The sequence below is a fragment of the Tiliqua scincoides genome, chromosome 1 (genome assembly GCF_035046505.1).
Source record: "Tiliqua scincoides isolate rTilSci1 chromosome 1, rTilSci1.hap2, whole genome shotgun sequence".
NCBI lineage: Eukaryota > Metazoa > Chordata > Lepidosauria > Squamata > Scincidae > Tiliqua > Tiliqua scincoides.
The window spans coordinates 81,624,495-81,691,505 of NC_089821.1; the positions used below are offsets into that span (position 1 = coordinate 81,624,495).

Genomic DNA, 67,011 nt, shown 5'->3' on the forward strand with positions numbered 1-67,011 from the left:
TCAGCACTGGTGCTCAGCGCCAGTGCTTGGGCAGGAATAGGATTGGGCCCTCAGTTAATACTGACTTAGATTTTTTTTTCTTAGAGACGCATATTTGCACATCCACAAATGCAAGTATGGTTTGTGACCCAGCTAATCTGAAAAATGTACTTATTGAGAAAATTAAGCAAGTGATAACGATGAAGCCCAATACTACTATTTTCAGACATGGAAAATAAATAAATGTCATTTAAAAAAAAACCAAACAAAAAATAATCAAGTGTAGTTTTATTTAGCATATTTGGCACAAAGCATACAAGAACCTTTTGATCCCTCTTAAATTTAATACAGTTAGCAAGAAAAAGGCATACTAATACATTTAAGTTATACAGCATATGAAATAAAGGGGTGGGGGAAGGCACCAGGTAGATCAAGTGCATGGAAAATATTGACTCCAAGTGCCTAGTGGTATTAAATTAAGGCACGACTACTCTAGGAAGTTTATTAGAAAAATCTAACTTTGTAGCTGCTTATTGTTTTTGGAATGTACAAGTTTTTATCATCAGTTCAGGACCCAGATTCTACAGTTCTTTGAAATGGAATGATCTGACATAGATAAATGCATCTTACAGACTTGGTTTTCTACTTATTAAAACAGAAGATGGAGCTATTATTGGTCATTCAGCTTTCTTAAATAAAAACCCCACACAAATCATCAAGAATTGCATCACGTCAGCTGGAAATGTTTTACTCTGCAAACCTGGTTCTACTGTAGCAAGAAACAAGATCTAATTGGGGGAAATAAACAGCTTAAGAGATTCTTTCTGGTATATGTAAACAAATAAGGTGATATTACCTGATGCATGCCTAACAAACGAGTACTAGTAATCTCATAAAACTTTGCTGAAATTAGGTCTGGCTTGATTCCACATTAACTCAGGAGACATTTTAAATACTACTATGCAGAAGAGGTTCATGAGCACTGGAGTTGTCTAATGACTGGGAATCAGTCTCTTGCATTTTAAGATTCAGAAGTCAGCAAGAGAGACCTTGATTCTGAACACAATGTACCAGAGGACACCAAGCAATTCATTCTATTCATTTCCCTTTCAAAAAAATCTAGATGAAACAAGAGGAGTAAACAGAATTAATGCAAAGACAGTACACATTTATGTTCCTGATGTGCAAAGCAAAACCAGCTCAGGTTAACAGTGTTCCTCAGGAAGCTCTACTGACTGTATTTCATAAAGATAATGTTCTTACACACTCAGCATAAATCATCTTAAAGAACTGTGAATGCAGAACCAAACTGATATTTTTAACTGCCAACTTAAAACGGATGCTGCCAACTAAACTTAAAGCTGGTGTCAAGCATTTTTATTTAGGTTAAGAACAGTGATGGTACTATCTTCTTTCTAATTTTGCAGTTATGTGCGCTGGCAAGTAGAAAAATTCTATAATGAATTCTTATCTGTTTTAAATTCCTAGTACAGAAACGTCGTGTTGAAAGTACTGTACATAACATCTTACTGTAGTGGATATCAAATATATGAAGATACAAAGATTAGCTTATTTTTGAAAAAAACAAAAATTAAGATACAATGCATGTTATGAATAGGGTTGCAACTCGAAAACACAATTCTGCGCCAATGAAACTCTGGGGGGGAGAAAAGTAAGAAAGGCAGGCTCTACATCCATAATAGCATTACAAATGTGAAACAGCAAGTATGACAAAGGGGCATCTGGAAATGATATACATAGTGCAAGGATTGGTGGTTCAAATACCTAGTACAGTGAACAGTTTAGTTGTGTATAATTCACTGGAGCCAACTTGGATCCTCCCTATAGCCTTACCTCAGGAGAGCGCTACAATTTTCAGTTTGCTACTGCATGCAAAATAAGCCACAAGGTGGCCATCAAGGAACAGAGACCAGTTCTTTGTGCCCTACTTTCACAACTACACTGATTCCATGATTTAACAATGGTAGCAACTTAATATCCATGTTCATGCACTTGTGCTTCTGTTCTCTGGCACTTGACCAAGAAGGATGGAGTTCCATACATCACATCTTGCTGAAACATTCTTTTGCATTTGTCCAAACTTGAATTCCCTTCATGAACAAAAGAAAAAGAAAGAGAGAACACTGCTGTAATGAAGAAAGGCTTCAAGTAGGCAGCTGGATAAAATCAGCTGACGATATCCATGCAATTAAATTTCATTCTGATAAGGGGCACAAATCTTGCATATATCACATAAAGCAAGCTGTAGATTTTAAAATGAATAAAATACAGTATTCCTTATCCTCAATGCATGATGGGTATGGGTGCTAGCAGATTATTAAGGAGTATTAGCAGACTATTAAGGAGAAGCTGCCCTCCCCCTGGTGTACTCAAGAGTTGAATTTATGTCCCCTGGTTCCAAGTTTAAAAATACATTTGTCCAACAGCTTTACCTTTTTACACATACTGATTTGCATCACAGCATAACTTATCAGGGCTTCTTTCAAGTCATGGTTCTTCTGCTCTTTGAAGCGTTCAATATCAGCCCAGGCACTTTTCACAAAGTCTCTGAAATGAACACAAATTAGTAGTGCAAACATCATGGAAGGCCAAGCCACCTTTATGAACAATGAAGTCCAAATAAGTAAATCAACGAGAAGGTAACATCACATGAGAAGGGTCCGCATATATGCAAGATGGTAATTTGATACTTTTTCTGGATGGCTGCTACCCTTTCTGTTCTCCAACATCAATCATTTATTTTTTCAAATTTATTGTAACTGCCTCAATTTTATTTACATCCTTTTCAACAAACAAAAACATAGTAAATGGAAACTTTTGGTTCCCAGAACTCAGAAAAGATGTCAGACTTCTGATAAAAACTGGTAGCTATGCAAACAAATCAATTTACAGATACCTACACACACTCACATAGACATATACAGGTTGCAGAGGATGACACAAAACTGAGGCTGCAATCCTAAAAATACCTACCAGGGAGTAAGCTCTCTTGAAAACAATTGAACTTACTTTTGAGTAGGCATGCATAGGATGGTGCATAGGATTACCCAGGCTTCAGAATATTAAGTATAGAGTACACACATTGTCATGAATATAGGATTTTCTTAGCTGCAGTCTTTACATAAGACATAATGAAAAGTGATTCTGCTTTGATACATGTATATCAATTTTGGAGGTTTTATTTTTTTGCCATTTTTCTTAAGTAAAGCAAGACTCATTCATTCATAAGTAGTTTTATATGTAAAAATTCAGAGCAAAGTTTAGTTAACTGAATTTTCCTAGTGTGAAACAGCAGGAGTTGATACTCAGGTCTACTAAAGCAAAGTAACCTACAACCAGACTGCTAAACATATTACTACCCAAATATAATACACAAGAAACCATTAAATGTGCATCTGTTAACTGTGAAAGCGATCAGCTCCTGCCATCTCAGAGCAGCAGTTTAAGAAGGTGGCGTTCTTTTAAGCTACAGGAAGATTTTGTAGACATTCATAAATATTACAAATATATAAAAAGCACTTACAAAATATCATCAGCTCAGTTTTCATGACTTTAATAGTCTACATTTTCTTTAAACAGAATTACCGGCTTTCTAAGTTCTTTGCTTTGAGCTGCTCTTCTCCTTCATGTATCTGTACTTCTAGCACCTTTATTTTTGCTTCTCTTTGTTCAGGAGTTTCCTGACCAAAAAGTTTGCTGGTCATTCCCTTCAAGGAAAATGTTCTTACAGTCTGAAACAAAATATATATAAATTTATTCTAGAAAACTGGTGTGCTGCATTATCTTTCAAGAAAACAAAGTGTTCGAAACATGGATGCAATCCTAAAAACAGTTACAAGGGAGCAAACATTATTGAACATAGTGAGACTTCTGAATAAACCTAGTAAACTTCTACCTAGGATTGCACCAAAAGTTGTTGAAATAGAAACTACGTATTTTTGCTTTTGATGTTCATTTTTTCTTAGTTCTACAGGGCACAATGATTCAAATGATTGTTGAAAACCATGCTATTGAAGATGAAGACTGAGTTACAAGTTCATACACTTCTTTCTCCCATCTCTTGAGCCAATTCCCTCCTCCTCTTCTGATACTACTCTGTCCAGCTTGGAAGTCATGGAAAACTATAGTTGGAACAAGCCAGAAACCGACGAAGGAAGGAGAGTACAGGAGTGGGCACAAGCATAAGCCCAGAGAACGTGTCAAGCCAGATCCTAAACCATGGTTTAGAAGAACATTTGAACTGAGCCAATGAAGTTGTAACTCCAACTCTTGAAACTATCCCAATTGACTTTGAAAGCCATTGTAAATCCTATACTCATAATTGTTCCATGTGTAGAAAAAACTTGGGAAGTTGAGTAGGAAGAACTTGGGAATACGTATAGATGGAACTCAAGAAGGAGGTTGGTCTGCACCACCAACCACCACTTGTTGAGGCTAGAATGGCTTGTACGTATAGGGCCAGCCTTGAGGCAATGTGGCCTTTGTCCTGACATTGGGTTCCACTCTCTAGGGAGGCCCACACAGGGGCGGTGGGTGGATCTCCAAATGCTGCAGCCAGTATCTGGCAGCCTGGGAGTGCAGCACGGTGAATGGAGTGTGGGCTTGCTCGGTCTCCCTGGGCCTGTTTGGCCTGAAATGGGCCTCCCAGAAGTAGTGAGGGGTGATGTTATGTCACCGCAAACTATTTGCTAGGGCCTTAGTGCTGTGTTTCCCAAGCTTTTTAGCACTGGGACCCACTTTTAAAAGAGACAATCTATCGTGATCTACTAGACAAAGATCTAGAAATAAAATTATTTATCAATAATACATCATTAATAATCAGGGTCCTGTGCTCCTGAGGTTGCTAGAAACCTTACATCTTGTATGTGTATGTAGACATTTGCTAGACTCTCGCTAAAAATGGAGTTCAAGAACTGTTTCCTCAAACCTTTTGGGCAGCCCAATCCTGGGCTGCAGTGGCATAGAAAATGGCTGCTGCCGCATTCTACAAACTCCGGGCTGCCGTAGGCAGCTCCTCAGGAGAAGGGGACTTTCGTGCCCTTCCTCTGGGTAAAGGGAGTAGCCCCGTAATGGGGCTACTCGATTCACCACCAACCAAAAGGTCGGCAGTGAATCAAGAACCTTCGTGTCAGGCAGTGAGCCCAACACAGAGGCTCTGGATCTGGTGGAACAAAGCCTCCTGCCTTCCCCCCAGAACTCCTCCTCCCCGCCCTTTCCCCACCCGCCTCCCCCCTCCCCTGGGACATTCCCCCATGCCTCCACTTACCTCTCCGCTGCTCGGCAGTCCACACGACCGCTGAGTGGCGGAGCTCCAATGGCTGCTCGGCAGTAGTCCAGCACCAGCCAGCACTGGGTTACCACCGGCGCTCGCCCAGCGCTACAGCCTGGCAGTAAGCCAGCACGCACTGTTCAGGATTGGGCCCATAGTCATTCTAGGGTACCCAAAAAGCTGAACTGGAGAGCAGGATGTACAGTTAGGGACTTCCAGGCCAGACAAAAGGCTGAAACTGGGTTCACACATGATCTATGGCACACCAATTACTAGAGAAAATTGAAGAATGTGACATTTTAATTTGGGAGTACGAAGATTACCTCAACAGCTAACTATTCTTTTCTACAAACCAGGCAAGGATACTTGCAAGGTTTTTTTTGTTTTTTTTAAGTTTCAAAAAATGTTCATGACCCACCAAAAATTGGCTCATGACCCACAGTTTGGGAAACACTGCTTTAATGTTCTCTCTCTCTCTCCTTCTCTCTCTCATATAGCGACAAGGAAACTTACAATATTTTAACATTTCCCTTAGTTTATGTCATCCTTTTAATATTTACACTCATCCCTTCCATGACAGATGAAAAAAATCTAAGTATTCCAGCCAAATGCCTTCCCTTCCCTATTGACCTACTCAATGAGCAACTCAACACTCATCACCACTTATCATTCACCCACACATATGCTCTTTGCCAGACAGGGCCATACATTATATAATATGCTTGTGAGCAGTGTACTATTATGCAGCCCTCTGCATGTTATAGCAATCCAAATTCACTTCATATCCCATGTCATCACCACCCGAGACATAGAGCACTTCATTTATCCAAATTTACTAGGTGTCTCCTAAGTCTCTGAATGAGTGAGGCTGTACTATAATCCATTAAGTTTCTAAAAGGGAAACTTTTTCTTCCCACCTAGTTCAGAATCTATACTTTAACCAGCAGCGTGCTAAATGCTCCTGTGGTCAATACATACACACCAGTATTTCCAAAAACTACTTTTGCTGGGACAGCATAAATCACTAGGAAATAAATTACCAAGATGTATAACATGCATAAGACTCTTCATGTGCCTCCTTCAACAAGCCATACATTAATGTCATTTAAGTTAAGAACTAAACCCTCTATATTTCTAGATCTTGGAAAAGAAAATGAGGGAGGGGGAGCAGCTTACTCCTGTTGCCAATTCCTCACACTGTTGTTTCTTCAATGTCAGATCCTGAGCCGCCATTTCCAACTCATACTGTAGAAGTTCATGTTTCCTGCAGACCGTCCTACAAACAATAGAGAAAGGCTTTCACCTTTATGCTGTTATGCTTTTAAGATCAGATTTTTCTAATGTCAGTCAAATTGAATAATCCTATTGTCATTACTACAAGTCTGACGCCACTCTCCCAAGATACTACAGATATCAGTTAATGCTACACTAATCCAAGATCCTTAAGAACATAATTTCATCTCCAAATTACTCTCTCTTATTCACTGCATAGGTCAGGACATCTAAAAAACAGGAACACACTCTACAAGATTCGTGTTTGGTGGTATAGAAACAAAGCATGAACCAGAGAATCTATCAGGAGGTGTCATAGCTGGTTGTATTGCTTTTCATGTCTGGTCAAGACATATAAATTGCAGCTCTTAGCATTTGACCAATAAGTCCTTTTAATTATGTAGTCATAAAAACAATTAATGCTCTTTTCCAGCCAGTTTTCTTACATACAAGAATTGTTAGCCATTTTTGAGTCAGGACAATATGAAATTTGAGACTTTGGGTGACATTACAGGACCAAAAAGGTGGAGACCCATCACATGCCATCACAGAGGTTATGACGTATCTAACATGAAGGTAACCATACTTGCTTTATTTACAAGATTTAAAGGCAAGGAGGTGCCAAAGAGTAGAACTGCTATTTATATTTAGAGGTGTTTGTTCCCAGTGAGTAAGACAGCATTACAGACCAAGTCTTACTTAACGGGCTTATTTCTGAGTAAAATAACACCATTTTCAAACACCTCTATTTACATTATGACCAGTGCTGCTAAATATTTAAATGTTGGGTGGCTGCTATTTTAACAGGTAATCTTGGAAATGAGATTTACCTGTATGTTTTTCCAATTCATTTTTTTTTTCCATCTGAAAAGGTAGTGAATTGTTCAAATAAATTCAACAATACTGGAATGAATTGTCAGGATTACAGAAAATGAACTATGCATCACCTGCATAATAGTATTTTAAGCCCAATATCTGCAACTCAGTCTTTACCACTCAGCTGTTTGGGCTGGGCTGAATCTTTGGGTCAAACACTCAGTGAAAGCTGAGTTCCGCGTATGGCACTACAGCCCAATTCACCAGTCCAATTCAACCATGTGAAGAGTCAACAGAATTCTCACAGACTAACAGCCCATGCCTATGTGGCTTGGCTTGCTCTATGTTGAAACACTATATTTTATCAGGTAAATTTCATGTACAAACCAAGTATCACCTTGTTGCCCCATTGCTAGGGGGTCACAAATTGCTCCCTTTCATAGGCTTCTAGTAATCCGCAGGTCTTGGACTATGGATGTGCCAGATTTCAGCTTAAAGGGTAGCCTGGAAATCTCTTAGTATTTGGTATAAATTTTGAAACTTATGTTTAAGAGTGAGGTATAAAAATATCCGGGTCTTTATAGTAATTGGAGCGTCACAGACTACAACTGTACCAAATTCCAAGCTCAAGCTCATCAGGAAGTACCTGTGAGAAAGCAAATAGCTAGGCAAATGGACGAAAGAGGGCAGGTGTCTACATGTCTTCAAATCTTAATTGATCATGTCATTGCCTTCTTCTGTCATGCTCTACCATGACTGCACAGAGTAGCAGCAGCAGATAATTTGAGCAATTTTGGGAGTTTTCCTCTTTCTGGACTAATATACCTTATCGTACCCCAAAGTCTCAGGGTGGCTACACCTCATAACACCTCCATTATACAAGGCACTACGATTTCAATGTTTCATCCAAAAGAGCCACTGAGACTTTCAGATAGCATCTTTCCCAAAGCTGTACTGGACGAGCAGGACTATGAACTCATTTATGCAACACAGCATTACAATGACCATTAACTTCTGCAAACTGTTCAAGCAAGCATTATTTACACACTTTAAAACAAAACTGAAAGGATGTACTAATATGTTTACCGAAGAGCTTCTGCATAGAAGAGATATTCTTTCAGCTGATCAGCATAATGTTCTTCTTCTTCTAGTATGTCATCAATAGAAGCTGCATATCTAGGGAAATAAGATATGAAATAACAAGCCAGGCTCCCAAAACTTGATCAATTTTTAAGACATCATATCCTGCCAAAAGCATGTTTAGGGAAGGTTAAATCTTTACTTAATACAATTCCACATGTGGGCTTCCAAGTTATTACTATAATAAAACTATGAATTTTGTATTAGTCAAAAGTTTTATCCTAAAAAGAAGGCACTTTTACAGTACACAGACACAAAGATTGGTTGTGATTAATTCACTTTGTCAATTTGTCTGTCAACACGTTCTGTCTGTCAAACAGACAGTTAAAAGGTGAATAAAAAATAAAATTGAAAGGTGACTCCTATATTTTATGACAAATGGCTGATAAGGCAGGGAAAACATTTCAGCTGCTTGTCTCTTGGTCAGATATGACAATACCAAAAAACTCGTAAGAAATATTGCAGTTACGTATGGTATCCCAGCTGCTCTCTAGAGCACAAAATGTTAAGGCACAAAAAAGTATAATCAGGGTGCCACTTTAAAATTATGATCTTTGAGATACATAATCAGCTAATTTAAATAAATTCAGGTGGGTCCTTTTAATCAGTGAGTTTGGAAACTGCAGATTTGACTCACCATGGATTCCAAATGTACAGTGGAGGGCTCCACTTATAAATATAAATTTATATAAACATTTCTATACTGCTTTCTTTCAGCACTCAAACTGCATACAACACTATGCCACATAATAAAAACACTAAATAAAAGTCAATTAAAAATAAAACATGAAAAACATTAAATACAATCAATTAAAATGATACTAGAGCAGATTAAAAGATGTAACATCAGCAATAGCATATTATTAAAATGGCATAGAAACAGCAACAAGACCTATAGATTTTCAGTTAAAAGGAGTCCCCAGGGGGTTCTTCCCTTCTCAAATGACAAGGAAAATAAAATGTTTTTAAACTCTGCTGGAGACCATATAGTATTGGGACTGTTCTCAGATTCTCTGGAAGCTGATTCTAAAGACATGATGCCACAACAGCATCTTGCCGCCATCCTCTTCAGATGACGGCGGTGTCCTAAGCAGCGTCCAATCCAATGACTGTAGGGCAGTGGTTCTCACACATTCAGCAGCAGGACCCACTTTTTAGAATATGAATCTGTCACGGACCCACTGGAAGTGATGTCATGACCGGAAGTGACATTATCAAGCAGGAAAATGTTTAACCTTCCTAGGCTGTAATCCTACCCAGACTTACCCAGGAGAAAGTCCCATTAACTATCATTGTTAAAAAAATATATATAGTAGCTTGTTAAAAGCACAGGTCTGTAATATTTCCCCAAATGCAGTCACATGCCAGTAGCATCAAATCTAATATATTAAAAATAAAATATTGAAATGAATGGGGACCCACCTGAAATTGGCTCACAACCCACCTAGTGGGTCCCAACCCACAGTATGAGAAACACTGCTGTGGGGGACATACAGCATTATAGAGAAGGTGGTCCTTGAGCTATTCCAGTCTGATGCCATGTAGGGCTTTAATGTCAACTCCAATAACTTGAATTGGGCCTGATAAGGAATGGATAGCCAGTATAGCAGCTGGAGCAATGGCATAGCCGATTCAGTCTATCCAGCCCTAGTGACCAGTCAGGCTGCCGCATTCTGCACTAACTGCAGCTTCCAAACTGTCTTCAAGGGCAGCCCCCACAGAGTGCACTGCAGTAGTCTAGATTAAATATCACTAAGGCATGGACCACCATACCCATATCAGTTCAATTCGGATATGGTCTCAGAGAATGCACTTGGCGTAGCTGGGCAAGAGTCCCTCTGGTCACAGATGCCACCTGGCCATCTAAGGGTACTGATCATCTAAGGGTACTGTACCCATCTAAGGGTAGAACTTTCATCTTAGGTTTTGGATAAGGTTTCCAATTAGTCTTACATAATTTAAAGTTACCTTGACTCATAGCAACCCACCCTGCTCCAAAGTTTGGCTTTTACAGTTATGTCCGGTGAACAAAAATTATGGACATGTGCATAATCTCTATTTGGATTGATGAAACATACACCAGTATAAACAGGTCAAACATTTAACTAGAGAATATACCGTATTTTTCGCTCCATAAGACGCACTTTTTCCCCCCCAAAAAGTGGGGGGGAAAGTGTGTGCGTCTTATGGAGCGAATACTAAAAAAAACAAAAAACTCCACCCCCGGCCAAGCCCCCTGCCCGCTCTGTTCTGCTCGCCTTCCCAGGAAAGTGTGGGTGGGGTGGCAGTCTTGCTGAGCAAGCCCTCCTGTCTACTCAGAAGTAAGTGTCAGCGTCACTGGGGCTCACTCCCAGGAAAGCATGGGTGGGGTGGCAGTCTTGCTGAGCAAGCCCCTAGAGCAGGGGTGCTCATTATGTCGATTGAGAGCTACCAGTCGATCTCCAGGCGAAATGAGTCAATCGCAGGCTTCTCTCCCGTCCAAGCATCCCTAGGAGTGAGCCCCTGGCAGGCTTGTGAGCCCAGGGAGGGAGCCTAGGGAGTGAGTCCAGGGAGCGAGCACCTGATGGTTCTGTGTGCAAGGGGTTTTGCACTGGTCTTGCTGTGATGTCTATACAGAGATCTTCCCTCCCCCACACCTTTCCCCTTCTTTTGCACTGGTATGTATGGAGATCTGCGCCCCCCACTTCCATCTGTTGGTTCTGTGTGCAAGGGGTTTTGCACTGGTCTTGCTGTGATGTCTATACAGAGATCTTCCCTCCCCCACACCTTTCCCCTGCTTTTGCACTGGTATGTATGGAGATCTGCGCCCCCCCCCCCACTTCCATCTGTTGGTTCTGTGTGCAAGGGGTTTTGCACTGGTCTTGCTGTGATGTCTATACAGAGATCTTCCCTTCCCCACACCTTTCCCCTGTTTTTGCACGGGTCTGTATAGAGATCTGCATCCCCCTCCTTGTATTGGAATCCAGGAAAATCTGGTAAGGAGGTAGATGTGGTGTCAGCAGTGGCCCCTTTAAGGGTAAGGCCTGGGCATCCAGCAGAGTGTGCTGCACAGCTGCAGCCACTGGAAGGCAATAGGGCCCTCAGGGATATAAGGAGTACCAGAGGCAGAAAGGGTTTGTGGGTTTTGAAGGAGTGCAGGTTGGAGGTAGGAGAGGAGACTGACTGGGTTTATTGAATTTGGAATCTGACTGTGGATTGTGACTGGACTTGGATACCCTGATGGATTTGACTGACCTACCTGGAACCTGACCTTGGACTGTAATTTGGCTTATTGGCTCTGGACACTGATTTGGTAACTCTAATTGATGGGACTGATTTACTTGGCATCTGTGGACTGGAACTGGACTCACTTTTGCTTGCTGCACTGGTGAGTTGCACAAGGGGAACTGATCAGCCTTAAGCGGGCACGAGGCCCAGTGGTTTGGAATTTGGCAGAACATCATTGTAGCAGAAAGATAATGTGATCCCTATTTGTGTGCACCTGCTTTTGTGAGCTTCATAAATTCTGACTCTAGCGATAATGAGTTCTTGGGGTTTCCAGAAAACTAGAGTACTCAAATCTTTAAGTCTCTCCATTTGTTAATGACAGTGATAATGGTTCTTAATGCCACTGTTGACTGCTGTTCACTTTACATGGTTCAAATGTTATTCTGTTATAGTTTATTAAATATTTTATTACACTATTTGGTTCAGAATATTTTTTTCCTTGTTTTCCTCCTCTAAAAACTAGGTGCGTCTTATGGTCAGGTGCGTCTTATGGAGCGAAAAATACGGTAGACTTTAGTCATACATTCACCAAAGTGTAGTTAAACTAGTATTTTCTTCACAGGAGCAGAGGATGACAAAAAATGAGATGTTACAACTCTCTTGGAAGTAAAAAAATCAATTTCTACACTTTAATAGACCTAAATAATAAATCAAGGGGAATGTTAAAGTTTTGCTTAGTTGCCATTGCCAATATTAACATCTCAGCATATTCAGTGCTGGAAACCAAACAACCAAATAAGTTAAAGCAGAGCTAAAGATGACTTTGGTTTAAGATGGTTGAAGTTTTATGGTACAGAATTTGCTTCAATATATAGCATAGTGCTGGGCCATGAAGGTGCAATTTAAAAACATTAAAGCCTGATGGAGAATCACTTATATAATAATCTGTAAGATGGTAACAGCGTCACTTGTTCAAAACTACTTAAAAGGACACTGCAGTTTAATTCTTGTGTAGTTCAAGTTTGAGGTTTAATACAAAAGTTAGAAATTTCTCAAATTTATTAACTGATTGCATTTTAGTTCCACTTAACGTAAACTTAGCATTTTTCCTTTATTCATAGCATTTTGATCCTAAAGTACGCTAGTATCCTAACCAGAATTAAACTGGACACAGTTCCAGTAGAAGCATCTTACACTGAAGAGCTGTTCATCAGTATATTTTAGAAGAGATCCATTTTTCACCCAGCATGGGACCAATTTTACCTAAGATGCTTATCTGCTCTCCTTCAGCACCCCTCTTTTGCAGATACAAAACTCATTTTGTATTTCTGTATCCATTTCTGTATTATCTTCCCTATCAATAGTACATATTTGTTGGATTTAAGGGAGTTTCGATATACAATTTTGACTTTACGCGCTGACTTTAGAACATAACCCTCTCGTAAAATGCAGGCCAACCATATTAAAACAAATTGGTAGCATCCTGACTAGCATTTCCACTGTTGGAAGCTCCCTCCATGAATGGAACAATCCATTTCTGCAAGGGGTCCCTCTGCTTACGTAAAGCCCCTTTCATAGGTAGAACACTCCTGTTCCCAGAAGAAGTTCCCAATGGTAAAAGCGCCAGTTGGGATGCTGCCCAAAACTTATAAATTCACTTACTGCCTATGGAATGGTACAAAGCTACTGCTGTCAAACAAATGGAGAACATCAGGCCTGCAGCACATTAGATTTTATTTCACCAGTTCCTGGCATAGTAGCTGGAAGAAAACACTGGCAGTGTGCCAAGTTCTCCTATAGTTTCAAAATAATAATAAAAAAGAAATCCTTTTAAATCACCAGGGACACCCTGGGATACTTAATGCAACAGCCTCTAAAGAAGCCCAAACAAAATGCTGCACAGCCCACAGTGCTATTCTTCAAACACACACCATTTTCTCAAGGCTGCATTTTCCTGCCTCCAGCCACTACTTAATATGTCCATCTGGATTCTATCAAGTCTCAGATAGTCAGTACTTACACATCCATGTGATGACCAGCACTTTGCAGCCCATCCCCCATCTCCTTCTCTATTGCACTCCATTCACTAGAGGCAAACACAAAAATTAAATAAGAAACAATATCACACATGAAGGGTGAGGAAGTTAATAAGCTGCATCCTGTATGCAAATCTCTCTATGCAATATCTATGTAAGGAAACCTCCACATTATGCTTAGTTAAAAGCTGAATTTGTGCATTTCTTTTAAAGGATACTGTTCCATCTCATAACATCTGAAAGATTTTTTTTAACATACCAATCCTATACCCTGGAGGCACCCAGCAGTATAGTGGTGCAGAAATGGCAACCACTGTATTCTATAAGGCAGGAGTCTCCCCGGAGTAAAGGAATGGTTGTTCCCTTACCCTCAGCTCTGCAGTCGGCAATAGGTCTTTGTGGAGTGGTGCCCACTATTTAGTGAGTGCAGAACCAAAGAAGCCCATGTTGGCCTTTCAGGCTTGGGAGGGGGCATAGAATTCGGTGGCAAACTCTGGGGCCGTCCCCTTCACCCTCCCAGGCCCAAGCCTCCCCCCCCAGTTTGCTCTCCTTTCACTCAGCTCCTCCCTCCCCCCAGTCCGGCAAAGCCTCACCACCAGCCAGCAGGAGCACTTACTGGCCAGAGCTCCTGAGACATGTCTTCCTGGTGCCTAAGCCTAGTATCCACTAGCACTAGCCTCTGTGCTAGCACTGCAGGCTTATCGCCGGCAGTGACATGTCTTATGGCACTCGCAGGACAGCGGTAGCCTGGGCAGCATGCTGGCCACCAGCACTGCCCTGGCTTAGAATCAGTCCCTTAATCTACTTCAGCAATTTAGGACGTAACCCTAACCCCTTATTTCAGTGCTTTCAGTGTTGGAAAGCACTGACATAAGGGCAATGCTGCTCTGAGGTAAGGGAACAAACATTCCCTTACTTTGAGGAGGCCTCCGTGAGTGACACCCAACTGCAGGATGCAGCACACGTCCCACTGGCACCGCTATGCCAGTACTGGAAAGCACTGACATAATGGGTTAGGATTGCACCCTTAGAGACCCAGTCCCCAAAAGGAAGCTTTGATTGAATATTTAACTTTGGAAAGCATCAGCATAAAAACTTCCCTCTTGCTTGGTAAACTCCTTCCTTACTTGTTCAGTGGAACTAGCAAAATTTTGGAGGAAGATTTCTTTTTAATATTTGGGGGGTGAAGGTAGATAATTTTTTTTAAAAAGTTCTTTCCAAACATTCATTGTTAGACCTATTCAGGGTGCTGTTTTTAGGAAAGAAAATAATTGATTCTGTGGTTAAATAGGTTGTATGTGCCTGGTAAAGGAAATTCCAGACAAACTGAAATCTCAAAGTTACTAAATAACACGGACAATAATTTCTATTCCCCCCCCATCCTATTCCCTCACTACTGAAAAGATCAGAAGACTTTCACTGCCACCAACTGAGGAAAATAAATTAGAGTATTTCCGTTAAAAGCCTCTACCTTTTAAAATTACTGAGTCTTCAACAGTCTAGGGTAGTCACCTGGCATTTCTTCCCCAATTTTATTATGGGCAAAGATCCCATTCCTACAAGTCCTGCTAGGTTGAAAACAACTCCAAGGAAGAAGGGTTTTCGTCTGCATTCTCCTTACTACCTTGAGTAGCATAGCATAACAGGCACCATCAGGTTACAGAGAACTGTTTGCATTTTTCTTTAGAAAGGATAAATTTTGATTTTGTATGTGATTATACCTCAGACCAGAAAGATAACAAGCAATGGTTTTTACTTTATACAGTCCAAGGAAAGACTGAAATTAAAGATGCTTACACAAAGCCTCCTTCCCTATACTTCCTTGCTTACTAGGCATTAAAAACAGGACCATTATCTGGAGTTAATGACATTGTATTCTGTATGATATGTTCATAGATTGGCTGGACAACACCAATCACAATCACCACCACTACTACTCTTGCCCAAACTGCTTCTCTATATCTATACACCTCCTGTGTGTTGACCCAAAAATTTTTAGAAATAAAAATTTCTATGTCCACATGTTCCATCTCACTTTGGAATGAAAGTGCCTAAGACAAATGGCATCTACATTTGAAGAGATATCCTCTCAGTATTCCTGACCAAAATATTACCTATATCTGTCCTGACAGAGTGGAGTGATGATAACAGAGAGAGAACCAGAAAAATGTAAAGAAAAGAACAATAATTGGGATAATTTTACCATATGTATTTTTTTTTTTTTTAATGAATTACTCCATTTATATTCCAGCCTTCCTCCAAGGAGCAGAGAACAGTGGGAAAATTCTGGAAAATTGCAGAGACAGCTTCTGTATGTTTGGGGTGGATTTCTCCCTTAGCCTGAAACACACAGACAGCACATCACATCCCACATGGTTCCAAAGACTCCCTGACCCAAATGAGTAGTTTTTATGGGGGGGCTCAAGGAGTTGCCTGAGGGGGCAGGGAAGAAAGTTTGTGCTCAGGGTACAACCCAAAGAGGTTCTCTGAAGTAAAAATCTTTTAAAACAAAAAGTCTATTGTGCTTTTTACATGTTCTAATAATAATAATAATAAAACTTTATTTTTATCCCGCCCTTCTCCCAAAAAGGGACGTACTCAAAATAACATTTTATGCATGTTTTATATTACAGAGTTTTCTGCTTTTGAGATCAGAATTAAATCACTGCATAAGATGTGGTGATGGGCACTAGTTTAGGGCGCAATCCTAACCAATATTCCAGCACTGACCTAGCCGCAATGCAGACATAAGGTAAGGTAACATATGCCCTTACCTTGAGGAGGCCCCCCTTGACTGCCTCCCACTGCAGGATGCAGGGCACGCTACATTGGCACAGCTATGTCAGTGCTGGAAAGTTGGTTAGGATTGCGCCCTTAGATAGTTATTAAATAAGACACATCCATGGAGAATTGGTTTATCACTGGCTATTATTAGCAATGATGACAATGTACTTCTGAATGTCACCTGATGGAGAGAAGATTGCTTCATGCCCTGCTTATGGGCTTTGCAGAGGCATACACTCAGCCACTGTGCCAGCTATAGACTACAGACAGGCCTTTGCAGGGCTCTTCTGTTAGTTTTTCTTTAATGAGACTAATTGAGAACCACTTTGGAGCAGTAGCTGAAGAGCAGCAAAGAAATGCTGTAAGTAAATAAATCTTGTGATAGTAATCTGTTAACTTCATCTAGAATTATTACGGGAGTGCCATTCACACAGTTTCCAAGTCTCTAAATTCAGAGACATACATCTGCAATCTATTAGCCAAATGGATTAAATTTGCCAGTTGCACAAAACAGAAAGGAGGAGATTCCCCAGTACCAGAGTCAGATTCTTTATTTTTCCAATGAGATGGAAAAGTTAAGTAAACAGTCCAGGCCTATAAATCACAAAAGACTCAAGTCAGCTCTTTAAACTGAACTAAAAATAAAGCATTTTGTGCAACTTTCGCATTTGGAGGTTGCTTTCTTATTGTATTAAAAAGGCTTACGTTGAAAAAAGAACCCTCCATTCTACCTTCAAGAATGCAAGGCAGGCAGGGAGAAAGGAAAATCAAGTAAATTGAGCTGCATTTTATAGAAGGATGTGCAATGATCCCAAACATTTTTCAGTGTTAGATAAAATTCTCAGTTTGGAAGTAGCAAGGTGCTTGGTTGAACCTCATTAAAGGACTTCCAGATGTTTGAGTAAAATTTACGATCCAAAGCGCAGCACACACATACACATGAGATTTCAGTTTGAAGGACATTTTAATAAGCTTCTGAGAATGGCAGTTAAAGAAAATTCAGCTTCTAAAAGATGTGAAATAGTGTGAATAAAAGTAAGGTCTCATCCTGGTAACTCTAACATGTACTAAGCAAGGTGTTCTGTATTTGTACATTTAAGATACAGCAACAACACTTCACTACAGGCTACATACAATGTTTGGGACTCTTCGGTCTAGAAAGAAGAGCCTGAGAGGGGGATATGTTTGAGACATATAAAATTAAGCATGGGATGGGTAGAGGGAAGCTTTTTTCCCCTCTTGAACAACACCAGAACAAGAGGACATCCACTAAATTTGACTGGAGGGGAAGTCAGAACAAAGAAAAGAAAATGTTTCTTCACCCAGTGAGCAATTAATCTGTAGAACCCCTTGCCACAGGATGTTGCAATGGTGCCTGGTACATGATCTCCATGTTTTAGAGGTGGCCTATCTCTGAATGCAAGATGCAAGGGAAGGGCAACAGAATACAGGTCTCTTATTGTCTTGTGTGCTCACAGAGGCATCTGGTAGGCTACTGTGAGATATAGGATGCTGGACTAGATGGGCCCATGGTCTGATCCAGTAGGGCTCTTCTTATGATCCCAATGAAAAAAGATTCTACCAAAAATTTCTAGGGTTCTAGTTTAGAAAATTATGGACATATGAACTGGACAGAGGTAATTTTGTTTGGAAAGAAAAAACACACCACTCATACCTTACCTGAAAACTCTCCCATAATTTCCATGGACTTTATACACACCATATAGTCGATCTGCCACTCTCTAAAATAAATATTTACAAGTAGCAATTAGTTTTCTGGACATGTGGTTCTCATGTGCAACGTCCTAGGAAAAAAGTATATCAAACAGTGTTCAGGTTTACAAAGATGCCATCCATATACAGTGAACCCTCATTATCCATGGGGTTCCGTTTCACCCCCTCCCCACGAATACCAATATTTGCAGATACTGGAGTCTCCTTTAAAGAAAGTTTTAAAAAGTAAAAATCAGTAAGAAAGTAGTCTTCCCCACCTTTGTGCCACAAAATCAAGCTGTTTGCAGGGCAGTCTTCAGCACTCCAGGAAGCCATTCTGGGCTGAGCCAGGGTCAAGGGAGGGCAATGTGTGACCCAAACATGGCTTCCAGGAGTGCAGAAGACTGCCATGCAAACAGCACAATTTTGCAGCACAAAGGTAGGGAAGGCTATTTTCTTACCGATTTATTTCTTTTTAAAACGTTTTTCAAAGCGAACCCAGGCATCCTTAGATAGTGAAATCTACAGATGCTGGACACATGGATAAGGTAGGTCCACTGTAGAGGTAGATTAGGTTATATCTCAAAATGTGCGTACAGAGGAAGAAAGCAATACTTTCTCTCCCTGCCTGACCAGTCCAATCAAAATAAAATATTGTGGTAATCAAGAGCCAACACTTTCTCCTGCTCCTCCCTCCAATTCACATCTTGAGCCACCAAGAAATACCATTTGACAGCATCACTGCTTATTTGATTTTTTTAAAAATTTGAACAGAGAAATTGAAAATTTGAATTTTCAAAGAACATTTGTGTTTGTTTACAGTTCCAAGTACATATGATTAGCTTCGCTACCCTTACCCACTTGCTTAGTCAGTGATATTCTTTTTAAAAAAATTTAAGAATGCAACATTCAAGGTATGATTTCTCCTGTGCAAAATGTTTTTTGGATAAGTCTGCATCACTTTCAACAGAAACTATTAAAATAATTTTAAAGATTACAGTTAGCCCAGCTACTTTCCAGTTCTCTGATATAAGTCACACAGCAATCTCATATTTCTGTTTTTAGATCCATGCTATCAGGTTCCAGTATCTTTAGTTCTATTAAACCCATGGGTTTTCAGACTTTCAAATACTGTAGTGAGCACCCTTAAGGTACGTACAAGTCTCTACAACTCCCCTGAACATAAACCTCTGCCTTTACCTTGGCAGTGAATGCTTTTGTCTTCTGGCCCCCGAGCAAGTAAATTAAAGGAAAAAGAAAGGAAAAACAGGGGCATGAGATCACAGCATGGTCTGAAGTTTTTCAGGAAAGAAGGAAGAAATTCCTCTTCATAAGAAAGGAAATCAAATGCTGTGAACAACCCTGTAGTCTAACCACCAATACTCCAGTATAGATGAATTAACAGTGACAGACAGAAGAGCTCCATAAGACCACTAACGTAAAGAGACTAGAAGATGAATTAACAGATAAGAAGAGGTTAGAAAGACTGCCACACCTTCCCCAACAATTATCCACAGTTTCTCAGGAAGATGCATCTCTTTCTTTGAGTGCCACTTGTTTAATATGCAAAATTGTGCCAATTTTTCTAACACTTCACATTTGAATTTCACACTTACACATACTACAGTTCTTGCAATGTATTACTATCATAGCAAGGGCACATGTTAAAGAAAACTTCCCCTAAGCATCACACAGTCAAATCAGTTGCAAGTTAAACAAAAGACAGACCAAGCACTCTGTTATTTGGCACATTAAGGGATGCTGCCACAGAATCCAAAGAGAAGCACTTACAGCTCTGACTCTCAGGAGGTGTGATATGACAGACTGCAGCTCATCACTGTAGTGTTTAAGCTCTGTAAATCTTCTGGAAGTGGGAGAACAGATAGTACATCATTAGCAATGAGAGAAGTGAGCTCCCACAAACTGCATGACAGGGGCAGCATAAAACAGCTTAGTTACTTCAAGCCTGACTTGCCTAAATAGAACTACAGTATCTCTGGCTTGCTGAAGAAGTATCCATAGACCAAAAGTAAGGACAGGATAACTATGTATATGACACTTACAAGAACTGGCCCAGTGAAGCAAGGGCTTTGGTTGTATTACAAGCCTCCTTAGGTCTTCATCTATAACACAATAATCTTGCTAAATATTGCGATACTGTAAGGAAATCCAGTACACAGACTCACTGCACAATTCTGTACTTAAAATATGAACTCCACACCCAATTTTAAAAAGAAAGGAAACACAGAAAACAAAGAGTGGTCACAAAGTTAAAGACTGAGTGGAACTTGGTTTGCATATTTGCAACAAAAACTTTCATTTGCGGTTCAAATACTACACTGTTCAAAAATTGAGGGGGTTAAATGCACAATCTAGAGCAATTCAATATATGCTTTGGGGAATGAAAATTGATAAAAGATGTTCAGGACACAATTTCGTTTCATGTGTAGAAGGCAAGCTTGACCAAGACACTTGTTTTCAATAGGGCCAGAATAAGCAAACGCTGCAATTTACCCAGGACAACTGGGTACCCCAAGTTATGGCTGTCTGAGTAATAGAAGACAGTTATGGAATGGGATTCCATTCTAGAGAGACCATCATATTGTGAACGCCTCGCCCCCACCCTCCAAAGGCGAGTTCTAAGAGTCTCTTGATGCCTTATAAATAATTAAAAATGTCACTTCCAGTTTTTCAAAAAACCAGAAAAGAAATTTTTTACCCTAGGAGACAGTCTGAGCCTGACAGAGGCCGTGGGCAGGTGTTCTCAGTCTCTGCCAGGCTCAGAATATCCTTGCCTCTGGAGGGGGCATGCTGGGAGGGGGGAGCCGCAGATCCAATCTGAGGATAAATGAAACTGCAGATATGGGGCTCCCCTGTATTCTTGCCCCCCATACATGCAGCCAAGATGTTAAAAATGCTGCTATTGGTCAAGACACTACCAAAAGCTTACATTCACATTGCTTATTGGCTTATCTTTCACTCACTGTACCTGTGAATACCACCTCTGAGAAATGCACTTGCAAGTAACTTTAGTACTTTATGCATGCAAACTGTACACATATAAGAGGAACTCAGTGATCTACTGCAACAAGAAGAGACTGGAAAAGTCTCTCTCAAACTGGAAAAGTTCATCTTTCTTTGTCCTGGAAAGAATTCAGCTGGCATGAACACAGACACACTTAAAATGAGCAAGCTCAAGACCTTACAGAACTTGAAATTCAGTCCAGCAATGCAAAAACACAAAGGCAGTCATCAATAGTAAAGATTCAGGATAGATTTCAACCTTTCCTGATGGATTTTCCAGAAAAGCCTTTAGCTCTATTCTGTGGAAAGTGCCAAATTCAAAAGAAAAATCTTCCATGCAGTGCTGACTGTGGGATGTCTTTTGTTCTTGAACAGGAATTATTATAATGAAGACAGGTGAAAGGTAGTTAACCTGGAGTAAGGTATTTTTTTAAATAGTTTTCAACCAAGCAGAGATGCATCTTAGCAGGCTAGGTAACAGAGACTGGCTCAATTCATGACATACAGTCCTATCAGCATCTACTAGTCATGAGGGTTACACGCCACTTCCAGGTTCAGCAGCAATATGCTTCCAAATATCAACTGTAGGGGAGCACTGGAAGAAGTATCTCTCTTGCTAGAGAGAGGCAGCTAGTGGGACACTGTGGGTAATATGATGCTGAACTAAATAGGCCTTTGGCCCTGATCCAATAGGCCTTTTCTTACATTCTAACAATATCTCAGAAAAATGGGAGCATTCTCCCCAATTATGGTTTGTTGATTTTGTGCCTTTGCCAGCATTTGAAATACAAAGGAACAGACCATAATTACACTCATTTCTCTCTCATATAACAGGGGAGGAAGAGGTCTGACAAAGAGTAAAAAGCATGGTTTAAATAAATGTGAGATGTGGCCTAGAGCTGTAAGAGTATTAGAGAGGGTTGCCCTCATCAGCACATGGTTCAGCCAACACAAGCAAATGTAATAGGCTCAAATGAAGAGATATTCCATGTTCTGCATTTGCCTTTTTAGGCAAATGGGTAGGTGGGATTGTACAAGAATACTAAATTGTTTACCAAGCACAAAGCACAAATTTGGAGATTGAGAAGAAAATAGTATACCAAGAGAACATTTAATTAGTGCATCATTTGGACGCTTATTTTTCCATCAACAGACTACAACATTTTTATTCATTTATGATGCTTTTGCATAGAAAAGGAAACCCTGTGTTTTTATATTTTAGTTCAGAACTGACTGTAGTACTTTTAATGGTCATCATTAGCAATCAGAGTCCCACGGTTTTAATCAAAAAGTTGTTTTAAAGTCTTTAAAGTCCGGGGACCACAGGTGGTCCGTGATGCCCTGAGAAGAGGGCTCTCGGGGAAAAAAAAGATGAGTACCTGTGATCACTTCCAAGTCTCACCAAGTGATGTTCCCCCACAGACCACTGAAATGTCAGCTGTGGCTGTAGGTAGTCTGTTCTCTGCCCTCTCTGGTGGTCCAGCACTTGCTGAAGTGCCAGCTGTGGGAAGATCCATTCTCCACTCTTTTGGCAGTCTGTGGAGGAGCACTCACTCCATGAGATGCTTCCCCATGTAACAATAGAGAGGGTGGAGAATGGACCCCTCTGCAGCTGGCATTTCCAGTGTCTCGCTGAGAGCTCCCATATGGGCTACCAATGTTAATTGTATTTGTTTGTGTGGTGGGGATGGAGGGCGTTGCATGTGGTCCACAACAATTTCAATGTTTGCCTCAGTGGTTCACAGGTTTCTAAAGGATGGGAACTACTGTTTTAAAGCAAAGACTTGAAGTCTTCTAGTCACTTATAGGATCAGTCTTCTGACCAGTAAAAAAGGTTAGGATGTTCCTAAACCCCCTCTTCAAGATCTACTTTCTCTGCAGTATATAGAAAGAACCGTAACTGGTCATCGGTCTTGTGGTAGAAGAAAAACTTCCCTCTTGTAATCAGTTACATTTCTCAAGAAGTGTTTTAGCTAGCAATGAAGTCAGCTGAATACCAGCCAAAATGAGAAGCTCCCCAATACAGCCATGAAAAGATATCAAATTGTGAGACGTATGGGCAAAAATCCTTGGAAAAATGGAAAACATTCTCTTAACATTAGTTTCCACAATAAAGTTCGCATAATAAAAAAGTTCAGCAGAGAAAATGCCTCTAGCAATTTAAACAGCCCATAAGTCCAATGAGAAGTTCTTGACAATATAGTTGTATTTTTATTTGCTGTTTTTGATTTTCTTGCTTCTATTTTATGATTGTCAGATGCTCCTGACATAATGACACTGAATGGTGGGATAGGAAGAGAGCTGTGTGCAGAGGGGGATATCAAACTGAAAAATATTAAGTACATAAATAAGCAGACAACTGTTCTGAGATCATTTAAAAGTTTATCATGTCACCACTTTATTCAATCCTTGATTCTGTGCAGACAATGTACGTTCACCTTCAACAATGATGTACAGAAAGTTGCTAAAGGTGCCCACATCCAATGCAAGATCAAAATCCAACATTAGCCACTGGACTACACTATTATATTTAAAATCAAGTTTTGGCTTCTGCAGAGATAAAATCATTTTTCTACCAAGAATTGAAAACTTTCTCCAAAGAATGGGGCTTCCACTCCTTTAACTCACATCAGTTTAACATGCATATCAGTAATAATTAAGCAGAAATTAAGCATTTTTAAAAAATAAGTGTAACTAAATAAAAACAAATCATCAAACACTTACCTGTCTGGGTTTTTCACTCTGAATGTTGCATTAAGAGCTTTTAACCTAGAATCTGCCTGGTATAGAAAGAAGAATAAAACATACACGCATTTTATTAACTGAATTTAGTTTAAAACTATAACCAGCATCAAGTAATTCTGACAACAAATTTAATGTGGGACACTTTTAAAGAATCTGTAGTCATTCTACACAAATACTATATGCCCTGAGCTCTTTATAAAAAAAATATGTAACATTCAATAAAAATCAGCTCAGCAAGAGGCACCTTTCATACAAAATACCTGCAATGAAAGCAATTTTGTGCAGGAGAATTGTTTCTCGTGAACAGACCAAATGTATAATGCTCTTTGCTATATGAAACACAGTTTACATATGCACATATTTGTCACACATCCTGGTGTGACCTGGCTTGTCTGTTCAGATTTTGAAGACAGGGTGATTTTCAACAGTGGTGGCAGGGTTATTTAGTTGTGGCTTTTAAGTAGTGGTATTTGGTTTTATTTTATGCTGCCTCTAATCAGTCACTGTTTTGTTTGACTATTGTCTTATCTCATTTCATCTTACTGTAAACTGCCTTGTGCTGTCTGAACAGACAAACAAGACAGAATAGAAATGTTTTTCTATTAAAAGTTATGATCTAAGCCAGGGGTCTCCAAACCCCAGGCCGGGGGCCAGATGCAGCCCATGGCAAGCCTCTATCCGGCCCACGACCAGTCTCTGATCCCAAGAGCCTCTGACCCAGTAGACCAAACACAATCAGAGTTATGCTTGTGGGGTGGAGGAATGGGGGTCCATTTAAGTCTGTGCTTTATTTCTTGGATTGTATTGGTGGTTGGAGAAATACTGGGCATTTTAGCCCATTCATTTATTCATTCAATCTAAGTTCCATCTCTAATGTATCTATTTAAATTTTATATTTAATTTTTTTCTGGCCCTCGACACTGTGCCAGATATTTGATGCGGCCCTTTGGCTGAAAAGTTTAGAGACCCCTTATCTAAGCATATTAATTCACTCCAAAAAGTGTTTTTTGTGTTCCAGAGTTTTAAATATGAAAAGCAGCATCAAGTCCATCTCATAACATGCGAAATCATGTATTCTGATGCTTAAAAATTAAATTAAAATTAAGAAACCCACAAGAATGAAGGTAAATATGGGAATAAGATTGTGGATGGGTGGTAGGGAACATAAATAAATTATGAGTTGACCAGAGAGAGCCGAAGCAAAACCACCAAGCAGGGCCAGCCCAGCTATGAAGCTGATTAAGCAGCTGCTCCGAGTGGTGGGTTGGCAAAGAGTGCCCCACATACTACATCTGCTGCTGTCTCCCTTCACCCACCACCCACCAAATTTCTTGAATCCTCTTCTCGTTAATGAGAAAGATCAGAGCAGCAACAGCCAACTTCTTGCTTGCGGCAATGGTGCTGAAAAAATCACAGGTAGAGCTGTTGCAGCAGGGCAGTCCTTTTCTGAATGCTGCTTCCACAAGCACTCAAAACAGGTTCTTTCCACCTTCTTGTTGAATGGACAATAAGGCAAGATGGGGAAGAAAGACAGATGATGTCCCCCCTTCTTCTAAACTTTAGGGACATTCATCTGTGAAAGAAGGCAGCAATAGATGAACGGATCTAAAACAAGGAGTGAGGAGCAGGGATGCAGTTGAAAAACCTACGAGAAGCAGCCACAGCAACACTATTCTAAGCTGGTCAAGTTTTCGTACAAGATTAAAGTGAATTTTGAATTTTCAAGGCTGGACCAGCTACCATGTCACAAAACTGTTCATATTATTATACCATCACTCTGAGTTATCAAAAAGCAATTTTGATCCAACTTCTACTGTAAATAAATTACAGTTGTGACAGGGTGTCATACCATATTTACAAAGTATAATTACCTTCAGCTGAAACCCCGTTTCATTCACCATCTCTTTCCATCCACCTTCCTAGAAATGAACATTTTATTTTCAATTTGTTATGAATGGGAACACAACTTCTATGACAGAACTTGTTAAAACTCAAGTTTACAGAGTTCATACCCATCAAGGTAAATATGACTTGGCCTAGCAAATGTATCTGTGTCTATACGAGTCTTGCAAATTAACCCACAAAACCAGGGGTTCTCAAACACTCTGGGAGAGTTTGAGAGCCACTAAGTGCTTGCAGAGGTGGGGGGAGGCAGCGGGGGCAGGGGGGAGGCAGTGGCACGATGCCCAGGATCACGCCAATCAGGGGGGCTGCAAGAGCTTGGGTGCACTTACCCAAGCCTCCTGCAGCCTCCCAGGGGTGCGGGAAGCCCTGCACAACCTTCTGCAGGGGTCCAAGCAGTGAAAGTGAAAAGCAGAATGATCACGCTCCCACTTTAGTGGAGGCAGGGCGTGATCGCTCCACTTTCACTGCTGCGGGGAGCCCTGCAGAAGGTCGCGTAGGGCTCCCTACACCCCCGGTAGGCTGCAGGAGGCTTGGGTAAGTGCACCCAAGCCCCTGAGCCCCCCTGAGGTGCACAATCCTGGGGATCGTGCTGCTGCCTCCTCCCTGCCTCCAGGCTGCCCCTGCCCCTTAAGATGGCAGAGGCCAGGGCCCACAGGCTGGGGAGTTACGACGCCCCAGTTTGAAAAGCCCAGCACAAAACTTATTTGCCGAAACAGCCCAGCACTAGGTTATTTCTAGTGGCTACTGCTGGTGGTGGTCTGCATCTTTTTAATTAATGAGCCCTTTTGGGACAGGGAGCCTTTAAGTTATTTGATTTTTTCTGTAAACCACGTTGTGAACTTTTTTGTTGAAAAGCAGCATATAAACATTATTAATGATAATAAAAAGACCTTCCCCCCCCCCCATCATTTCACATATACTAGCAAATTTTTGTGGTACGGCAATATCCTCACAGTGGAAAAAAAATCGAACACATACTGTATCTCTTAAAGTTTACAAGAACCTCCTGGTCACTTCACTCATTACTGATGAATTGACAAGTAGTTATTTACAAGCCTAGTAGAAGAGCCGGTAAAAAAGTTGGAGGGGCATGCAGTCAAATTCAAGGAAGACAGGATGGCTCCCTTATTAAATCCAACTGTCTGTGACACTTCATCTTCTCCATTCCACCTCCTTTCAACTGCTTGAGAATAACAGCCATCAGTGGCTGCTCTTTCGCCAACTATGAGTCCAAGCCCCTTTTACTGTCTACCTAGAGGGAGGGAGCCCACACCAGGAAACTGGATGCTGCCTCCTCAAATAAACTAACTTTCAACATTCTATAACACAGGCACATGCCCGATCTTGTCTGATCTCGGAAGCTAAGCAGGGTCAGGCATGGTTAGTACTTGGATGGGAGACCGCATGGGAATACCGGGTGCTGTAGGCTTATACCATAGTCTTTCGAGACTGAAGGTTGCCGACCATTATTAAAATTGAGGGTCAGAAAAGTTTCCCCCAAACTTTATGGTGGTTTGATATGAATTTGGGGTGCCGACTCCAAAAATGGCATCCGTTTTGCCCTATCACATCTAGTTTTGGAGACACGGCATAGCCTCATCAGTGAATGGTTCAAGCAGCTTCCTCATGAGGAAGCCTACACCATGGCTTCCTCATGAGGAAGCTGCTTGAACCATTCACTGATGAGGCTATGCCTTGTCTCCAAAACTAGATGTGATAGGGCAAAACGGATGCCATTTTTGGAATTGGCGCCCCAAATATACCCAGGAATTGGTGTAACGTTTAAGGAAGCAAAATGTGTGTTGGCCTGTGTATTCGGACCCTTTTATTACATCACCCTGCCATGCTTTTGCTCCTATTATATTATTCAAAAACGGCATTCTAGCTGACTGCACCTGTAAGGATGGATCACATGGCATCAACTTACTAAGGGAGATGTCTGTTTGATGGACAGAATGGATGAAGCCACATGGAGCAGCATAGCAGAAGGGAACAGAGACCAAACAGCAGGCGAACATTTAATAGATTTCACTAGCTGCATCCAAGAATCAGCATATGAGTCAGCACTGCTAATGCTGTTGATATGCAATATACTAAAACCTAGTTTTTGGCTCAAAATACAGAATAAAATTCTAGCAACAAAGGGGAAAAAAATCAATCCCTTAAAAAGTGCCTGGTTAATAAACCACTACACAGAATGGAAAGCAAAATTGGTAGAAGTGCTATTAAGCAGCATGCCACACCCTATTTGAGTTCCATAAGTGAAGCCCTATACAGAGAACAAGCAGCAACACACAAATACAGTAGTTGGAACACAATTATCTACTCAGATGTATATGTTACAAATTAGGATAATGAATGAGAAATGATTTTTTTTTTAAATCCCAGCAGATAGCATATTGAGATACCTGGGTTAAAAAGGCATTTAACATTTTCTCTTGGCAAAGGACAGGATGTGAAGCCACACGCAAAAGAAAGTTTTCCAAGCCAATCCTTCGTCTTTCCACAAAATCTGGATCCATGTTATCTGCCGATAACTTATGCCAAACAAACTCTGCCTGTAGAATACAACAGATAACATAAAGATCATGCCATACTAATGCAGCAGTCTTACACATGTGGGAATAAGTCCCATTAAACTCAACGAGGCTTACTTCCCATTAGACATGCGTAGAACTACAGCAGCAGTTCCCAAACCCCCCAGGAACTGCAGGGGAGGGGCAAAGGCAGCAACACGATCACCATGACTGAGCCACTCTCTGGAATGAAATAGGTTTTTTGTATTTACCAAAGGCAGCACCAACCTCCTGGAGGGTGCGAGTAGCCCACAGACACCTCTGCAGGGCTCCCCAAGCCTCAGAATATCTAAAAATAGCAATCACAACCCACTTACCAGTTTGCTCCCATTCCGAGGCTTAGAAAACCCCGCAAAGGAGTCTGCAGGCTTCCCACACCACCCAGTAGGCTGGGGCTGCCACTGGTAAGTAAAAAAAAAAAATTTTGTCCCTGGCAGTGGCACAACCCAGGTGATCATGTCACTGCCTTCACTACAGCCCCACTCCTTAAGAAGGTGGAGACAGTGCTTCCCTGCCTGGGGCATCACGACATCCCAGTTTGGGAACCTCTGCATTACAGTGCAAGCAAATGTAAATAAATTCTACACTGAAATAATCTACATTTTCAATTTCTGTGTTATGCAAATCCAACATGTGCTAGAACATCTTCTGGATATGCTTCAGAGATTCTCCTACTTCAAGCAAGGGACTGGACTAGATGATCTGGAAGCAGGAGATAGACTACGTTTCTATTAGTTCACACACACTTGCAATCTCCTCTTCACAACCTTGAAAGCTAAATGTATGCTTTAAAACTGTGCTCCTCAAACTGTGGCCCTGGACACACTAAGGGGGTCTCGTCAATTTTAGGTGGGTCCCCATGCATTTCAATATTTTATTCTTAATATATTAGATTTGATGCTATCATAGTACGTGACTGCATTTGGGGAAATGTTACACACCTGTACTTTGAAGAGGCTAATATTTATAGGTTTTTAACAATGATAGTCAGTGGGGCTTACTCCTGGATAAGTGAGGATAGGATCGCAGTCCAGGTTTGTTAAAAAATTTTCCTGCTTGATAATGTCTCTTCCAGCCATGACATCACTTCCAGTGGGTCCTGACAGATTCTCATTCTAAAAAGTGGGTCCCGGTGCTAAAGGTTTGAGAACCACCACTTTAAAATACAGGTATCGTTGTCCATTCGCGTTCTCCCCCCACAGGTATATGCAGATCTGGTATCTGCGGTTCCCCACACCCATTACCTTCCTGCTTCCTATTGTTCACTGAGTCATACCCTCTAGCATGCAGGCATCCTGCCTGCCTGTTCTTGCGAAAAGTTTTCTGCTTACAGTATTTGGGTAAAGCAAGACACATGATCCTTCGCATGACTGTAAATAACATAAACAAAAGTAATGGGTATGGGGGGTGCGTAGAGAACTACAGAGATAGGATTCCCCTGTATCCATGGTTTCCTGTATGTGTGGAAGGGGAGAAACACATCCACTGTGGATATGGGAGGATGCCTGTAATGGAAAGCTGGGATTCCCTCCTGAACACCAAATGATGGCATAACAGACTAACTGCACAACTTTGGCTAAAACACAAGTGTAGATACAGTGTGTGAGGAAGGGGGGGAGATGGAAAAACAGAATAAGTTGGAATGGCAAAGTCTTCTTACCCTTTTTTCTGGCAAAGGTGGTACAATAATATGGGGATAGTTAACCAGCAAATAATTCCTCAACAACTCGAATTCACTATATCTCCTCCAAAGACAGTCTGGGGGGGAGCACTGTCCTTCAGCTTGAGACTCCACAGCCCTACAAGATCAGAACACAGCATTAGTACTTCAAGTACTTAGTTCAAGACTTTAAATTGCTAACTTATTATCATTAAGGATAATTATATACCACTTTCCAATACAAAACTCACAAAGTGATTTACATAGCAAAATAAATGGTTCCCTGTCCCCAAAGGCCTCATAGTCTAAAAAGAGATGCAGAAAAGACCAGCAAAAGCAACTGGAAAAGACACCATGCTGGAGTAAATAAAAGCAGCTGTTCTCCCACTGCTAAATATAAGGTGCCTTTTTGCTCAGGAGGGATTATTTAGCACTTATTATTTAGTACTCTCTAGCCTTGCTACATCCATTTGATTATCTGACTGGTTTAGACTGTAACTAATAGATACACAGTTGTGCAATAAACAGCTACACTGGTTATTAATTGAGTGCACACTCAAGATTCAGGCTTTTAACATATAAAGCCCAATGTTGTACTGGTCCTGAGCTAATTGAGAATTCAACCCTGTATGATCCTCCCCAAGCTTTGAGATCAGCCATCTACCCTTTTTAAGAGTACCATCTCTCTTGGATACTAGATTGATAGCCATAAGGCTAAACTGTGAGTGGTGGCTCTCCAGGGAGCCATGGAAACCAGACAGGGGAGCTGTGCAATCCTCACGAAAAAAACCACCTCTCTATGCAATGTATAGGATTGTAGCCCTAATTGGGAGCCATGACCAATGGCCCAGTAGATCAAGGAAGCCATTTGAAAAAGATTGGGAACCCTTGGCCATAAGGAGAGACGGCTCATATGTAGCAGTCCCAGAATTTTATAATTCTCTCTCTTAGGGGACCCATTTGTCATCTTCTCCTGCACCCTTCTAGAAATAGATGAAGACATTTTTGTTCTATCAAGTTTGGGATGCAAAGCCCTTTAGAGCAGGGGTGTCAAACTCATTTCGTCCTGGGGGCCACATTGGATTTATGGCACCTGCTGACGGCCAAACTCGAAGTGTGGCACCCGGAAGTGACCTGAACACAGGCCTTTTTTTAAAAAAAAGCTGAGGCTTCCCCCACGCTCTGCTACCTCACCCCACACCAGACCCCGTTCTACCACCAAGCATCCCCTGCCTCACCCCACACCAGACCCCATTCTACAACCAAGCATCCCCTGCCTCACTCCACACCAGATCCCATTCTACCACCAAGCATCCCCTGCCCGTCCGCCAGCCAGCCAAGCCTCCCAGTCGCCCCCACAGCCCCCACCTACCTGCCACTAGTCAGGGCCAGGGAAGCCATGTACAGCGGCTCCTGCTCCCAGACCCCCTCTGGCCACAACCAAAGCCCAGGAGAGCTCTGGCCGTGGCTAGAGGGAGGACTGAAGGTTGGAGATGCTGCGCCCAGGTGTTCCAGCTCTCAGTTGCCCTTCTGGCCGCAGGTGAGCCCTGCTCACGCCTGGAGGGAGGACGGAGGACCGGGGACACCATGCACAGCTGCTCCAGCCCTCAGTCACCCCTTCCAGCCGCGGGTGAGGCCCGCTCGCAGCCGGAGGGAGAACCGAGGTCTGGGGATGCTGTGCGTGGCTGTTCCACTCCTCGGAACTCTCCCCAGCTGCGGGCAAGTCCTGCTCGCGCCCAGAGGAAGGACCGAGGGCTGGAGTCACCGCGCACAGGTGCTCCAGCCCTCAGTCACCCCTTCCAGTTGTGGGCAAGGCTGGCTCGCAGCCAGAGGGAGGACCAAGGGCCAGCGATGCCATGCGTGGCTGCTCCAGCCCTGAGAACTCTCTCTGGCTGCAGAGCTGTGCTCGCGGTTGGAGCGAGCGGGAGTAGGGCAGACCCAGAACTCCACCAAAGCTCTGGGGGCTGCCCAAAATGGCTCTGTGGGCTGGATCCAGCCTACGGGTCTTATCTTTGACCCCCCCCGCTTTAGAGATATAGCCACAGCATATATTTGTTTTATTTTATCATTGTCTTTTTTCCCCCCTTTTCTTTTTTTAAGAAAAAAGGCACAGGATACCGAAGCCAAGGGGATGGCAGCAAGGTGCAAGGCCTTTTCTGTTGACGACTCTGGAACCAGTTACTGAAATATTTGAGTACAGTCCCTCTTTATGTTGTGTCAGGAGTTGGGGGTCTAAAAACGCATTAATTTCACTTGGCTTTTAGGAAGGAAGGAGGAACCTCCTAGGGACCCTTTTCATTTTCTGCCACTGCTTTTATATCTTTGCTTTTCTGTTTATTGCTTTTTTATATTTTTATCCATATTGTTTAATCCTGTATTGTTTTAATTGTTTTTAATATCTTCATGTTTTACTTGTATTATTTTTATTGTACACTGCTTTGAGCACAGAAAGGTGAAATATCAATATTTTAAATACATAAACATTAAAATCAAAATCTATAATTCTTCCTAACAGTGGCACAAACAGAGAAGCAAAATAGGAGCCATTTTCAGTTCTGCAAAATGTTTCTCCATCTGCTACATTATGAAGCAATAAAATATCACTGATAGGAGAATAGCTCTCCCCAGGAATGTAGTTCCAGAAAGGAAACAAAACCCACAAAGGTACTCGTTACTCTGAATACCTTCACCATCATCTAAGTTTTGAAGTCACACTATAAACTTCAACTCTAAATTCAAGCACTGCAGCCCCTACCTCAATTAAGATGATAATCACTTCTTGACATTTAGTTAAACCTTTCAATTTGTTTTAGTTTTAGAAACACAATATGATACTGTTAAGTGTTCTGACAAGAAAACCACATGCTTGTCCTCTTAATATAGCTCTAACAATGTTCTTATTCATGAACTGAACCAAGAGGCCTAGGGAAAAAAACCCAAAGAAAAGAGTTAAAACCCTCAACTTTCACCTTTTAACTAATGTTATCATAAGGTGATTAAGAGATTGCATTACTCTAAAAGCCACATTTATTTACCTTAATGAGAAATGCCAAAATGAAACACAGGGTGAAAAAGATCAGCTAATTCTCATTGCTATTAAACTAATTATCTGAAATGAGCCATTAAACTGCAAGAACCTTAAAATCAGAAAAGGAAGGAAGTACATCAAGTTCATTTCCTAGTAAAAATACAACACTGACTACATGAATTATGTGGTTATGTTGCTTTAGCATTCTCAGATATGGTGTAAGGCGGACTTTCACTCCATTTCAACACTGCTTTCTTTTGTTACACTAACAAAAGCCAGTGTAGTATAATGGTTACAGTGCAGCACTAGGACTTGAGAAACTTAGGTTCAAATTCCGACTCAGCCATGAACCACTCAGTGATCTTGGCACAGTTACCTACTTCAGTCTAGCTTAGCTTCACAGGTTATTGGGGAAGCTAAAAGGGGCAACATATACATGCCACCTGGAGCTCTACAGAGGAAGAACAGGACATAAACGCAAATAAGAAAAACATAAAACATTAACACTATAATCTTACATGCACTCATTTTGAAGTAAACATCATTAAATCCAGTTGAACATATTTCTGAGTAAACACACAGAGGTGCTACTTATAAACCTAAAAGCACTGCAGATCAAGCAAGACTTTTTCTCCATTATGTTCCTTCCAATAGCATTTATTCAAGATCACGTTACATGTCTTACAACAGCATGCTTTACCTAGTTATGCAGAAGTAAGCCCCAATGAATTCAGTCAGACTTACTCCCATGTAAGTGTGTATGCTGTGCTCCCACTGGTAGCACAGCGTACCTTGTCAATTGTCAAAAAACTGATGGCGTGTCTTGAGCATTTGAGTCTTGTCAGTTTGCCATGAGATGAAAAAGATTGAAAATCACCAAGTTTGAAGGAAGATTTTGTAAAACTTTCAGTGCACACTTATAGGTGATGAAATTCTATTTCACATTATTCCACTCAACACATGTTCAAATGGAACAAGCAGCTTTCTGAATGGCTTTGGTCCAAATACAAATCATATATGTCTTTGGGATCCAGTATCATATATCATATCATATATAAGGGATATATAAGTATCAGTATCATATATAAGGGATCCAGTATCAAAATGGCTATTTAAAATCCTTCTGGACTAGTTAAGTCCTAAGAAACAGAAAAACAATAGGAGGGGTTTATTGCTCAAATTACATATTATAAAAACTACAGATTATCCACCAACTTCAAAAATTTGAAATCAGTTTGGGAAAAGAAATGGACAGATGGCAACACAGCAGATCCCCCCCCCCCGAACACCCCACCCACTTGAGAGCACAGCTATGGTTTTTGTGTGGTGTCTTTCCCCTTCCGTGCTCACTAGAGGTGTGAAGTTGGCACATTAAATGGACAAAATAATAGGGGTAATTATATGCTTGCATGAAAACATGTTAAATAAGAGAATATTTGAAAGGCGGTCCAATAAGAGAACATCCAATTTTTTAAAAAATTTTAGGAGAAGAATTAATGTTGGTAAAATAGATTGACTGTAACTACACGTTAGAGTTGTTGAGCATAGGCAAGAGAGAACTCTCTCTCTCTCTCTAGCTTATCATAAAACTCTTCTGTAACTTATGTACCTCTCATACTACAGTACCTATCCCCAAAGACACAAATAAAGCAGGACACTAACTACATTTTCTATTGTACTGTTTATGCTTGCCCTCTTGCTCTATGCAACAGCATGCACACCACAGGTGATGTATAAATAATGAACAGCAGCAGTACCGGAAAACAAGTTGCACATTTATACCCCATAGAACAATTACAACTTGTTTCATTTCCTTGTTATACAATGGTTAAAAGATTATTCTTGTACCCTTTGGCATAAGGAACGTCTACTGGGAGGTTGGTTGCAAGACCAACAGACCTAAGCTCACCATTTTTACTGCCAATCTTATTTCTTGCAATCATTATTATTAAGCAAGCCTTCAAACTTCCTCCTGCTCCAAGTCAGAGCTGAACATCATTTTCTCATTTTACAGATTAATCTAAAAAGATTCCATAAGGTTACTGCTAGCTGCACTGTGAGAGGGATATGTCTTTTGCACACAAATTGCTTTTGTTATGCCTGCAAAGCAAGACAGTCAAATGTTACAGTGTAAACCTATGCTTTTCCACAAACAGATTGAACTACGTACAAGCCTTGAGATCCCAAACATGCTTATGAAGGAAAATGAGAGATTGTGTTCACAGCCACTTTCTACCTACCTAACAGGCTATGAAGAATGGGGGGGGGGAAGATTTGAGCAGTGAATCCGGAACATACCAAGATCCAGGTCTACAGAGCTTGCGTCCTGAGTACACTTCTGTACTGCAGCGAGTCATGGACTCTTCACTCACAACAGGAGAGGAAACTGAACGCTTTCCACATGCGCTGCCTCCAACGCATTCTCGGCATCACCTGGCAGGACAAAGTTCCAAACAACACAGTCCTGGAACGAGCTGGAATCCCTAGCTTGTACACACTACTGAAACAGAGACGCCTGTGTTGGCTCGGTCATGTCGTGAGAATGGATGATGGCCAGATCCCAAAGGATCTCCTCTATGGAGAACTCGTGCAAGGAAAGCGCCCTACAGGTAGACCACAGCTGCGATACAAGGACATCTGCAAGAGGGATCTGAAGGCCTTAGGAGTGGACCTCAACAAGTGGGAAACCCTGGCCTCTGAGCGACCCGCTTGGAGGCAGGCTGTGCAGCATGGCCTTTCCCGGTTTGAAGAGATACTTGGCCAACAGTCTGAGGCTAAGAGGCAAAGAAGGAAGGCCCACAGCCAGGGAGACAGACCAGGGACAGACTGCACTTGCTCCCGGTGTGGAAGGGATTGTCACTCCCGAATCGGCCTTTTCAGCCACACTAGATGCTGTTCCAGAACCACCTTTCAGAGCGCAATACCATAGTCTTTCGAGACTGAAGGTTGCCAATTACTAATGACAAGAATGGAATCTTTAAAAAGCAAATGACCAGAAGGGTCAGTTTCCTTTAAACTCACACATACACACTTTCCCTTCAAATTAATTACTTATGCTATTATACAAGCATCAAATTCATTTACAAATGCATACTTTATTCATGTGACGCATACTTAGTTGCTTCTGGTCTACGGGGTCGTATGTGAAAACTTAGAGGTGTTAAGCCATTTCTGCCCAATGTTGCATATATGCAACAGGGACCAAATGTGTACACCTGTGGGCCAGGCAGAACTGGGTTAAGATAAAGAAAATTCACAAGTTTAGCAACAAACTCAGATGGCTAGTCACACTATAGACCAGGGGTCTCCAAACCCCGGCTCGGGGGCCAGATGCAGCCCACAGCAAGTCTTTTTCCAGCCCGTAGCCCACCTCTTGTCCCCTGAAAGTCTCTGGCCCACTCAACTGAACATGACCAGAACTGTGCTCTGATTGTGTCTGGAGGATGTTCTGAGGGCCAGAGAGGTTGAATGAATGAGCCCGTTCATTCATTTATTCACTCATCTAAGTTCCATCTCTAATATATTTATTTAAATAAACCAGATATTTGATGCGGCCCTCTGGTCAAAAAGTTTGGAGATCCCTGCTATAGACAACCAGTCACTTTGGTTTTGATATTAGAGTGCTAACTTGTTTCCATTATCAGCACTTAGTACATTTCCAGAGGTACTAAACATCTGCAGTATACTGCTTTGAGAACACCTCTGGTTCCCAAACAGAAAGAACTGAACTTGTTCAGAGAATACAGAACAATAATGAGGATCAAGTTCATCAGGGTGTTTCTACCTGGAACCTCTTCCATCATACTCAGATTTGCCTTCTTTCCTATCCTCCCTCCATTTCTAGTCTTCTTAATGCACATCTTGAAGAGCAGATCTAGAGAACTTTAGCTCCTTAATATGTTTAATTTTATCAAACAGCTTGGAAACTAAATGGTTCATCATTAAATTGCAGAGATGAGGCATCATCACCCTCTTTAGTATTAAAAAAAGAACCTTATTTTACACTTAGCAATTTATTTTAAGCTTTTGTGCTCCATGTTAACAACCAAACATTAAGAATCGCTGTAAAACGTATCAGTTAAAGCCAGAAATTTAAAGCTATACTTTTACTCCCTATACACACATGATTGTGTTTCATCACATAATTATATATAGTGGGAATAATGCATCTGCCTTTAGGGAGGAAGTAAAGGGCTGCTGTGGTAGTACAAAGAATAATCTTACATTAAATATTAAAAAAAGAAGGAGCTTATAATTGATTTCTGGAAAAAGAAGGAAGTGCATATACCATTGCACATAAATGGTAAGGAGGTAGAGAGGGTTGCAAGTTTTAAATTCTTGGGTACTTATATTGCAGATCTTTAGTGGACTGTTAATACCAATATGTTAGTAAAAAAGGCATACAAGCAGCTATACTTTCTGAGGATACTTGGGAAGTTAAACCTGCCACAGCATTTGCTTGTGTTTTATTATCATAGCACTACTGAAGGTGTCTTGACATATCGGCATTCTGGTATGGTATGGGAGTAGCTCTGCAATGAATAAAAGAGCATTGCAGAGAATTACGTATAAAGATTTCACAGACCAACACGAAGATGCATTTACCAGCCCTGGATGACATCTTCATATCCCGCTGTTTGCAGAAGTCACATAGTATTCTTAAAGATTATTCTCATCCAGCTTATACTTTTTTTGAATTGATGCCTTCTGGCAAATGATATAGACCTATTAGGACATGCACCACACGATTTATGAACAGCTTTTATCCTAGAGCTATAACCATACTGAACAATGCTTAAAAATTACTAGGAATGTGATTAACACAGTATCTTCAAAAGTTTACTGGGTTTGATCATCTATTTATTACATCGAGTGAAATAGGATTATTATTTTATTTTTATATATTTATATTAATAGATGTATATGTAGTAATATTGAATATTGTATATGTACTGCATTGAATGTGGGATGGATCTAAATGTGTTGTATGATTGTTGTATAAATGTTTTATGTCTGTGTCTTGGAGTGCATTGAAATTTTGATGTACATTGTACAATGACAATAAAGTATCTATACCTATATGGAGCAGGAGTGTTTTCACTGCAGACTTAAAAATCTGAAAATGAAGTGGCTTAAGGACTATAACCAAGAAGGGAGTTCCAAGAAGGGGAGGCATTATCACCAAAAGAGCCCTGTTTCTGTGTCAAACAAGAGCCAGAGATCAGGCGACTTTAGGTTGATCGCAAACTGAGGATAGACTTACCGCAGATACTCACCTATAAGTCGATCTCACAGATAAGACGAGGGCAGGTTTTGAGCCCAAAATCATGGAATTTGCTATGACCCTCGGATAAGTCAGGGGTTTAACTTAGGGAGGTGTCTGACTATAATTTTGTCTGATTTTACTCGAGGCCAGATCCTGAAAAATGCCCAGTAATTGTTATCTAAGAACTGTACCATCTAATTTATTAAAAATAAAGTAAAAGATCATAAAATACATTTGTGTACACGGAAGTGGTGTTCTGCCAGGTTCCAAGGCCAAGCTCTGCCTGGAGAATTATGCCCACTTTAAGCAAATTAGCTCCCCTTCTTTCCCCCAACAAATGACCCTGGTTCTGCCCTGCAGTCCTGCTGGACCCCACCTCCAGGGTAGCTCGCCTGATCAACCTGCAGAGGTCCTCTCTCCTGCCAGCAGCCTCCCGCCACTACAGCAGACCCTTGGTCCTCAGCAGGTCTTGGGCACAGCAGCCACACACCAAACTCCAGTGTCTCCAGCAGTCCTTTAGTCACAAAGTTAGTCAGAGTATCCAGGACAGAGTCCAAAGTCAATAAGCCATCACAGTGCGAGGTCAGATTCCAAAGTCAATCAACCTGCACTCCTTCTACAACCCACAACCCTTCCTGCCTCAGGTGCTCCTTATATCCCTGAGGGCCCTATTGCCTTCAAGTGGCTGCAGCTGTGCAGCACACTCTGCTGGATGCCCAGGCCTTACCCTTAAAGGGGCCACTGCTGACACCACATCTACTTCCTCACCAGATCTTCCTCCATTCCAATACAAGTGGGGGGGGGGAAGCAGATCTCTATACAGTCCAGTGCAAAAACAGGGAGTAGATGTGGGGGCGGGAAGATCTCTATATAGACATCACAGCAAGACCAGGGCAAAAGCCCTTGCACACTCAGAAAAAAACAGATGGAAGTTGGGGGGGGGCAGATCTCCATACATACCAGTGCAAAAACAGGGGAAAGGTGTGGGGGAGGGAAGATCTCTAGACATCACAGCAAGACCAGTGCAAAACCCCTTGCACACAGAACCAACAGATGGAAGTTGGGGGGGGGCAGATCTCCATACATACCAGTGGAAAAACAGGGGGAAGGTGTGAGGGAGGGAAGATCTCTATATAGACATCACAGCAACGGCAGTGCAAAAGCCCTTGGAGCCTAATCCTATGTATGTCTACTCAGAAGTAAGTCCCATTATAGTCAATGGGGCTTACTCCCAGGAAAGTGTGGGTACCTACCTCTTTAAAATGCAGGTAGACTTTATCTTATCTTTATAATGCAAATAACCAGAACAAAGACACAAGGGAGGAACACTGAGTGGAAGGAGAAGGGATTGCCATACCCTAACTTCTAAGCAAAGCACAAATTGGAGAGATTTCTAATGCAGCCACTGCTGCTACCAGGTGTAGCTCCTCACTTTCTCCTTAGGCAAGCCTGTCCACGTGGTGCTCCCAGTCCCAAGCTCTTGCAAAGTCTTGCAAAACAAGGGGCTGCAGCCTGTTTCTTTTGCAGAACAGGGGAGAGCTCCAGGTTCCATGACTTGCTCCTGTCATGCCCGCAAGTACAGGCTGCAGTCTCTAGCAGCCAAAGAAGCACAGCAGCAAATGGAGGGGCGATGCAAGCCAGAGGGAAGCTCCTCTGGGCTTCTGATAGCTGCCGTGATACCCTTAAACCACCCAAGCTCATTAGTGACCCGGAGATAAGACAAAGGGGTAATCCAGGCTGGATTTCAAGGCATGAAGTTTTCGCATTATAGGCGAGTATCTATGGTATATGGGCAGAAGCAATTCCTAAGGACTGTCCTCACAACTGATTTACAGTACAGTCCTAGGCATTTCTATTCAGAAGTAGGTCACATTGTGTAGAATGGGGCTTACTCCCAAGAAAGTATGTATAGGATTGCAAACTTAATTATCCACTTTCATTGGGCAAGGGCACAACAGCTTGAATTTCTTCTAACTGCAATGAATTTTACATCTAGGGACTAATTCCTAAGCAGTAGGCTTACAACGAGCTAACAGATGTTGGTTTTGCAAAAGTATAATCTACGAGTATACTGAGGTTATTCCTAACAAACCTGAGTACTGAGTTATTCCTAACAAAGAACATGTCAGTAGTTCCCAACAGTAAGAATCACCTATTGTTCTCTGCTTCCATGTCAAAACCATATTCCGTAAACATAATCTAACCAGTCTTGCAAAAAGGACTTAAGCAATACCATCAATATTAATAAAACCAAGATACAGATAACAATTTAAAATATCAGTTGGCATAAATTGCAAGTTACAGAATGATCCAACCAAACACAATTCCTGCCACTTCCTGCCTTTTCTATTTGTTGTTGTTGTTCAGTCGTTAAATCAAGTCCAACTCTTTGTGACCCCATGGACCAAAGCACGCCAGGCCCCCCTGTCTACCACTAACTTCGGGAGTGTGTCCAAATTCATGTTCACTGCCTCCGTAATACTATTTAACCATCTTTTCTATACTCTAGCACAGGAGTGCCCAAATCCCAGCCCTGGAGCCACATGTGGCCCTCGAGGCCTCTCAATGTGGCTCTCAGGAAGCACCCAGTCTCCAATGAGCCTCTGGCCCTCCACTGGCCCGACGCAACTGCTCGCAGCATGAGGGCGACTGTTTGAACTCTCACATGAGCTGTGGGATGAGGGCTCCCTCCACTTCTTGCTGTTTCATGTCTGTGATGCAGTAGCAGCAGCAAAGGAAAGGCCAGCCTTGCTTTGTGCAAGGCCTTTAATAGGCCTTGAGCTATTGCAAGACCTTCATTCATTCATACAAGTTAGTCTTTAATATATTCATTTATGTAAACTTATGTAAATTTATTCAAATTTTAAATGTAAATTAATTCTTTTTTCCCCACACCGACACAGTGTCAGACAGCTGATGTGGCCCTCCTGCCAAAAACTTTGGACACCCCTGCTCTAGCACAGGGGTGTCCAACATAAGGCCCAGGGGCTGGATGCGGCCCCCAGAAGCTTTTCATCTGGCCCTTAGGCTCTCAGCTGCTGAGCAGTGCTGAGGTGTTACTGCTGAAACAGCAGCCCACGTGAAAATTGGGCACTCCCATGTCTTGAAATGTGATCAAGATTTGCGTATTTTCTCTTCTGTCATTTGCAGCTAATAATTTTCTTTGTGAGAACAAAGTGCTGATTTCCAGCCATCCTCTGCTTAATGATGTCACTTTCTACTTTAATTATGTCACTTCTGGCCCTCAGCAGGTGCCCTGAATGCTAACTTAGGCCCTCTGTATGAAACGAGTTTGACACATCTGCTCTAGCACAAATGAGAAAAATTCCTACTCCTTCCTGAAGCTCTCTGCACATATCCTGAATACATGAGATGCGGGGAGAGGTGGTAGCAAAGACCAACAAAGAATGACTAATAAGCCAAGGCAATATTTGTGGAGCTGTGGTAGGAATCACATACATCCCTGAATCATTTCAGAAACAATTGAATGGACATAAAATATTACACTGCAAATGCCTCTTAATTTATCTGGAAATTAACCCTGTACAAGTTTTGGTTTTTTAAACTCACCTTGTTTCCACGAGGTAAGCTGTGTAAGTTTCCTGCATGTTCATTGTATTTCGTCCAGTTCGTTTCTCTGCTTCCGACACACTGATTTCTATTTTCTTCAATAAACAATCTTCCATCATCTTTTAACAAAGAGGAGTTATAATTGTTAAGTATATCAGCTCCATTGCACAAAAAGGTACTATCAAATCTTCTTTTTTTTAAGTAGCAGAGCCTAGTTTTTGAAGAGACAGAAGTGAGTGTTTAGTTTCATGTTGTGAAGTAGCCCTACAGATGCAAACATGCTCAATAAATATATTACATGACATTCCCATCCTTTCACTATGCAAGTACTATCCTATTCATGTGTTTAAACCACCCCAGAAAAAAACCTGCTTTGCTATCCTATTATCCAAGGAGACAATAAAAGAAAAAAACAAACCATTTTCTATTTATACTACTCATCAAGTTTATTTCAACCTTCTGTTCACCACTTCCATATCTGTGATGAGATCCAGGGCCCAATCCTATCCAATTTTCCAGTGCTGGTGCAACTATGCTAATGGGGCATGCACTGCGTCTTGCAGTGGGGTAGTAGTCACAGAGGCCTCCTTAAGGTATGAGAACATTTGTTCCTTTACCTTGAGGCTGCATTGTGGTTGCACTGGTGCTGGATTGGGCCCTCAGTGTATTAGCACTAGAAGCATGTATTTAATGGGTACACAGAAAGGAGATTTTTTGGCCACAGCATATATACAAGATATGTGTGTCCTGCAAAACAGATCCATGAAGGCCCTTGAAATGACTGGACAGAAGCTACACTCAATCTAAAATATGTGATATGGCGTAACTATCTTTTTATCATCCAATATAGTACCCTTTCTGCTCCAAATCCCACCCCTTGCTCTCAAGCAGCCACAAGGTCACAAGTTTAGTTACACTTCAAAACCACAATCTAGCTGACAAAAATGTGTGGAATCTTCCCTTTTCTCATCTATTTCAACCCCCACACACACTTTCCTGGGAGGAAGCACCACTGAACACAATGAGACCTATTTCTCAGGAGGCATGCATTAGACTGCATCCAAGGCAGCTAACAAAACAATAACATAGTTGCCAAGGACTAAAATATTAAATAAAACAATTAATACAGCAGCAACAAAACAGTCAAAAGCATTTGCAGTTTGCTCAACCTCCAATAGACTGATATTTCTTGTCACCACACTCCCCAGCACCATGTCCATGAACTGGAGATCAGCAAGAAACACTCCAATACACACTTACAATGCACACCCAATAAACACAATGGGACTTACTTCTGAGTAAGCATGCATAGGATTGTGGAGTCAGATAAATCAACCAAGCTCCAAAGGGTTTCTTCAGCAATGGTCTCACAGGTGGTTCCTTCAGGGCATAGCGCATTCCCTACCACTCAAATCATTCCACTTTGGTCAAATATTATCAGCTGTGCTAGTTAACTATGCAGGAAAAAGGTCATACTTCTCCAAGTACTCAAATTTGCCCAGAAATATTTCCTACTTTTGGGTGAATTCCAAAGACTGGAGTTCATCAAATCAGCAGAGGTAAGGAAGAACCCAGGAAAATGTTTAGCAACAGTTCTGAAGTCAAAGCAAGAGCAGACAACTTTATATGCAAAATGCTAAGCAAACAAATCATTTGCTTTGCCACCAACCATTTCCTCAGAGCCCTCCAGGGCCCAGAATGAAGCAAGACCCTCACTAATCAGAAAAGTTTGCTATATGGCTCTGTACAGTTTCAGTGATGAAGTAGGAAGTACTCCACTATGGAGTATGCCTTGAGCTGTAGTTTGTGCATGGTTAGGCCTGGACCAAGTTTATTGACTTGTGTTCTAGCTGCTGACCAGGTGGTTCAACACCACAAGCTCCCTCAACCAGTATACATGGAAACAGACCAGGAACTAATTAGTCAAAGAGGATAACCTGTTGTAGTCAAGTCAACTATGAGAGTCATTTGCCTATTCTAGAGATTAAACAAGGTTTCAACGAGAGTTTCAGGGCCCAATCCTATCCAATGTTCCAGTGCCAGTGTAGCTGTGCCAATGGGGCATGCACTGCATCCTGTGGTAGGGAGGCAGTCACAGAGGTCTCCTTAAGGTATGGGAACATTTGTTCCCTTAACTTGGGGCTGCATTGCAGCTGCACTGGTGCTGGAAAATTGGATAGGATTGGGCCCTCAGACATCTGAGCAAGAATTTCCCCAAGGCTTATCAGGATTCTGTTGCTTCTGGGTTAGACCCGTCTACACTAGCTGATCCACCACCCTTGCAGGAGGTTTCAAAGACCATGCTCACCAAATAGTTATCTGTTAAATAATTTTCACATTCCCAGTATTTAGATCAACCATAAGCTACTCAGATAACCAAAAAGTGAGAAGCTTACTAAGAGATATACACCCCTCTGCTCCTCTGAATTTGAACTTAAGGTATAACAGGACAATAAATTTATCCCAAAACTCAAGAGGCAAATTTTGGACTAAACTACTATTATTTTAGAAATATACTGTATACAAAAGCACATATTTCACAGAACAAGAATAATAAAACAACAGATGCAAAGAGTGTTTCAAGGAGCACTGTTAAAGCATTTCTAAGAAGCACTGTTAAGTCTCATTACAGTCCTTACCACAACAGTACAAATTTGCACTATCTGAATCAGGGAAGGGGATGAGATAGTTCTCCTTCTTCCTCTGTCACCAAGGCTGTCCCTAGAAGGGTGCAGGCCTTGGGATAACTCAACCTTTGAGGGGCCCCCATGATAGAAACTCTTTCCTTTATTGAAATTTTAAATATAAATTAAAATAATGAATTCAGCTAATAAAATGCCAAAACAACAACTAAAAACTGAAATATAAAATATCAAATAAAGCACTCTAATTAAACTTGCTCCACCCCCCCAAAGGGGGATCCTTCTTTCGCTCTTATGTTTAAAATATATACCAAATCTGTATTGCCTTTATGAAGAGGAATATAGCAAGCACTTAAAAAGAGTCAGGAAGAAAAAAGTGGGAACTAAACATCAACTAGTAAGCGAAGTAGAAAAAAGCGGGGGGAAGGCATGTAATATGGAAAGTTTCCTGGAAAGCCCATATGATATAAACAAAATACTATTTTAAACCAACAATTTTCATATTAAGAGTTATAGGCAAATGAAAACAACAAAAACTAATGAGACTAGCTAGGCATAGCATTCCCTAGAAGCACTCATGGTGTTGCAGTTTCCTCACCTGCAGCACCTCCATAGCCTAGGTGTCAGAAACAACAGCAGCCCAGAACAGCCTGGTGGGGTTAGGGGTAAACTATCTGATTTAGAGGGGTCAAGACCACCTGAACCTCCCTACCTGGCTAGAATCTACAGCAGCCATTCTCAACCAGTATGCCACAGGAAATTGGGAGAGGATCATTTATTAGTAGGGCCACTGGGGAATGTGAGCTCCCCACCAGCAGCGCAGTGCGCCTTTTCAAATGTCAAAAAATTGATGGTATGCCTTGAGCATTTTCAAGCTTTGTCAGTGTGCTGTGAGATGAAAAAGGTTGAAAGTCACTGATCTACAGTAGTGTTCTGTTGCTGCCAAACAAAGAAAATGAGCAAGATACAGTTAACAAAGGACAATTATGTGATCTTTTTTTTAATAGGAAGGCCTCCCAGTTTACTCAACTCTTCCATGTAAAACCCACCTGGGGATTCCCTCAAGGGGAATGGATTACAGGGTTTACCACACATCCCTCTGTTGATGACCTGCTGCCTAAGATAGCAGTATCTGAATTACAAAGGCCTTAAAGCAGGCCCAGTGCTCTTACCTTGCATCACAGTTCCAAAGCTACTGTCTTTACTAAAGCTATGGAACGGGCATTATTAGTCTAAATCAGGGAGGAATCCCGAAATGTGGCTTATGGATCTTTGTGGAGTGCTTGGGGCACTCCCCTTTCATAATCTGTGCATTAGCAGGTCTTTCCCTTACATTTCATCATTCTGTCTTCCCTATCACTGATATGGTTGTCTGTAGGCCTCATTATCTCCCTTAATGTACTATTTCATTCAACTCTTTCTCCTATTGTTGCTAGAGATCTATCGTTCTCTATTGATCCTATTGTTGCTAGAGATCTCACTCCCCATAAAACTGGCATCATAATAGATAGCTAAGAGGCTGAACTGGGAACTTACTGCTTCATATTCCAAATTTTGTCTCTGTCATAAACTCACTCACTAGAACAGTATTTCTCAAACTGTGGGTCAGGACCCACTAGACGGGCCTCGAGCCAATTTCAGGTGGGTCCCCATTCATTTCAATATTTTATTTTTAACATATTAGACTTGATGCTACCAAGGTATGTGACTGCATTAGGGGAAAAGTTACAGATCTATACTTTTAACAAGCTACTCTGTATATGCTTTTAACAATGATAGTCAATGGGACTTACTCCTGGGTAAGTGTGGGTAGGATTACAGCCTAGGTTTGTTAAAAATTTTCCTGCTTGATGATGTCACTTCTGGTCATGACATCACTTCTGATGGGTCCTGACAGATTCTCATTCTATAAAGTGGGTCCCGGTGCTAAATGTGTGAGAACAACTGCAGTAGAAGATAAACCTCTGTCTTCTGGTGCAGGAGGCAATACTGACTTACCTTAACAAGATAACATTTGTGAAATACTTGAAAGCAGTGGTTCTTAAACTTTTTAGGACCCTCTTTTTAAAATGACAATCTGTCGGGACTCACCAGAAGTGATGTCATTAACCTGGAAATGATGTCATGACTGGAAGTGACATTATCAAGCAGGAAAATTTTTAACAATTCTAGGTTGCAATCCTATCTACACTTATGCAGGATGAAGCGCCATTGACTATCATTGTTAAAAGCATATACAGTACATATTAGCCTGTTAAAAGTACAGATCTGTAACATTTCTCCAAATGCAGTCACATACCATAACATCAAGTCTAACATATTAAAAATAAAATATTGAAATGAATTGGGACCCACCTGAAATTGGCTCGCAACCCACCTAGTGCAGTATTTCTCAACCAGTGGAGCGGGCACCACCAGTGGTACCTGAGGTGGTATCTGGTGGTACCTGTGGGACCCCAGGACACCTGCTGTCTGGCAGTGAGACCAGAAATGCGACACAACAAGCAGTGGACGGAGGCTCCAAAGCATGCTTTTCCGCACTCAAAAAAGCCCTCCTGTCCACCCTGAGCCACTTACCAGTGTTTGCTGGGTCACATCTGGCCTTCCAAACCAGAAGTAACTGGCAATGATGTCATTGCCAGTTACTTCCAGTGGTACTTCAAAAAGGTGGACCATGTGAAGTGGTATGGTGGAAGACAAATGTTGAGAAACACTGACCTAGTTTGAAGCACAACCCACAGCTTGAGGAGCACTGCTTTAAAGCACTATATAATTATGAAACGTGCAACACAAGGTACATTACTCAGTGTTGCACATAATGTTACACAGAAAGGGAGGCTCTAAAACAGGAATTTACAACCTTTCTGTCTCATGGTACGCCGACAAGGCACTAAAATTGTCAAGGCACGCTGTCAAGTCTTTTGACAACTGATGAGGCACACTGTACTGCCAGCAGGGGGCTCACATCCCCCAACGGCCCTACTAGTAAATGACCCTCCCCCAAAATCCCATGGCACACCCACAGACCATTTGTGGCACACCTGTGTGCCACAGCACAGTGGTTGGAAACGCTGCTCTGGTCTAAAACAGGGTTCTTGCCATCCTAGCAAGGCGGCCTGATGGAAAAGAGCTCCCTTCACTCTCATGGGGTTGTAGAAAACAGAACTTCACGACAAGCAGGAAAGGGAAAATCACAAGGGAATTGGAGCAGGAGCGGCTTCCCCCAGCCAGGTGCACCTGCCCAAATTCCCAGTTGCAGGGACTGCAAGCTCACTGAGAAATACAGCAGCCCTGCCTTCCTTGACGGAGCCACCCTGCAGGTCCCTTCCCCAGAGAGTGCACCCTGCTGCCCCTTCTTCTGGTTCATCATCATCATCGCCCCTTTCCACCCGACTCCATCACTAGCTCCAGCCTCCCTCCTCCTCCTTCGAGGCTCCCACCACCCAGCCCCAGCTCCCTCCTCTCCCGTGACCGCCCTCCTGCCACAGCCCTTCCGCCCCCACCCCTCCAGCAGCCGGCCTCTGGCAGCAGGCAAGCGCGGGGAGAAGGGGGGCAGGCCTGCCACCGGGCCGCGGCCTAGCCGCCCATCCAGCTCGAGCTGCTCTCACCGCGTAAGCTGCCGCTCCGGCCGCAGGAGCTCCGTCGTCTTCCTCCTCCTCCTCCTCCTCGGGCGCAGGGCCGCCGGGAGACTCGGGCTCGTCTCCTTCCTGGCTGCTGCTGCTGCTCCCGCCGCCCGGGCTCTCCACACCGGGATGCTCCATGGAGGACAGAAGCGGCTCGGCGGCTGCTGCACGCAGGCGCTCGGCGCCGCCAAGCGGGGCTGAGCTCGTCCTCTGCGCGAGTGACGGAGAGAGGCGCGCTTCCTCCCCGCCGGCCCCTCCCGCGTCCTCTCGGGACGTGTGCAGGCTGATCCCTGCCAACTTGGGCTGCAGTCCTACCACACTTCCCTGGGAGGAAGCCCCCTGGGCCAGAGTGGGGCTTACTTCTGGGGAGACAGGCAGAGGATTGGGCCCGAAGTGTGCAGAAGACTGCTGTGGTGCAGCCCTATTCCATGCATGCTGACTTAGACTTATTTCTCTGACTTCTCTGGGATTTCCTCCCTGATAAATGTGCACATAAGAGCCTAATTTGATAGAAAGTGAATCCCAGAAACCATTTCTGAATGCCAAAAAAGTATGCTAAGCACAAAGCAGAGAAGTAAGAAGTAAGCAAAGTGTGCTGAGCGCTGTTGTGCTTTTCTGTTCCTTTTAATCTGTTCCTGTTTCATTCATCTTCCTCCCTCCCGTTTTTCTTTGTCATTAATATTTATTTATTTGCAGCTTTTATACCCCACCTTTCTCCCCAAGGGGACTCAAGTTGGCTTATAAGGGGGCAGGTTCAAAAAATAAAATCACAGATAAAACAATTGTACTCTGCCTACTATCCAGGTCAAATTTATGAGAATCCACACATGATCAAACAATCTCTGTCATTTTTAAATTTGGGAGATATAACTAAGGCAACAGAGAGTCAGCATGTTAGAATACTGGATTTGAGTTGGCAAGAGCAGGCTTTCCATCTGAACTGGCAATCTCTGCTCTGACCCCCCAATGAGCTCACTAGGTAATTTGGGCATTTGCTAGTTCACATTTGCTTGAACATTTGCTAGTTCAGTCTAATGGCCCAGGGCCCAATCCCATCCAACTTTCTAGCACCAGTGCAGCTGCAGTGCAACCCGGAAGTAAGGGAACAAATATTCCCTTATCTTGAAGAGACCCTTGTGACTGCCTCCCCACAACAGGGTGCAGCATATGCCCCTTTGGCATGGCTACACCAGCACTGGAAAATTGGATAGAACTGGGCCCCCAATCCTTTCCAGGGCTGACCCAGAGTGTACAACACCTCAGGCAGAGCATTTGCTGAGTTCGATGAGCCAGATCGAACCAGATAAGCCAGAAAGGTAAATACAGTAAAGAAAAATTTTACTTGCGTCTTTTAGACTGACTGGTCTCCTTAGACCTAAGGCAGCTTTTTGACTCGTGACTGATGTAAGTCTGAAGAGCCTTCTGGGAGTAGGTTCAGGCTAGGAGGATAAGATCTGGTGTACGTAGCTGCCACAGAAATCCAAGACCTCCCAGTCTGGCTTGATCCCCACCATGATACACTCCTGATCCACACACACCCCCACACACTGCCTCCTTAACTGCTCTGGCAGAAGTTCCAAGGGAGGACACCGGGATGCAGGTCTCTTGTTATCTGGTGTGCTCCCTGGGGCATTTGGTGGGCCGCCATGAGATACAGGAAGCTGGACTAGATGGGCCTTTGGCCTGATCCAGCAGGGCTATTCTTATGTACTGCTGCCTGCCACTGCTGTCTTGGGGCTTACTGGTTCCCACACTGTTGCTAATGGACTGCAGAATAATGGAGTAGCTGTGGCACCACCAGCCCCAGCTTTACACTGGCAGATCAGCCAGCAGGAAGCCTGGATAGGAGTGGGCCGTAATTTACCTGATAGAGGGTAAAATGGGACAAACCTTTCTATGTACAGTACACTTGAAGGGAGGGATATAAATGTAATGAGAGATCCAATTTGCAGGATTTCCATTCATGCTCATTTTTGAAGCATAATCAACTTTGCTTCTAGGATATCTGCATTGCATTTAGGTTGCATTGCATTTATCCTGCATTCTAGGATATCTGCATTGCATTTAGGTCAAGAAAAGCAACATTCAAGCAAAGGTCAAGTACAAGCCTCTCTAAGTATATGCAAAGACAGAGCAGAACTCACCAGTTTGCCTGGCTGTGTTGTTAACTGTTGTTCTCTGTTTCAAGAAAAAGAAACCAAAAGAGAAGGGGACAAACAGAACAATGTGGACCTTTAACAGGCTTTCATGTGCCTGTGGAAGCCAAAAGAGCTCCTAGGAGATGTGCAGATCTGTTTATGTTATCCTAAGAAAAGATGCCATCGTCCCCATTTCCCAACATTTCATTTTTAGAACTCAGCCATAATAATAACACTTGATGCATACATGAAATTCGGGACCCAGTCCTATCCAACTTTCCAGCCCTGATGCAGCTGCAATGAAGCCCTGAAGTAAGGGAACAAACAGTGCAATCGTAACTTGCGCTGGAGCAGGCAGGCCAGTGTGCCTATGCTGCATCCAGCGCAAGTTTGGGACCAGAAGCAGCTCAACCGGAGGCAAGGGTCCAGGCTAGGAGGATAAGATCTGGTGTGTGTAGCTGCCACAGAAATCCACGCCCTCCCAGCCTCCCAGTCAGCGCAAATGTGCCTTTTGGCACATTTTGGCACCCCTGGGTCAGCACAAGTGACTTGTGCCAGCCTAACTCGGGGGTTAGGATTGCACCCAAACATTCTCTTATGTTGAGAAGGCCTCTGTGACTGTTCCCCCCACCACCACCACAGGATGCAAGCATGTGCCCTTTCGGCTTGGCTGCATCAGCACTGGGAAGTTGATAGGATTGGGCCCTCACACAAGAATTTCAATACTTGTTTGGTGTGGATTCAGAAAATTTCAATATGCACATCCTTTTCGAATGCAAGTGTAATTGATACACAAGACATATCTTAGTGTATATCTAGAGTAAACATCACAAAGATCGTACCATAATGGGAAACAGATTTGGGGCGACAGTGTGCAATCATGCATAAAATGGGCTGTAGGTTTATAAAACAAATCTTAAATCAGTCATTCTGAAATGGCACACCAGCAGTTAGCATACTCAAAAGGGGCTTTCGTTCCAAGAAAATCTTCATTGTAAAAGCCTGGGAAACTCTATCTTGCTAAAAACGAACAGGCAGAGGTAACAATTAAAATAACCCTGGAAGAAATTTGTGCAAACACTGGAGACAACAGAATAGAAACCAGATATGCTGAAAGTACTCCAAGGGTCTTTACAATCATCTTAGAGTTTATTTTAACTAGAGTTGTGAAAGGAAGATAGGTTAAAAAGGGCAAATGTATGTTGGTTGTATTAGTTATGAATATTCTGCTTTTTGAGAACTAAAAGCTAAATTTTTCATATAACGGAGAAACACATTTAGAGATTACTGTTAATAATTAGGTTCAAGGACAAGGATGGCATTAGGAGTTGGCTAAGTTGGGCACTGACCATAGGTGCCTGTCAGAAGATGCTCACCTACTCTGGTCAATCCCTGAACTCTCAGTACTTATAGCATCAGTACTCCATTCACTCTGCCAAAGCTTCTCTGACCACCAGCATTGGGACACCATTGGATATGGTGATTGGTTCTTTGAACATCACACTGAAGATACACAGATATCTCTCTGAGGATATGGGCTGGGCCAGGGTTTCCGTGGTCGCTGTTGGCATTGCTGGGAAGGGCTGAAAATGTTGTACTACCATCAGCGTGACATCGGCAAATCCAAATAGGATTTGGCCATAAGAAGCAAATAATTTCCAGAAATTCTTCACCTTTGTCACCCTGAAGAATACCATGCTGATTTTCCAGTTCTTTGTGAAGCATTGCATTTTCATAAATTATAACCACTGGGGAGAGAGGGAGAGAGAGGCTTGCAGCAGAACAATGAATCCCTTTGAAACTCTGTACTGAACATGCAGTGTGAAAGAGGAGGAGCATCGTAGTGTAGCTGTTGCAGATGGGCAGTGCTGGATTTTCACGCATGCCCCATATGGCAAAGAAAATTATGAGACGTGACACACAGCTCCACACTTTCCTTTTTCTTCACTATAACAAATTTGCTCCATTAGAGTACATTTGTGGAGTTTTACTTCAGCGGTCATCACACTTTTGCTTCCTCCACTCTAGTGAACTTTATGTTGTTTAGATTTTCTAATTACAGTATTTCTTTAAAATTGATCTTGTCTCCCTCTAGTGGCTTGTCCCATCACCATTTTGTATCTTGCTTGTAAGAAGGGTGCATCAAGACATACATATGGTAATTTTAGCAGTAAGCCCATGTAGAAGCACTTTTCACTGAAGTTAGGTCAGATGTACAAGTTTCTCTCCTTCAAGCACAGAGGAAATCTGATCAACTGGGAACTGGTGATGTCATTAACATATTTCCTCTCCCCTGAAGCAGGTTTTCAACATTTAAACCATACATTCTGCTTTAAAAAAAAAGGAGGGAACAAATATACATTTAATTGAATAAGTATGTATTCTTCTCTTTAAAAAACAGAAAGATAAACTGCCTGAAACATGGAGGAGGGTAATACATATTATGAATCACCATTTGATTTGTTGGCCAGCATGTCTTGTCAAAATGAAAAGCCAGGTTTGAAATTAAAAATTCAGGAGCTCCTGATTTCCATAAATGAACATCACCAGCATGATCTTAGAAGGGATCTAACTTTTGATACACAGGAACTTGAATCATTATACTGTGCACTAAGATTTTTTTCCCTATTTGTAGCTTCCTGGGTGACCTTGGGCCAGTCTCTCTAGCCTGACCTACCTCGCAGGGTTTCTGTGAGGACAGAAGGAGGGGAGGAACTCTGTACACCATCCTGAGCTCCTTGGAGGAAGGGTGGTACAAAAAAAATGTAATAAATAAATAAATAAATAAATAATGAGGGCAAACACACTCCTTTGTGATGCATAGAAAATATAGGATTAAACATTCTTGTGATCAGTATTTAAAAATAAATAATTGTTGACCCCTTCATCCACAAAATAATTTAGAAGAGAAGCCAATGCCTTATGGGATCAAGAGGATTGAAAAGGAAACAGGAAAACTTGCATATCACTCTTATATCCTCAATAATGCTTCTATATATCAGTAGAAAAAAATCATCAAGCAACCACAAAGACAACCATCAGAGCAAACCGAAAGCCAGTCACTCAGGCAGAGAAAGAGAAATGCACAAGAAAATAAGAGAGACCCTGGAAAGTTTTCTGTGAAAAGAGGGGATCCCACTTCTATTTCTGCCAAAGCCAGAGGAAGATTTGCTACTTTGTTTAATGGAAGGAGAACTTGGCCCATAAATACCAATATGGGAAAACAGACAGGCTTTTGAAAAAAGCCAGATATCCACATGGATTGCATGAATAGCGTCCGGCATCAACATGCAATAGCTCAAGGGAGGAGGCAATACAAGCTTTATGGGAAACTAAAATGGTTTGGCATGACGTCTGAACTGACAAGCAGCCATTTATAACTGTTGCTTCGCTTTGGGAGACAGCAGCACCTATAGCTGGGTGTGCCAAGTGGACAAAGACCTGAAAGCAGACAAGCAGCTCTGACCATTGTTGGCCTATTTTTTGGAAGCGAAAAACTTGGTTTGCTTTCCAACCTATGGTAAACACGGGTGCCTGACTGCTAACTGGAGAAAGAGCCACTTTTTAAAGTGGTGCTCCTCTTATATTTAGCGGGGGGCAGGAAAGTTACCGTAACTCCCTGTTCACCCCACTCAGTGTCTCTTCTAGCAATTGTTTGCTGGTGTTCTGCGCCTTTTTTTGATTGGGAGCCCTTTTGGGACTGGGAGGCATTATTTGATTTTCTCTGTAAACCACATTGTGAACTTTTTTGTGTGTGTGAGCTGAAAAGCAACATAGAAATAGTCTTAATAATAATCATGATAATTATCAAGTCATTTATGAAGAGCAGCTCCTTCACAATGATCTCCGTCGGAACCCTTACATTGAAAAACAGAATATTTTAAGAGTGATGCTTTGGCAAAAAAGCAAACAGAAGTTAAGTAATGCACTTTATTTCTTGCTCCTGACCTTATTTGAGACATGCTCCTATGCAATTTATTATGTTAGTTCCAGAAGCTGGCATGACTGACAATAGACTGCCAGAGATCTTCAACCGATGGGTCAGGACCCAGCCTTGGGTGGGTTGCAGAGGTGTTGCTGCCACCATTTTGATTCAAGGCTCAGGACTGCACAGTTTGAGCAACAGCCAAAGCTAGGGGCTCTAGCTTAGGTCAATCGTGCCTGAGATGTTGGATTTGGACAGGTTACTCTTACCCTCCTAGTCTTAAATTGACCCCCTCAGTCTCCCACCCATCCACTTGCTCTTTGCTCTGAGCTTTATCCCTCCCTTGCCTCCTCTTTCCCTCCACCTTTCAAAATCGAATGAACTGGGTCAGTGTCCCCTTTGCCCTAGCACACTTAGGTCTTGCCTGAAAGTGGTTGAGGGATCATAGCTCAGTGGTAGAGCACCAGCTTTGCATGCAGACATTAGCAGTCTCAATCCCAGGCATCTCCAGGTATGGCTGGGAAAGACCCTTGCCTGAAATCCAGGAGAGGCACTGCCAGTCCATGCAAACAATGCTGAACTGAATGGACCAGTGGATTGACTCAGAATGAGGCAGCTGCACCTCTGAACACGTTCCCATTCAGCTGAATGCCTAGTAAATATTTCATCTACACCCCACCCCACCCCAAATTCAACTTAGAATCGCTTTGCAAGAAACTCATTTTCTGTAACTTGAATTTGTCTCAACACCAAGTCCTAGGGCACATTCTTATACCAAAAGTATGAACAAGTCAACATAATATAAACCCCATACCATTTGTCTCTTCTCTTGCCTCCCAAGTGTCTAGCTGGAATGCTCATTGTGATTTATCGCTGAAACAGCTATATAAACTCTGCTAGATAAACTAAAACTGAAGCCATGGAGTCTTTTTTTCTGTTTGTTTTCGCTTCTTCGGCCTTCTCCAGTGCAGCCTAGAATTCAGCTAGGTCAGGTTTGTCACATACAGACCATTCCACTACATCCCTGACAGTGTAACTGTCTGTGTTCACCTGAGATTTTGTCCTTTTCCCCCAAATTCCTTTGAGCTTTAAAAAGCAATGACAAAACTCGTTTTGGAAGATCTACAAATTTTGTTCTTTAACACGTCATCCACATCTCTACAACAACAATGGTCAGCTACCTAAAACAACATCCACACCAAAACCCTGAGTTTCAAAACGAATGGCCTGATCCTATCCCAGGCCAGTACCAGTCTCACCCTGCAGTGCCTGGGAGACGGCCATTGCAAATGTGCCATAAGGCACATTGCTGCAGCCAGAAGGACAGAGGCACCTGCAGGGAGGCCAAAGCAGGTGGGTGCTGGGCCTCCGCACTGGGAGGACAACCAGGAGCCATCAGTAGTAAGTTTCCCTGCCAAATGGCAGGGAGATGCTCCTGGGCAGAGTGGGGGCAAAACTGGATGAGGGAGGGCGAAGAGGGGTGGTGGTTCAGGCCTGGGGTGGCAGAGACTTCTGCCACATCCCATCCCCCCTCCTGCGCCTGAAAGCCCTACACAGAGCTATCAGATCTCCTGTTGCCATTGAGCTGGTCCAGATCTGAGTAGGCCTGTTGAGGCTGCCAGGGCTCAACATGAGGTAAGGGAACATCTGTTCGCTTACCTCATGGAGACCTCTGGCACCCTCCCTAACCTCATGAGATACAGCGGTGGCCATTTTGGTGCAGCTGTACCACGGCATGGGCACCCCATTAGTATTGGACTGCCTATTACATTCATATATACAGAGCAAGCACTTTAAACAAAACAAAAAAAGAAAAGCATTTAAAAATCTTTGTAGCATTTAGGCTACAATCCTATACACACTTTCCTGAGTAAGTGTACTGTGGGATTACTTCTGAGTAAACATGCTTACAATTGTGCTGTTACTTCCTATTTTTATATCCTTCCGTTTATGTAACTGTATGATAATTGCCAGGTAATTCCCAGGTAATTGCCCATCTAGTCACCAACCAGATGGAGTTGCTTAACTTCAGCATGGTTGTGATCTCATGTGCCTTCAGCCCATGCCCTGGAACCCTCACTTAGCCCTTTCACTATTGGCCACATTTTGTACCTAGAGAACAGATTCTGAAAAACAGTGATTTCCTCAATGTTGCAGAGTGATTCCATCACCCAGACCCAAATTGAACTCCCTGCCCATTGGACCACAGTAGCCTCTTCCAGTGTCCCCTGAGCAGTGCAGTGACATTGAAAATGTGATGACAACTGGCTTATAGTAATTAACACATAAATGCTTTCCTGAATTTCACATGTTGGGAGGTTTCAAAGCTTAACACAAAATGACAACAATTTTTAAAGAAAAGTGATAGGAGGAGGGGAACAGCAAAGGCTGTACACCTTTAAGGACTTTATTATTCTAAAGAAACTCTTTCTAGATCTCATCTAACAGACCTGTGAAAATCAGAGGCAGAAATTAAATGCTCTTCAAACAGCTCTGGACAGTCCAGGAGTTTTGAAGCAGCTTAGCATTGTCATCATGCTATCAAGTCTTGTTTCCAGTGCCAGTATTTTCTTCCCCCCTACACCCCCCCCCCTGTATTTGTGTGTGTTCAGAGCGTCAGACGTAGCCTGCTCATAAACTTCAGTTCCTGGGCGGACCCCACACACACACAGCTGGATTTGAAACAGCTGGATCTGCCTCCCCTGCAATTTCAGTAGGGAGCCCCACAAGCGCTGGACTGGCTGGCGGAGGATGAACTGATCAGAACTGTGAAGCTGGGATTCGGTAGTTGGCAGGACCCAGAAAATGAGTTACTGGAGGAGCTTCTCTCTGAGGCTGTTACTGCTGCTGTCGTTCTGTGAGTAGAGAAAAAGACTTTTGCTTAGGCTGGGTGAAGCAAGAGTCTGTTTATTTTCTTGCTCCCTGTTCCATTTCCCCACTTGCCGAAGGATAGGAAATGCCTGAGAATTTGGTATAAAACGGTAACAGTGACGTTTGCTCAAAAATTGGATCTGTGCTGCTTTCTAACAAACGGTAGATGTTGAGCCCCCAGAGCTGGTCTTCTTAGAGCTGCCAACAGACAGTGCAGTGTTTATCATAACTCATACATGTAGAGATCAGTGCTATTAAGAATGCTTATTATTGCTTTCGTTTTCTCTTTATATTTCAGTATATTAAAATGAGCTGAGATGCATGGTTGAATGGTGTGATTTCAGCAGCATTTGGATGCCAAGTTGGTTGCAATGTTGCTCTAGTCCTTCTTTCATGCGCACAGATGAGCACGCAAGTACAGAACATTAAACGGTGAAGGGAAAAAGCCCCTGCAATGACCTCTAGCTATTCACAAGACTGTCCTTGTGAGCAAAGAATACTTGGTTACGTGCACACTCTGCTTATGTTTCTCTAAGGGTCTGTTCAGACTTGAAAATACAACATCCATGCCAGGGTTTGAAAAAGTGATTCCACCGTTGCTGTAAATTTACTTGTTTATACTGACTTCACAATGGTGAAGTGCACACATGTGGATGTTATATACATCAAAATAAGTATATATACTTCTCTCCAATTTATGTAGCACACAGCATGTAGCATCTGCATTCATGTCTTTATATGGAATTTGTTTATGTTACAGATATACACAGTTTCCACAAAAGCTAGATGCTGTGTAACACACTGAAATTATTAGAGCACTTTCAGATTATTTCTCTGGCGTCAGAAGTGCCAGTTGGGTGCCTCCATCATCTGCAAGCTAGGTAGGGACAATGCTGCCAATCCGTGGGCTGCTTCTCCTGGCTATCAGACATACCAAGGGTCAACGTCATTGGTGGCTGCCCCAAATCCTGCACAGCCCTTTGCTCTTCTTTGTGGCTCTGCTTCTGATACAGCTGAATGGTACAACTGGAAGGGTGGCAAGCCACTATGTAAATGAAAAAGTCTTCCACGGAGTCATCCCTCAAGTACACTGCTCATCCATCTAGTCCAGTACAAACTAGTTGGTTGGCAGCAGCTCTGCAAGGCTTAGAACAGATGCTTTCCCAGCCCCTTTACTGAAGAAATGTGAAAGTGCATAAGCCAGGGACTCAACCTCCTGCATGCAAACCTTATGCATTATCAGTGAACCCTTCCTCATTGAAAAGCACGGGAGAAGGTGAGAACTGAAAGCAGCTTAGAAGTACATGTGTTTCCTTTATCTAAGGGACTGCCTGCATGAAGGCTTCCTTTATTATCAATCTGGTGCAATACCAGAAGTTTGGCAGGCAGCAGTAAGAAAAGAAGAAGAGGTGCACAGTTTCATGGGTTTATGACACTGTCTCCCAGTTGCATTCCATTGCATCTCCTCTGTGGACTCATCAGTTCCCCCAAGCCCGTCTCTGTACAGACACTTTCCCATTCCTTCCCCTTCCAACTGTGCCAGCTTATCTGCACTCCCACTGGTAGCCAGCAGTGGGCCTCAGACACCACTGCCTTTTGTGGTAGCAGTTCTGGAATGGTCACTAGTGGTGCGCTGCACACACTGCCACATAGCCATATAGCAATAGCAGAACCTCTGTTCCATTGTTGTAAAGCCCAGTTAGGATTGAGCTATAGGTAAAGGTGTGGGATGGAATGCCCATGTGGTCCCCACTCCTCCCATCAAACAACCCCATTCATATAAGCAAACTTAGGTTTTGTTTTAAAGAGCATGCACAGAAATAAACTGGAGCATTCCCTCTAGGTTTTCTCTCACATTGTTGATGTACCATGTCTTTGTGCTAATGAAAGTCTCACCCCCTCATAGGGGAGCAGGAACTATCTTTAGCATGAGTAGCTAAAGATAGGAAAATGTCTTGAATCTTGTGTTCAGGGATTGTCATGCACTCTGCTTGTCTTTTAAACTGTGTTGATGTCTTGACAAACTCCACTGGGGACAACCTTTTTACCTTAAATCCATACCTTGTGTTTTTACATTCTCTGCAGCCCCATGTCAGTCCTTCAATATTGAATTGATTATCCGGTCCGCAAACAAATTCTTTCTTATTTTTATCCATTATCCATCTGGCCTAAGGAGAGAGTGGCTTAGTGACACTTCACCAGACCGCTCCGTTGTTGCTGCTGTTTGTTATGTTTTTTGTGTAAGTGGGAACTCCCCAATTTTGAGATCTCCAATACAGGGCAGAGAGAAAGTTTTCCAAGGGGGCTTCTCTGTGTCCCTGTTTTTCTCATACTGGTGGTAGCAGTGGAAGTCTACCAAATCCCCATATAACTCCACATCTCTTCATGGAAGAAGAAAGGGAGGAGAGCAAGGGGCAGGAGGACTGCTGCTAACTACCAGCTATTGCATCTGTTATGCCATCTGCCTTCACCTCTCACAAACGCCCTTCTTCTGCCACAGTTCCATTGAACTTAATGGGGCTCACTTCTGAAAAGACATACATTGGTTTGCACTGTTAGTGCTGCTATCTAGGAGTTCCATTGGGTGATCAACAGAATTTCCCCCCCCCTTTTTTTAGCAGTTCCACAAACAATGGAAAATGGGATATATATATGATATGGAAGATGGAGACAGAAAGACATAACACACACTGAATATTGTATACTTTGTCATTTAAATAATATACCGCTTGTAAAATATTATTAATAATTCCATAGCACTCTGCAAACAGTTTTGCAATCCTTATTTTCTTCACATCCACAATAACTGTTCAAGTCGGATCCTGTATTTCCATGCTGAAGATGGAAAACTAACAGCCGAATCCTAAGGCCTGTGCTCTAAAGCACTTTGCAGCAGTGCAGGGAGCCGGCAAGCGAGTAGGAAGGCCAGAGCCTTCCTAAGCACACCAGTGGAGTGAGAGAGGCCCACTGGACTAGGTAAGCTTGGCATGGGGGGTGATTTAGCTGGCGCAGGTCTGAGTTGACCTCTTGCAGCTGCTGCGGCTTACCCCTTACCCCAAGGAGACCTACAGCAGCCAAAGAAAACTCCCACCGGATACAGCGTAGCCTGTGCCATGTGTATGAGATTTAGGTTGGATTGGACGGTAACTCTGAGAAGCCATTTTCTAAGGCCATCCTGTGACTCTGTGACTAAGGACTAGAACCCAGGTTTTTCAAAGTCACAGTCCAAGGTACTAGCCACAGTTCCACATGTGCTAAGAAAATGCGGAGTAATTTTCCCCATGCCTGAAATGTCCTGACATTGGGTAAACTGCTACATAATGCAATAGGAAGAAAGGATATGTGTCCAATAAGCAGGTAATCAATGTGGTCTTGAAATCATGGGTGCATGGAACAAACAGTCACAAGAGTTCGACCAAAGAACCCTTCAGTGCTTTCATTTCTGTTATGTCTTTAATTTGTGAGTAGGCATCTTTCCAAGGTTGCTGGAAAATACTGTAGGATATTCTCACCAGATGTACAGGAAGATAACTTGTGGGTTGCTTTCCCTCCAGCCACACATTTTAATTATTCTTTTATCCTTCTTTAGGGATAAGGTTCTTAAAGTGAGACCTAGTTTCTTTCTAAAGAAACGCAAAGGGAAAGATTAAGGCACTTCTAAGAGGAGGGGTTTGAAAGATGCACTGTGCCCTAAAAAAAGGGCAATCCATACAGGAACTATCTAACCTCCATACAATTGCTGCTAATACAAATGTAGGATCAGAGCGGGTGTCCCAGGAACTGTGGAGCAGGAACTGCTGCCAAAGCCTTCTCCACCCACACTTCATGCTGGCTGGCACCTCTTGCACGAGGTCTTTCCCCCTCCCATTACCTGTCTATTGCCTGTTACTGAGGAGGTAGCCATCAGGAAGCCACCTAAGCCATCCCAAGTCTACCTGAGCTTAGACGTGGTGCTTCCTTTCTGTTTGGTGCCCATCACCATCCTCAGGTCCAATCTGGAGCCAAAGGTAGTCTATGGCTATTACTTTGTTGGGAGGCCACTGTTGCACTTCCCTTAATGGAGAGTTTATCTTGACACCCTGCACATGACCAGAAGCCTTCCCACTTCAGTGGGAAGCCACGTCTCTCTTTTCTTTTCCTCATGTGATTCAGTTGCTGGTTGTTGGGCAACTGTAAGTGGCTTCTGTTCACCATCTATCTCATTTTTAGATGAAAAGGAGAGGGGAATATAAAAGCTTCCTGCAAACCAAAGGAAAAATTACTGCTCCATAAGAAGTATTCATAGTTTATTGCTGCTAAGGAATACAGCACATTAAAGCCAACAGTACTCTTGGGCACTGTATTCATATTGACTTTCAGCCATATTGACTTTCATATTGACTTTCAGCCTGTCAGAACTATTTTGCTATATTTTATATAGTATGTCTTGCTTGTATCCTTGTGTTGGCAAAATATACAAGGTATGTCTAGCTGAATCAAAGACTCAATCATTTTCCATAACAACATGTTACAATGCGAACTGCTAAAAGTGTGTTTGAAATAATCTTATTTTAAATCAACATATCAACACTGGATGTAATTTTCTGCCAACTTTTCATCTCTCAAGTTTGGCAAAGTCAGAAACCCTGTTGAGAACATGAGAGTTTCTTGACCCTCAAATTTCCAGGGAAGATATGGTGATAGGGCTCAGGCAGGCCATTTCAGGAGAACAAGAGTCTGTCACAGCCCTTCTTTCTGGTCCTTTCTCAGTCCTCTGACTCTTGGTGTTCTTGGCAATGATCCTCTGAGTCTGAAGTTGCTGGTCCTGAATGCCACGTCAGTGAATAATAAACAGCGCAATCCTGATTTGCGTTGTACACAGGGCAAGTTTGGGGCTGTTTGAGGCTTGGCCCAAGGCAAGGGGAAACAATGGGTCTCCTCAGAGCTTAAAGAGGTGGCGCAAATCCGAATAGCCTGGGACTGCTCTGGGCCACCTGGGAATGGGACTAGGAACCAGCATAACTGCCAGATCCTGGCCTTGCCTCCCGCTCCCAACCCAACCGCCCCAGGGAATGCTCACCGCCCATCCTTCCCCACCCTGAAATGCCCCTCCACCCAGTAAATGGGGAGGAACACACAATGGCTCACTGTGACGAGTTTTCAAAGCACTTCATGGATAAAGTCAAACCAGATCCAGCATGGCTTAAACATCACATTAGGAGAATTTTAATGATGTTCCTTTGGTGCTTGCCTATTCTACCATTTGGGATTCTTTTCAGCTTGTAGAACCTGAGGATGTGGACAGGATTCTCTGGAGTATGAGACTGTCTGCTTGACCCTTGCCCAGCATGGCTATTAGATCTGCCTGGAAGGGGCTCTCTGAATGGACAGGGAGTGTAGTGAATTCATCTCTGAGGGAGGGGGTAGTGCCACTGGCATTGAATTAGGCAGTGATTCTCCCCCCCTTCTGTAGAAACTCTCCTTGGAACCATAATTGTCATTATGGACAATTTCCAGCTAGCCTCAAATATCCCATTTTTGGGCAAGGTGATACAGCGAGTGGTGGCATCCCAGCTCCAAAGGGTCTTAGAGGAAGCTGATTATCTGGATCCATTTCAGTCTGGCTTCCCGTCAGGATTTGGGATGGAGACAGCCTTAGTTAATGACCTGCGCTGGGGACTGGATAGGGGGAGTGCATCTCAACCTCATTCGGCAGCCCTTTAAACATAATAAAAACTCATTAGCTGACTGTTCAGTTTGGCACGATTAAGATAATACAAAATTTGTTTTCTCAAGAGTCACAACCCTTGATGAAAGATTCTACAGACTTAAAAGACATCATATGTATAAATAAACATGGAGATTGTCATTCACAGACTTGGCTACTGGCAGCTGCTGATGAGATAGGATAACAATACGTTAAAACATAGACTTCCTTTTCATAATGATTTGTAGGCTCATAGCTTATTACATTTTAAAGATATCTGACTTCCACTGGTTCTTGGTTTAGAAGACTAATCTTACTAAAGTTTCACATTACTGTATATAAATTACACAAAATGTAATTAACAGCCCAATCCTATCCCCGGTGGCGCCGCCAGTGCAGTGGAACCAAAACAGCTACCACTGCATCCAGTGACACCACTGGGGCCACTGGAGGTCACCGCAGGGGTAGGAGATTTTCATCCCCTTTCCCCAGGGAAAGCCCCAAGCCCCACAGTGGGGCTTCTCATGTCTGTGCTGGCTATTTTGCCAGTGCAGACTTGAGAGCCTCCATGTTGGGCTTTGCAGTCTGACATGGAGGATAGATACGGCGGAGCAGGACTCCACTGGTTCCACTCCCGTCCTGCCCTGGCTCCTCCCCACTAGCATAGCTTGAAGGGGGGGCACAAAGTTTTTCAGGGACCCTCCCTGCAGCATGCAAGCCCCTCCCCCTCCCCTTGGTCAAATCCGTGTTGAGTCAAATCCATGTATAAAAAATCTGTGTATAAATAGGCTGGACCTGTATGTAATAATATTTATTTGTGTATGTAGGTTAATTTGTATTAGTTGCAAAAATCACAAAATAAAATAATTTGTATTTACCTTTTATATTAATTGTGATGCAAAAAGCTGCTCAGCCAGCATATTTCTGCCAGCCACATGTTTTATGTCAAAGAGCCACATGTGGCTCGCAAACTGTGGTTTGGCACCTTTGACTTATAGGAATTGCATAAATAGCCCAGTCCACACCACATATCCCCTACCGCTGCACAGCATGCAGCAGCGTCAACTTGAGTTCTGCAGTCATTACATGAGGTTAAGATTGGGCCATAAGAGACTTTCCGTGCCAAATGTCATTGTAAAACTTGCCTCATCTAAATGGGAAATGATTATTCCCTAAGATTTTATTCACCAATGTTTCCATATGGAGTTCTTCAGATATGAAGAAATGTATTGTTGGCATCCTTCAGTCTCGGAAGACTATGGTGTCACGCTCTGAATGGTGGTTCTGGAACAGTGTCCTCTCCAGTGCGTGAAGCCTGGGTAAAGTAGGTATGGAGGATAGGCTGTTACCCATGCAGCAAATCCCCCCTCTCCACGTCGCTGAAATGGTCCAATGGAAAGGCAGAGGCCAATACGGTTGGTTCCAGCGGCATCGCAGGAGTTGCCAGAACGTGACTGTGTTCAGCCATGAACTGCCTCAGGGACTCCGGCTCCGGATTTTGCCTCAAGGTTGACTCCTGAAGCCTTTTCCATAACTGGATGTAGCCACAAGGCAGTGGAGGTTTGGGGTCAGAGTTTTCCTTCTTTCAGATGAGCTGCCTTCCCAGGCTGACGAGTCCCATCTACCCGGTGGCTGTTTAGTCACTTCTTATGACAAGTGCAGCCAAACTAGGGGCCTATTCTTATCCCCAGCCCCCAGGGGATTATGAAGAAATAGGGAAGTGCAAAGTATACAGGTCCAGCCTATTTATACATGGATTTTTTATACACGGATTTGACTCAACACGAATGGCCCCTGCAAATGAGAAGAAATGTGCTGATCCCTGGTGAAGGGGAAAAATGCATCCCTTTAAAATCAGTTTTAAAAACTGAACAGTCCTTTAACAATAGCCTCCTTAATGAGAGAGAGAGAGAGAGAGAGAGAGAGAGAGAGAGAGAGGGCAGCTGGCTGACAATCCATCAATCCTTCTCTCTGCAGACGACCCCTCCCTTCCCCCTGATATAGGTGATAAAAGGTGATAATTTTGCATTGGTGAATGGAGGGGCTTAGTGAAGTGTCTTTGTAAGCTCTTGGAGGACTACTGATTGATGGATTGTCTTCTTAATGACTCCTATCTTACATCACAAAGGTCAGCAAGGCTATTTTTACCTTTTTGGTGACCTCTTTGGGGATTCCAAAATACAATGAACTGTGGCTCCCTAGGGACCAGCAGACACCAGCTAGGGGATCCACAGAATCCTTGCAAAAAACCTACCAGCCTGTACAATGTATAGGATTGTAGCCCTAATAGGGAGCTGCGATCAATGGCCCAGTAGATCAAGGGTGCCTCCAGTCAAAAAGGTTTGAGAACCACTGATCTTACTGTTTAACATTTAATTTAAAAATAATTTCTTCATGACACTGTCCTAACTCTTAAGACCTTTACCCTAGTTGCCCTTCTTGCTTCCTATTTGAGTCCTTCTTGACAAATGGAAAACTCTCCAAACTCTGGCCCTACTAAAGCCCTTTAAAATGAAGGTGGGAAGCATGAGAGGAGGACTAACAACACAATTCTATGCATGTCTACAAGTAAACCCCATTAAGTTCAGTGGAGTTTACTAACAAGAAAAAGTGAATAGGATTGCAGCCTGTTGATTGTGCAAATAGGACTTTACACTTTAAAAGGGCAAAAGGATATTTGGTGGGGTTTTTTGGTATTTAGCTTTTCAAAAGTAACTGCAACATAAAAATGTATCAAACAGATTAAGGGCACAGATGGGGCCTCTTTATTTATGGGCTCAGCATCCATGGATTTGACTCAGTCACATCTGGGAGGCTTTCTAAGGCCTAAGGAGGCTGCGTGCGTCTCTGGGCCTCAGAACACCTCCAGAAGTGACCGGAAGGTGCTTCCGGTTGCATCTGGAGGTCTTCTGATGGACCCCACCCATGAATTCCATTATCCATGAAATTCAGTATCTGAAAAGTGTCTGGGAATGGACCCCCTGCAGATACTGAAGTCCAACTGTATTAGGGATAGTGTAAATGGTAATGGGATTTGCATTAAGAGGGATATGTTTTTAAGTTAGAAACTTGCAGGTCAATATTGACAGGTCAGTTCAAATAAAAGTTAGCACACCCTCTTACTTCTTGGACCTTGTTGTCTCTGAAAGAATAACTCTTCCAAGGGAGGCAGGAGTGAAGTCCAGCAGGTCACTACAGAGAGGACCTAGCTCTGGGTTGGAGAAGTGCTGTCCAGCAAGTATTTTTCCCCCTCGAATTCCCAATTCCACTGTCTGCACAGAGGAACACTTTGAAAAATACAAACAGGGGAGCAAGATATGTGAAGAAGTTAAATCAATGGCAAAACAGCTTTTTGCTACATTTCCATTCATTGAGGGGTACTCCACCAGGTTAAAATATAGGTTGTCAACTTTAAGAGATGCAAGGAGATTACTGCTTAGCAACCAAAGGGACTTCCGTATTAATCTCTCCGCTTCTTGTTCTTTATAGCACTCTGCAAGCAGCGGATGCATCACTGTAATAAAATCATTAAAAAGGTTGAAAAAGAAAAAGCTGAGTTTAGCAGATCACCGAGCTCTGTCACTGAGTTATAGCAGTTTCTTTGCTCTGACTTCTCTTTGTTGGCTCATCAAAGTCCTCCTGCCAGATGGTCAATAGAAAGCCTGCCAGAAATTTTCAAACACTCCCCAGGAAGTTCATCTAAATCACCAGCAAACCATTTGCACTTAAAACGAGCACAAACCCTGTTGCTCAAATGTGACACAGATAACATTTCTGCCATGTTTACTGTTCCAAGGATAACACTGGATTTCTTTTCACTGCCTGTTTCGTTCCTTCCCATCCACTTGGATGGATAAACAACCCCTATGGGGGGAAAAGAAAGTACAGGCAACACGAGTCTCCAGGATAGAATGATCATGCAAACAAGGAGATCCTTAGGATGAGGCAATAGTTCCCAAACCGAGAGCCGTTGCTCCCTGGGGAGCCATGGAAACCAGCCAGGGAGCTGTGGGATCCTCGCAAAAAAACCTGCCACCCTATACAATACATAGGATTGTAGCCCTAATGGGGAGCCATGGCCAATCACCCACTAGGTAAAGGGATCCACCAGTTGA

The 67,011-nt window shown here is 42.5% G+C and overlaps 1 protein-coding gene across 1 annotated transcript; it reads right to left on the reverse strand.

Moving 5' to 3' along the window:
* Positions 1 to 250: 250 nt before the first annotated feature.
* SNX4 (sorting nexin 4) lies at positions 251 to 48,453 on the reverse strand. Its single transcript, XM_066632711.1, has 14 exons — positions 48,262 to 48,453; positions 42,012 to 42,130; positions 30,148 to 30,286; positions 28,320 to 28,469; positions 25,878 to 25,925; positions 23,986 to 24,041; positions 20,029 to 20,101; positions 18,205 to 18,266; positions 13,725 to 13,790; positions 8,444 to 8,533; positions 6,446 to 6,545; positions 3,586 to 3,731; positions 2,433 to 2,547; positions 251 to 2,090 (listed from the first exon to the last, which is right to left on the reverse strand). The coding sequence occupies exons 1-14, from the start codon at positions 48,412 to 48,414 to the stop codon at positions 2,043 to 2,045; spliced, it is 1,365 nt and encodes a 454-aa protein (XP_066488808.1). The 5' UTR covers positions 48,415 to 48,453; the 3' UTR covers positions 251 to 2,042.
* Positions 48,454 to 67,011: the final 18,558 nt, after the last annotated feature.

Excerpts from the sequence above, each read along its gene's own strand:
- SNX4 (XM_066632711.1), bottom strand. The coding sequence starts at position 48,414 with ATGGAGCATCCCGGTGTGGAGAGCCCGGGCGGCGGGAGCAGCAGCAGC. Across the intron at positions 20,102-23,985 it reads AGAGTGAAAAACCCAGACAG|AAGATTTACAGAGCTTAAAC; the intron begins GTAAGTGTTTGA and ends TCCCACTTCCAG. Across the intron at positions 3,732-6,445 it reads GTGAGGAATTGGCAACAGGA|ACTGTAAGAACATTTTCCTT; the intron begins GTAAGCTGCTCC and ends ATTTTGTTTCAG.